At 47.5% G+C, this 72,089-nt stretch overlaps 2 protein-coding genes and 2 pseudogenes across 2 annotated transcripts; all 4 read left to right on the forward strand.

The window, feature by feature from the left end:
- Positions 1–38,510: 38,510 nt before the first annotated feature.
- LOC146201599 (alpha-(1,3)-fucosyltransferase C-like) lies at positions 38,511–40,134 on the forward strand. The gene has a single exon (XM_084587709.1). The coding sequence runs from the start codon at positions 38,706–38,708 to the stop codon at positions 40,062–40,064; it is 1,359 nt and encodes a 452-aa protein (XP_084443835.1). The 5' UTR covers positions 38,511–38,705; the 3' UTR covers positions 40,065–40,134.
- A 7,190-nt stretch (positions 40,135–47,324) lies between these two features.
- LOC146201600 (uncharacterized) lies at positions 47,325–49,056 on the forward strand. The gene is made up of 3 exons (XM_084598575.1): positions 47,325–48,237; positions 48,761–48,972; positions 49,026–49,056. Exons 1-3 carry the CDS (start codon positions 47,362–47,364, stop codon positions 49,054–49,056), a joined length of 1,119 nt encoding a protein of 372 aa, XP_084454701.1. The 5' UTR covers positions 47,325–47,361.
- A 186-nt stretch (positions 49,057–49,242) lies between these two features.
- LOC146201601 (uncharacterized) lies at positions 49,243–50,608 on the forward strand (annotated as a pseudogene).
- A 17,611-nt stretch (positions 50,609–68,219) lies between these two features.
- Positions 68,220–69,765, forward strand: LOC146201602 (uncharacterized; annotated as a pseudogene).
- The last annotated feature ends 2,324 nt before the right edge of the window (positions 69,766–72,089 follow it).

Here is a 72,089-nt window from a genome sequence, read left to right on the forward strand (position 1 = left end):
AAACTCTCCAATAAATGTCAGGCCTGTTCAGGTATTAATCTGTTAATTTGCAAGGCTAGAAGCTAGACTGGCAAAAAATTGCAGTCACACATTTGTGCTTCCCACCTCCCCCCATTGCAAATCATGTGTTCCAAACCACCCAGAATGATTTTCAAAAAATAGCATATCGGCAAGGGTGACAATATTACACAACAAGATTAAATACATTGCAAGCAAGGTGTTTTAAACTTAACTGGGAGCACGCTCTAAACCTGTGGAAGCAGTGAGAGTATCCATTTGGTCACACCAGTCGCAGCTCACTGCACTACTGAGGTGGCGGTGTAATCGAACTGGCGGAGGGAACTCGTTCGTCGCCACCAAGAATTCGTTGCCTCTGCAGATGTAAATAAATGAGAGTAATACTGCAATTACATTTAGTTTGCATAAATTCAGCAAACTCACTCACAATAGAATTTGGTTCGAGTAAAGCAAGTGAGAGTGCCTGCTGCAGAAGGAAAAAGGTAGCAACGAGACTGGCTGTCAATGCTAGCACAAATACAAATATTTAGCACACTTACAAAGCACTGAAATAGCAACAAAGAGAATCTAAGTTAAATCACTTAAATCCCAATATGCTGCGGCTTGCATGGAACTGCAATGGAGAGTGCTTATAGCAGCAACTGCCAAGCTCTTTGACAGGATTACGAGGTACTCGCAATGGTGCCTCACTCTCCCACAAAACATGCCAGCTCAGATTAATTATTGCTCTCTTTTCAAATAAGCTGTCAATGGCCTTGGCAGCAGCTTGAAGCCAAGCACTGCCAACTATTTATGTTGGAGCAGGCAAAAGATATATATATTAGGGAACTCTGCGGTAGCAACATGCATCCAAAGTGTTACATCTATATAAACAAGCTCAGTGAGTTCCACCAATGCAGTTATTTCGGCAGTAAAAGGACAGATATTGTCACAGGCATGAACCTATGCTAGCTGAGGAGTAATGAAGTCACCCTCACTGCTGCATACACCGAAATAAGAGAGTACTTGACAGTGGAAGGTCTGAGAAAATAAGCACATGAATTCGGTCATGTATATAACCATACTTTTGTAGCCATTTCATGCTGTGCAGTAGGCTTGTTGCACTTCGAGGCTCAGTCCGCACAGGGCCCACTTATGTTTAAGCTATCTCTCAGCTGGCCAGCAACCCCCCTTTTAGCAGTGCGCAGATATTACTCATGTATTGCAGCACTACCACGTATGGTCTGTACAGATGAGTGCCACTTACCTTCCAACAGTTTTCCGAAAGAAGCCCGACATTTTCTATGGGCCGAGCCGCTCCATCGGTTGAAACTGCGAGGAAGGCAATAAAACCCCGATTATAAACCAGCGCGTTCACGCTGGCGCACGCAAAAATGCCTTATACTGCCCAAACAAATATAAGCGAACTCAGAAATAGTTTTACGTTATCTTTTAGTCGCCTCATATGTCCCAATACTCAGGAATGGAAGTTGTTCCAAGTGCAATGAAACGAGATCGTGGACGCCATTACGCAGTCTCGTCTCCTTACACCTTCGCCCGGAGACTGTCCCGCGATAGCGCCACGTCAATAATTGAGGATAACGCATGCTTGCGCTGCCGTGCAAAAACTCGTTAAAGAAGCTGCAAGGAAGGCGATGGCAGAAAGACGACAAATACTTTACTTAGAGTTCGCGGGCATGTATCAATCAATCAATCAATCAATCAATCAATCAATCAATCAATCAATCAATCAATCAATCAAAGTGATCTTTATTTGTAGGAAACGAAATACATAAAGAATATTTGGACCGATAGCCGCGGGGCTAGTAGACGGTCCAGTACAGAATAAACTTGGTCAGGCAGCCGCAATGAGCGCATACAAACACACACACACACACACACACACACACACACATGTACGGCTCACCGCAGTCAGTAGGATTGCACCGAGGGCTGCGCCCTTGAATTTAAGGCTATAATCCACGAACTGAATCCGCATTTCACCGAGTTTGCATCTACCGGGATGATGGCCCGCAAACTGCAGCAGACCGACGCATGAAAGACAACCTAGGGTGCCTAGGGCTCGCCAAGCGCAAATGCTCGTTGTCTGAAAAGCGCGCCAGCCTTCCTTTGGGCCATACTTTGGGCGGCTCAGTGAACATCTGGGTTTGAGGCTTACTTCTAGAAAAAAACAAGCACTAAAAGCTATTTGACGTCACATCCGTCCAGAAGCAACATATCCTCCTTTCCACTTTGGTCCTGGGCGCGCATGCGCAGTTCACGGAGCCGGCTCTCTGCAAGTTCAGGTCCCGAACCTCGATATGCGCCTTTTCGGCCATGTTGTGACGTACCCGTGACGTGAAAATTGGGGCGGCGCTAAAACGCGTATAAACAGAAATTGATGACGAAATTTAAAAAACAAGAAAAAATGTTACAAAAAATAACGCCGTCGTCTGCTACTTGGCGCCGATTACAAAAATGCCAACGCTGCGATGCCAAGAAGCTGAAGGGTCGGTGCGAACAATGTTTACGCTGCATACACGCGTCGCGCGGCAGGGCAAGGCTGAGGAGATAGTGAGATGCTTACGTATACATTGCGGCTGTACTGTACTATTATAGTAACGGTAGCTGCGACCACAGTGCATCATAGTACACACGCTGTCGGACGTCCAGCAGCAGCTAGGCTGAGCGAACGGCGGTACTCGACGCAAACCCCACAAACAGCCGGTCGTCAACTGTGAGCGATGCCTCACTTGAGATGCCTGCATGTTGCTAGCTGTGCGTGTTTCAGTCGCGCAGAGAAATCGGCGAGTATCAGGATTAAAGAATTTGTTTACGAATACTGAGAATTGGAAGCGGCCAACAGATTTTCGGGCTGCAGTTGCCTCTAGAGAAGAGACGCACCTGTCCGACGACAACGCTGGCCTTCTCAGGGTATCACTGTCGTTGGGAACTGCCTGCGGCAGCCCACCGTTTCCATCATGTTAGCAAATCTGCTACGGCCGGGTATACGTGTCGGCTTCAGTGGCGTAGCGTGCGGATATCGGCCCGACTGGAGCGGCGTAGTGAAAACACGCATAGTGGAGAGCTCGATTAGGCCATATATCTGGCGATCTTAGCATGCGCTGACATCGGACCACCTTTATCGTGTTAATTCCATCGAAATGCGATCGTCGTAGCTGGGCTACGCACATATTGCGGGTCAGAGAGCCGAGCGTCTATAATCATTACTGAGCCATCGCGGCGGGGACGTTTTCACGCAGCCGCAAAAATTAGCAGATAAGATTTTCTGGCAGCAATGAAAATGCAATAAAAAGTGTATCCAGATGCCCACTGGCAGCAACAGGTTAGCTTTCACGCTGATGGCATTTAATGTGCCCTGAATTAGACATAGCACGCTGTATGCACATTTCACCGCATGCAGAGTGTGTCACTCTGTTGTGGCAGATGTCTCGTTAAAATAAAATAAAAAAAAAAGCTGTCGGTATTATTCTGCTTGGTTTCTGAGCATGTTGCATAAAAAGCATTTTATAAACGAAGTGTCTAAAGGTACGTCCGACGGATCCATTCGATTCTCGTAAAGATACGGCGGACGTCGATATACAGGCTCATGGCTATATGCACGTCGAACGCGGCCACATTCCGCTTGCTACGCGTGAATGAATCTTATCCTCTATGATATCAGCTAGCCGCGACTCTCGATGAGGTGCTACGAAGAGTGCATCCGTTCTAACATAGATCACGGTCTTCACTTAGGGTTGTGTACGGCAAGCCTCGCTGTCACGCACATAGCTGCAGGCGATGCTACGTACTGCCCCAGCTGACATCGAGATACGCACATTCACGAGCAGCTTTCGCTTCGCACTCAACTATCACCTCGATCTGCCCGCAATGCGAGCGAGCTATTCCTAGCATTTACGCTGTCTTAGGTCCTGCGTCGACCTCTGAAGATCTAGCGCCGGCACAACACACACACACCTCGCCGTGCAGAACATTCGGCATTCCAAAGCATGTATGTACTTATGTGAAATGGCATTATGCTCGTTCCTCACATGCAGACCGAGGAAACAGGATGTTTCTAGCTAAATTCTTCGTTTAAATTCTACCTCAGAGCCGTGGCAGAAGACATGCCGAATCTACTAGAGGCTTGCGCTGCTACTGCGGCGAGCTGCACATCGACTCGTCGAGGCGAAGACCTACTGCACCGCACCGCAACAGTGCACAACCGGAAAGCCGGAAGCGCGAATGATCCGAATTCCCTGTGAACAGCAATGTTCTTTGGTATTTATAGGAGAAGACTAGACTAAAGTGCTTAGCCTGCATCTTTTTCTTGTCGTTGAAGTTTGTGTACATGTAGTTTCAACCCCCGCATGCTCGAGGTTAGCGTGACCCGACTGTACGGCCGCGCAGCTTTGAAACGATCGGGATCGATATGCATGCATCGCCGGACTTAGGTACGCGGTAGAAAATGTGCGCTGCACATTTCGTTGCAGAAGCTGACTCTTGGAATTTTTCAGAGTGTGCCATGCAAGTGATCGTTGCTACAACCACGCATCCATGTTCCAACGGCTGGCCTACCCCGAGGCGCATAAATGTTCAACCGTGGACGTATCAATGATCGAAGAGAGGACAGATTTTCACAATATTGGGCGCGAAATCGATAGCTAACAGTGCTCAGTGTTAGAGAAATTCTGCCTTGATCACGCGCAATTCAATGTTTCAGGTGTGGTCAGTAGCTATAAGTTTGAACAGTTCGCCTGTCAAGTCAGCGGCGCCAGCGATGGACCGGCGGAGCGATTTTCCACGCTACACCGCTGTCTTGCTAGAAAGCCTACCTAGGTGGCGTTTGACATTCAGCTGCTTTTTGTGGGCCCCGGAATTGAAAGCAACGCCTTCAGAAACGCGTTAAATGTTCAAAAATGTATTCTCTTCAACAGTTTCACTCCAGGCTGTCAAAGCAGGCGGACGTTGATAAAACATTTGAGCACTCCAGTCTTTAGAAATCTGTAAGAATCGCCTTCAGTTTGTAAAATTATTGGAATAGGTCACTTTCCGATCGCTGGGACATAGACCCTCATGACAGCGCTGTCACGTGAATAAGGACCACACCAGACCGAAAGCTTGTCTCATATAACATAGCTAACCAAGGTATACCTTACAGCATTGTGTTGATTTTTATGGTGCATAAGTGACTAATGCTACCATGCACCAAGAACAAGGTTTAATGTAGTTATTTTGTGTGTAATTACTAAAATGTTCTTTAGGATGTAGCTTGTTTAGGAACATTTTAGGAAACCAAAAATGCAGGAAATTTGCACGTCTCTCCTAGGATCATGCTGGGATGGAAAGGGATCTGTTGCAAAATTGTACAAAATGTTTCCTCTTATTTTCTCGACTCTGGCGCACTTGTAAGATATGGTTTATTGTTAGTTCATCTCCACACTCCTTGCATATTGGTTTATCCTCTTTCATAAGTATGAAGCTGTGTGTGAGGTGTGGGTATGTGTTTTGTGAAGATGACCTAAAATGGCCTCCATGTTGTGTTTTTGATTACTGCATGATTTCCATTTCTTAATGACAGGTTTGACAAGTATAGTTTGTAGTTTATTTCAATGTTTCAAAAATCCTGCCATTTCACTCTCACTTTTCTTTGTACAAGCTTCTTGGTATCTTCATGCAGCATATTCACCCTCTGTAATTTAGCATTGCGTCAAGGTAACCTGGTTATTTCTTTTCATCACCTTTCAAGACAACTGTCCCGATTTCATAAAGTGTAGGGTTTCTGACGACAGGAACTCCTTGGAAGTCATAGAAATAAATGAGACCCACAATCATGAGCTACCTAGGGTATGCATATACATGTCCATCGCTCAGTGGAATGGTGTCAGTACGCTGTTAGAACAGGTCTTGTGGTAACAACAACCATTGTCTGAGGTGGTCCTTTAATGGGCATTGAAATGCTATGTAACTACAGGTACTGATAGAACTCGATCACGTTATGTGATGATGCGATCCTTGCATGCATATAGGTATACATTGGAGTATCTGCAGTGCACCACTTGACCATTTGCCACCAGTTTGTGTGAAAATGTATTTTTCATGCATGTTAACCAGTATTTAACAGATGGCCCTGTGCACAAGCCAAAAGTGCCACGAGCCAAATGTCACGAGGCCACACGACATGGCAGGAGCTGTTAAGTCAAGCTTACAAAGTTATATTTGAAATATGTTCTGGGACGTTTCAGCTCCGATCAAGAAAGGTTACTCCTAGGCCATGGAGGCATGTTTGTAGTTTGGTTAACGTGAGGCTTAGAGAGGTCTATGCCAGGTTGTCTATCACATAACAGGGCAGCCTACGACCATATGCTAATGAGTATATCTGAGGTGACAGAGACATGAATTAAGGAATTAGTAATTAAGTTTGTAGCAAAAGGCATGTAAGTTAACGGGAATCCACAGTGGGATCTGCAGACAAGAACCATAAATGCTGGTGCATTATACCCTTACAGATGGAGATTAGGAGTCTCCCTAATTTTTGATCTGCTCAAAGCTTGTCATTTCCTTTGTTCTTCCAGGTGAGAAAGATGTGAAAATGATAGCATCGAAAATTCCAGAGACCATCGTTAACAAGGATGATGATCCCAACAGCGTAAAAAGGAATTTCAGAAAAGATGGGAGACTAGTAATGCTGGCAACAGTTGAAGCCAAGTGGAAAGGCATGAAATTGAAATGCAACATATGCAGAGGTATGTTGCGAGACGACCAGTCTGTGGTGTACGACGTCTCCGTTAATTTCATCAAGTGATTGGCCAAAGCAGATGGGGCTTGTGGTTTTGTGATAAGTGCAGTGTAGTAGCATAGATGCAACCTTGCCCATTATTAATTGGAGTGGAGTAAGTGCATTGTTTTGTTTTTGTAAGATGTTCATGGTTTCCATGCAAATGTTATGAGAAATTTTTTCCTAGAGAATGTTTGCTGAAATGTGAATATAATGTGCAATAAAACTAGTGTTTTCTTGCTATTTACTTTTCCTTGTATACATTAGTTCTGTGAAGAAAACCACAGGCTAGAAGGAAATGTAATGGCATGCATTTCGATACTTGGCCCCGTTGTGCTGGCTCAGTAGAGTGCTTGGCTGCTGAACCGAAAGATGCAGATTTGGTTCCAGCCACAGCAGGGGCATTTCAATAGAGGCGAAACAATAGGCCGTCATGCACCGTGCGGTGTCAGTGCATGTAAAAGAACCCCAGGTGGTCGAAATTATACCGGAGCCCTCAACTATTGTGTTCCTCATAGCCGTAGTTATTTTGGGATGCTAAACCAGATATATATCACATCGTACTCTGAGTAAGATGCTATTCATGGTCAGTTAATCATACACTAAATGATTCATTTTTTTCTGCATGGTACAGCAGCTGTTGTACAATTTTATTTTAGCCTTCATGAAGAATATCACCCTGGCTCCACATGGCCTTCTGTTGACCCTTGATATGCGTCACAATCACACACCCGAGTATGTATTTGTCTAAGGGCACCTATGCATGCAAGGAGGGGACCGTTACTTTCCATTTGTCAGAACTGAAATGCACGATCCACATCATTTCTGTAATTCAACTGCCTGCTATTTGAACTGTCCAGCATTGATGCAAGTTTCAAAGAACTGCAATTAGCAAATTAATCCAAGCAGGAAACCATGCCAAGAACTGCTTCGGTTTCATCTTTAACAACTGTTTGAGAACTAAAATTAGCCAAATGTTGCAAAACATAGATGAGAGGTTACAAAATCTAAAAAACAATGCAGCCTACCTGTGGCATGTAGGGTTTCACATCCTAAAGTGACATATGTAGCTATGAAAAATACCGTAGTGGAGAGCTCCAGACTAATTTGACTGCCCGGGCTTTGTACTTTGCGTTGACATCTTGCAGGAAACAGAAGCATTTGCATTTCACCTGCACCACAGTGCGACTGCCATCACTGGCATTAAACATCACGACCTTGGGGCAAGTGGCCGAACGTGCCACTAAGATGTCGCAGCGTCTACGTACATGCTATACACGTCAACCTTTCTAGCATTAAAGCTGTCACATGCATGGCAGATATTCATGTTCAGCTTTGGACTGACAAGTTTAAAAGTGTACTATTTGTATTTGTCTAGCATGAAAAACAAAAAAAAAAAAAACTAAGGAAAAACGAAAAAAAAAATGAACATATGTTGAAAAAAGCACTGTCATTAACACACAAAGCATATTCGTTCCTTTATTAATGATAAAGTGGCCTTCAACAATAGTACAAAGCCTGAACATTTAGGAAGGTGCTGTGCCAGGCAGCTATTTTAAAGAAACCTGAACCATTTCACCTTTAGTAATGTGCATCCCGACGGTGTGGGCTGGGCACTTATTTTTCGGTCCACTCCAACATGCGAAAACTGCATCATTTGCATTCCCATTTTCCGAGTTTTGAGCTCTATAGTGCAGGCTAACAAATTGTCGATGACTTCTTTTCGTCTGATTGTTGCACAGCGCGTGTAAATAAATTACCACTGCACCTAATAAACACTGACATGCACGTGCAACATCGCCGATCATAAACGGACACACTGATGTCCGTCTGGACATCGGCGCACTCTTCGTAGTCTCACACAGCACTCTAGTAGGACGTAATCCGTACATCACAGCATCTCACGGTAAGCACAAACCACACCTCCAACAAACACGAATGACGCGATGCTTGGGCTAGAGACACGCCAGCGGCACCCAGCTTTTTCAGCGCCGCTTGTATATGTACTACGTAGAACTTGCGGCACCAAACCTCAATGCGAGCAGAAAGCGATGCGTTACGTGACGCATCTCATCACAGATAGAAGTGACGAAACTTTGAAGAATCAAAACTACATAACTACATAACGACCGTCGTAGACGTTAATCCACATGATAACGAGGACCAAATGAGCGGGCGTGCGGGCCGCGGGCTGGCCGTCAACACCGCGATTACATGCGCTTGCGCTCTGGTCGTGCTTGCCACCCTGCCGCGGTCCAACTCACGTAAACCTGTCATCATGCCATCACGTAGTATATCACCCATTCTAGGCACTATTCTTGCCACTGTACTATTCTTTGTAATTTCACATTTCACGCATGCAGTATGTTCTTGCACCTCGCACGTAGTACACCTCATACCAACTTCGATTTGGCTACATATGGCTACCATGTTGTTGCTACAACCACATCTGAGTCCGGCTTTCCCGACGGATCCCAAGGCCCATATCGGAGAAAAATGCGTTGGGTCCGTCGGAAGAACCCTACCGATCGGGTCCGTCCGCCGTACCTCTGAAAAATATTTCCCGGATCCGTCCGTCGTATCCCGAAGAAAAACGCACCGGGTCCGTCGGACGTACCTTTAAGACCATTGATCGGGTCCGTCCGACGTACCTTTAGCCACAGCCTTTTATAAAAGTAGCAACACTGCTCGTCTGATGCAGGTGCACATCACACCACAATGTCACAAGAGAAACAAAATTTGTCAGGTACAGCCTAGTTCCTTTGCTACTGTTTACCAGTTTTGCACTTGCAATAGCATCCGGCACTTTCTTTCAGTGCAGCAAGATTCCTCAGAGGAGAGAAGGGTGATGAGGTCGGCTAGAGAAATGCCTTCACATATACTATTTGACGATCAGGAAGTGAAGGAACAGACATGAAGAGTGAATATGATATATGATGCCTAATTACAATGAGCTAGATGCAGTACAGAAACCATTTTCTTGAAGCAATTGTCAATTGAATGTAGCATTCATGCACACATTAACCAGTGCACATGCTATATACACAAAGCCCGAACCTGTCTCTGAGTGAAGCAAGGGAGCCAAAGGGGAAAACAAGCGTGACTTTAAAGACACCGTAAGTAAAAAGTAACAGCAACAAAAAAGAAAAACAGAAGCATGCACAGGAACAATATTCGACAAAAAGAGGCATGAATTCCAAGGCTGATGTGGCCTGCAGCACATCAGGGTGGTGTTCTGGATTTTTTGCCAAAGGTTCATTAATGCCAGGTGATGATACTGTATGATTTGTATTGGCTTTGCCATCCCCTGTGTGCTCTTCCAGCAATGCATAATGTCCAACGTGCAACTGTCTAACATCCACTCTCTACACTCTGACTCAAAAACATGCTCAAATGAACCTCACCTGAATACGGGCATAAATATGGGAATAAAGCATGAAATTTACTTTTTCGACATTCTGATTGCATATCATTGGAAAACTAAACGTGATTTAAATGAGCGTATGATTTGCAGCTAGTGCATCTTGTATGCATGGTTTTTCCAACAGGTTGCAGTATAGTTTCTGTCCTTTATTTTGGTAAAACATGCACACTTTAAGAGACCTGCTACTCACGTAACACATTCCCTGTAGCTTTAAACAGCTCGTCGTTGACTAACAATTGGTGTATCATTTGCTTTCGGTACTTTTTGGCATTTTTTTTTACATGCACCTGACATGAAGCCTTGCTTATAAGAAAACTGAAAATTACAATATACAAAACAATACAAAATTTATTTACAGCACTCAACACTCTACAATACACAGCCTAAAATGAAAGGCTGTCACACATTCAAGTAATTACAGTATTGTTGTACAGCTCATCGCCATATCTGAAAGGTGGCACGGCCTTGGAGACCAAAGAAGAGAAATTAGTTATACAAAGCAAGGGAACACAAGATAGGGTCAAAAACCCATTCTCCAAGTGTTTGGCCCAAGATAGCACCAGCAAAGCAAGCACCCACTGTTTTACCAATGAGTACCCAACACCACTGAGGATTGGTCCCCAAATGCTCAAACCACTAGGCTGCAACTACAGTCAAGGGATGCTATGCGTTCCGCAGTATTACCAGTATCAAAGATTATGGAACTCAACGTCATTTAAATGGTAGTCGGCACCTGGGACAGAGCAAGTATTCCCCGATTCTGTTATGGACAGGGCAAAGGTAGTTATAGTGTGTGTAAGAATGATTTTATCTGTGCATAAATGCCTGCCACACCTAGAATGTTCCCTTTATGCAGTCTACCAAAAAGCAGAAATGTTTGTCTCAGCAAGACAAGCCTTAAGCATTATTTCAGCAAGTCACTCAATGTGACGGCTATCAGGCAAACCAGCACAGCACTTGAAAACTTCATGCTCTAAAAACAATTGTGGGGACACGCAGGCTCAGCATTTACTGCTATGACACAACAGCTTTTATGGCTCCTGTCTGCAGACTCTCATTCGTGTGAATCGACTTTGCTACTGCTAACACCTAGTATTTATTCTATGATACATATCAGTAGCATATACCTGTAAGTTATCCAATTATGTGGAAGACCACTTGTCTAGATACCTATAAAGCCCACTCTAACCAAGCTGTACGGATGCGTTTCCATGGCCTAAAGGTTGCCTGTCTTATTACCCAAAGATCCTGCAAGGTTTATCACCTCACACATTCATCTCAAAGGTGAAGCCAGAGACATCACACTGAGTACTCAGCCATGTCACCTGTCTGAAATGTGCCCAAGATTTTCCACTCGCAACGTCGCGTTTTGTGCAGAAAAGAGGCTTTAACGTTGCTGCATCAAAAAAAAAAAAGCAAGAAGCCAATAGCTGAACATCTACGCTACATTAGGCTCTGCTGGCTCGCAAGACATTTGACCACAGTGCCAACAGCCGAGTTAGAGATGCAGCTGTGGCAGAGGCTGTACCACAGAAACAACAGATGAATGTGGTCAAGATAAAATGAAATCGCTTTGTTCACAAATTCTTCAATACATCATGAAAAAGAATGGCTCACTTATGGATAGTATGACGTCTACTGTGTTCAATAGGATTGTACCTTCAGGAAGTTATCTTTTGAATGCAATCTTAAGAATATATTGTGGTGTTCAATCAGACGTGCAAAATATGGAACACATTCTGAGGGTTAAATGCAGAGAGGATTGCTGAAGCTGATATAATAGGAACGCATAGGGATACTAGATAACGTAGAAAACACATGTGACAATAGGATAGGTGTAAGTGAAACTAGTGCAGCTGTCACTTATGAGAGCAAAAAGTTATACAACTCAGTACTAGCACAATGGTACAAAATGTTGAAAAGTGATGATGAAACACAAGTTTCCTTGAAAGTGCTTCTACATAAATGAAATGAAAGTGATTGGCATAAAATTTATGCCCCTTCCTTAAAATTCTCAATTTAAAGCTCACAAAGAACAATGAAGATAAGGCTACAAAAGCAACTAACAGAAAAAAAGTAATGAAGCAGTTATACACAACTGCAATCATTCGATAAACATCTCGAGTGATGAAGCCATGCTCCAGTGGCTTAGAAGCATGAATATGTGAGCTTTACCAACCCTCTTTTAACATATGTGAGTGCCGGAGGGCATGTGGCAGCAGCAAGAATGTGTCAAGAAGCAACTGGCCCAGATAGCAGCCTCATAATAGGGGTATGGAAAATCTATCATGGAGGGAGATATTTTATGGAACAAGATATGTAGCAATGCACAAAAGGAGCAAAGCATTTTGTAGAGCTGCAGTCAAAAATTTATGAAGGACAATCTTATCAAAAAGTTTTTATTTCATTCCTGCGCTTGTGCATCATTATTGTGACTATGGGTTATATAGTGAAACATGAAATGTCAAGCAATTTAGCTCGTACACAAATGAATGCATTCTTTCCCCTGAGAAGCCACCTTCAAGAACTTTTGCCAGTGGGTGCACATGCACATCAATATCACCTAGTTACAAAACAGAGAAGTCAATAGTTGCCTTTGTGAAAAAACTGAAGACTACAAAAATGTTCATTGATAGCCGAGCCACACAAATGATGCAGAGGTTAAACAGGTTATCTGGGATCTTGATTAACATCACTACAAAGCACCAGTAATTGCAGTGCAAAATGAAACTGGCAAATTTTGCAAAAGTGGAATCTAAAATTGCCAAAATGGGTTGACAAGTTGGCGGGGGCCTCATTTTCCGTGCATACAACAATGAAAGACAATGACCACCAAATAGATGCACAAATTATCCTTGGGAAAACTAGTTGATTGCTGTTCATCTACATTCAGCATATGAAGGAAGCAATAGAAAACAAGCATAAAGGCAACCAAATACAAAGAAGCACAGCTCGCTTCACTCTGCAGTTTGTGGAAAAACACAGTGGGCACCTCACGTTTCACCCTAGTAGCACACAAGATAGGTGTAACGAAATGGACTCTGCTATGGTAAACGACTGCAGACGCATCCACCAGGGTGCACGTATGTCAAATATTCCCACTGAAGTAGTACATCGCAGACTGCCTGCTTGCCACAAACACCAAAGTGAATTGTGAACTGTTGGTGCCCGCATGTCCTACTCAGAATGGCACTTCTGGAGGTAGAAGGAGAACGTTTTTGTACCTTCCTGTGTTTCATTGACATGAAGCACTTAATAAAATGCACACTGAGTTTAAGCAGAACACAAAAAAGCAAAGTATACAACAAAGAATGACAGCTCTCAGCAAGGGCCACAGCACTTGTAGAAGAATACACTCAGTATCAGACATGGACATCCTCACGAGGGTGAACCCTCATGAGGGCGTCCTCACCCTCACCTCGTGAGGATCTGACTCGGTGAGGTGAGGGCGAGGGAGGATCGGCGCTGAAAAATTCGTGAGGACGAGGGTGAGGGAGGGTAGAGGCGGTGAGGGGAGGGTGAGGGAGGGAAAGATACAGAGTTTGAGGGGCGAGGGCAAATGTTCCACGAAAGGCGTAGTTTCTGCAGTAAGAAAAAACACGCGGCAACCCGAAAGGCATGAGGGACAACACACTTTCTCCTCCACTGGGCATGTGTTGTATAGAAAACAGATGTAATGGAACGGGGCACAGGCGCTGCAGCTATAGAAGATGCCGGAACGAAAGCCACAAAATTGCCCCGGCGCTCGTGGTGAAGAAAAGTCTAAAAACGACCCTAGGAAGCTCCAGGAAGTCACAGAGAACGATGTCGCCTTTTCCAGCCTCACAGAACACGACAGGACCGGCAAAATAGACAGGACCCCCGTTTCTAACTGCTAACGTTTCTTTGCCATTTAGGAAAAAACACGCCCAGAAAAAAAAAAAAAAGTGCGTCTAAAGTAGAGGGGACGCGCAGAGAAACGTTGAACACAAAAGGCCGAGGTGGGGTGATCTTATCTGCTGGGACCCTGCCACGTTTTTTTTCTCGTCCAGATAGCTTGCATGAGTAGCCAACGCATGCGAAATGTTTCTTGACAGTGTTACTTGACTGTTTGGTTAGCAAGGTTTTACATAAAACTTTCATAAGTTGTGTAAATTACAGTTCGCAACAAAACCAACGGAAATAAACAAACAGCATTGAATTTGGGCTGATAATAGCTGCAATAAAATAAACCGCAGTTCAATATCCGTTGCAATCTTTGTCATGTGTTTGCAGGAACAAGAAATATTTTCTTATTTATTTTATCGATTTTCTCCTTGTTGTGAATTATCAAAATTGCCAAATCGTTCATTAATATGTGTGGCTCGTAATTACAGCGCATTGTTTTTTCCGCAATTTCAATAGCATTAAGTTTTACTTTTTCTATTTTCTGAAGACAGTTTTCTTGAGATGGGTGTTAACATAGCATCGATTTGAAAGTAATAACTACAGCGTGTGAGCATTGAGCACAATTTCGCGAAAGAGTTGTTTCATTTCCAGTATCCAAAGTCTATAGAGTGTTCTCATTTCGTGCTAACCTGTTGAAGTCCTGCACCGGAGAAGGTTCTTTAATATTCTTTGATTTTAGCATCTGTTCTGTATTCAGAATAAGTTTAATGCATCGGAATGCCCGACGATCGTAAGGCTGAATGCTGTCATAGACTCACGCATGACGGGGATATGACAATACTGTACCAGGTTTAATTCTTTGCCGAATGCGCTTTCGGGTTGGGTGCGCAAGGGTGCTTGCAGTTCTTAGATACATGTGTTGCTGTTCGCAAAATCAAACCATGCTTGAGGTATCAGCCTCGCTATAAAAAAAGAAGGTATTTTAAGCCAGCAGTTAGCTCATTCAAAGGTTCCTAAGAAGAGCATTGCTAAAAACTACCTGTGTGCCGCTCTTGACAAATTCTGCCTACGGGGAATGGCACATATAAGCGTGGATGTCTGGCTGCAAACACTGCCCAGTGCAAGATTTGCCTTTGAGGTGGTCACCTTTGTTTTAGAGGACCTTGCCAGGGATGCTAGGGATGTAGAGCAGCACCGCTGCGCTGAAGAAGCGCAAGGTACAAGATCCGTTGTCATTCCATATAACTATCAAATTTCCCACCGCTTAAAAAACATGGCTCAGAAAGGTTACGTATTGGTAGTCATCACTGTACACGAAAAACTGGCTAGCTTGTGCAATATAGTGCAAGGAAAGCACAAGCAGCTAAGGATGCAGTATCAAACACTTAGGCAGGTTCGTGCCGAGGGAGAGTGCCGTCATTTACCATATACCAATCTCCCGTGTCAGAAGCTACACAGAACAAATTGGATGTTGCAGAAACATCGCACTTCAGAGCTCCACGCAGGAGTAGACGTACTGGCGGGGTGGTGGGGAACTGGCCGTCTATGTCATCAGTGTCGTGGTTCTGTTCCAAAAACGTGCACCTCCATTCTGCGAAACGACAATCTTGAAAAAGTTCGCGTTCGAAACAAGCAGAAAAGTATACGAAGCATACTATACATTAAGATGGAATTCACCACTTGTGTTAGCAATTGAAGCCTCCGTCGCCTTATCCATAACTTAAGGAGTCGCACGTACGGCAACGTGCCAGTGTTCTTATTTTGCCATTACTTAATTTGCCAAGATCAGCTTCACTCTAGGCGTGGACCACGTTTATGTCGGCTTTCAGCACCTTCTTATCCAAAGCATGATTTACTGTGCTTGGTACGTCACGATATAAAGCGAAAAAGTGATGTAGGCTCAATGCTGCAGAATAGGGCAACCGCTGAACTGGAATTTTTAACTGACGTAAAGCAGGGTTTTAGATTTCAGGAAAGCTACAAAACATCAATTCACATTTGGTTATAGAGGTCCGCACTGAGTGCTTTTGATCTACGCGATGAGAGGGTGACGTCGAATTCCAGCCCTCCAGGACGCTTAGACCTCGAGTAAGACCCACTGCCTCAAAACCAAAGCTTCGGACTTTATAAGAACGTTTTAATAAGTGTCCCTATATTTTCTTAACAAAAAGATAACCAGCTGAGATGCATGCCGCTAAGGCTTAAGTCGCACCAGAGAGCACCTGTCTCGCATATTGTTAAAACGTCTACCAGGTCGGAAGAAGAGGAAGACTTTAGGGAAGAAGGCTTCGAGGGTTTGCGTTATACCTGCTCTCGAACGCTCAACACTACCTCTCATCTTCAGCGCCCCACATTCACTCTAAGACTGACTCAATATTAATAAACCAGACAGCTGAGATAAAAGTAAGCCCAATTCCGCGTAGTCGTGGTATGTCCTAGGATCTCCATCTGGCAGGTTGAAACTATGGCAGCCCTGATTTTTGTGCACCTGATTGTGCTTAGCCATTTCTGTGGAAGGAAAGAGGCCTCCTCTCTTCCGCGGATTTCCCATGTTGTTGTGCAAGCGGTTGATTGCTTCTCGTGTGAAGCAGTGGACGGGTTCGAGAATGGGTTCGAAGCAGTGTGAAGTGTGAACGAAGCAACGAACGCCACTGCTCGTACTAGGCCGCGGGAAGATGTTCCATTCGGCGGGCTACAGTATTCTACAAGGCTGTAAGCCGGAACGTTGTTAGCCGGGGTGCACCTCAGCCTGCATGCCCGAGAGGTTCGGTTAGCGGCGCTTCGTTTGAAGACTTCTTGGGAGGGCGGCTTTGCACCCTGTGGCAATGCGCCGACGACAGGCGCTTGACTCCCCCCCCCCCCCCTGCCATAGCGAGGGCAGCTGTCATTAGGAAAGCTGTTAAAAAAAGAAAAAAAAAATATCAGAGCGGTGGGCAGACCACGCACGCTGGTCCACGGCTGGGCTCAAAAGGCGGCTGTGGCTGGTCTTATCAGATCTCCCTGAGGCACCGGGTGGAGACATGGATGGACGTGGCAGCATTGCTCTCGGAAGGATACACATGCGTCCACCACCGCGCGGTCCTTTCCCGCTCTCTGTCCAAAGAAAGGGTCTTCTTTCAGCTGTCCCCCCCCCCCCCAAAAAAGAAAAAAAAAAGAAAAAGAAACAGCGAACTGCAGGAATGGCTGGGGAAGCCCTTCAGTTTGTGTTGCTGTGTCCTTTCGATCGGACCGCTCAAGTTGTTGACGCTTGTTGAAACAACACTTTGGTGCGCTGTTGCAAATTCTATATGCTCAAGGACGTCTGTGTACTATGTGCGCCAATAAATTTGAATTATGGCAGTGTCCTCGGATATTATTGGGAAATGCGCGGTCCAAGTGAAAGGTGTGTAGGACGTCATGCAGGTTCCGGGTGAGTTTCATTTTTTTTGCCGCTCTTGCCTTCACAGTGCAGACAATCCGTTTCCCGGCTTTTGCATATGCGGGTTTGTCCGGAATGAAGCAGATCAGCTATGGAGATGTGAACTTAGGCGAATTAATGCAGAGTGCTGATTTCGGCTAGTTGGCGCATATGTGTTGCTCTTCTGTTCCCGTTCTGTAAGCACTGCTTTTTTCATAAGTGATCCTAGATTTAAGCACACTATTCAGGAAGCATAATCAAACCTTATGCATGAAATTCTGGCCTGTTCACTTTGCACATCGTACTGCTCTAGTTAGGCGCTGTCTCGTCCTATTCTCGTATAGCTTTAATAGAAATTGAAAAAAAAAAAAAAAAAAAATTTACGCAATACTGAGGCGGCGTTCGTGAAAACCAGAAGCGCAACAGAGGTACGTGTTTCACTTTGCGTTTTCGGTTTGTTCTTGGACGAAAGCGGGATGCGATACGGCGTCGTGTTCTAAAAACCGCATTTTTATGCGGCGTTTCCCAAATGACACTACATGTACATGTCTGGAATTATCGCGCACGGCCCCGGGCTCGCATGCTATGTCTCCCCATCCCAACCCCCTCTGCGAAGCGATCGAGGGTCATGACCCCCTGACTCCCTCGAAATTTACGCTTCTGTGTGATAGCGTTTTTCTGTTACTTGAATTAGATTGCATTGTTCTGTTGTCTAATATGCCGTATATGCCTCATGCCTTCCGTCTGCGGCTGGTTAGAAGTTAGAACCTCCTCCTTCCTCATGCGCTGTGTAAATGTATTTGATCGCTCTATCTCCTTCAAACACATGGCGTGTGAACCGATGGGCAGGTTTGCCCGGTAAACTATGGCAGTGGTTATTTTCCTTCCTCCTCGAAGTTTCGCCTTTGATTGGCATGCTTAGGGCACTGCAAGAATTGTTCTTTGCACTTTTCACAGCCTCTGGTTTCCATGTGCAGTGCATATCTTAATCTCAGCAACTGTCGGAACAAGTACCAGATGGCTCTTGCCAGTGATACGCTACAGCATGAACGCAGCCCCGTCATTTATTTAAGTGCATTGTTAGCTTCGAAAAATTCGGATTGCTAAATGATCAACGCGGCTTGACACTGCCTAAAACAGACGCAGATAAGAATAGTTTGCGCCTACTTTGACTGGCTGTAACGTTGTCATGGATCGAAAATAATGAAAAATAACTAAAATATTCAAACTGCTGAGCATGAGGTTGAGGGTGAGGGAGGGCAAATGAGATGAGGGTGAGGGTGAGTGAGGACCAGCAATATTTTTTAAGTGAGGATGAGGGCGAGGGAGGGCGAATAATTTTTTTTAAGTGAGGGTGAGGGTGAGGGAGGGCTGCCGATTGTAAATTGAGGGCGAGGGAGGAAAGGCCAAAATGAGGGCATTTGCCCACCTCTGCTCAGTATGTCTACAGATGGTAGACAAAAAATTATAGCACCAAGGAAAGGTTTGGTTTGGTTTGTAGGGTTTAATGTCCCAAAGCGACTCAGGCTATGAGAGACGCCGTAGTGGAGGGCTCCGGAAATTTCGACCACCTGGGGTTCTAACATCGCACTAACGAGCACTAACATCGCACAGCACACGGTCGCCTTGCTTTTCGCCTCCATCGAAAAGCGGCCGCCGAGGCCGGGATTCGATCCCGCGTCTTTGGGAACAATAGTCGAGCGCCGTAACCACTGCGCCACCCCAAAGCTGAACTTGGTTCTTGCACATGCTATCAACAAAATGTACACCAAAGAGATGGTTATATCTCAAAACCACAGAAAAAATTAAGACTTGGACGGCTTTTCAGCAGTATGCTATCGAACATGAAGCAGTATGAATGTGCACATTGATCACTTGTGGCATATATTAAAATCATGACAGCGAGTGAAAATCTCAAGTGCAGGTGATCAAGTTGTTCCTGTCCGAGTTAATATAAATGTTGCATGTCCTCTTCCTTGTTGATGTTCCTGCTGCGATTACCATTTGCAGGTGGCGTCAATGTCATGTGATCTGCACACACTACAAGCTGTAACGATCTTCAAAAAGAGCTTCTGTCCATACTGCATAGCACTTCACATCTGATGTGGCCGTCCAGGGACAAGGCGTGGCCTCCCAGATTATACAAGCCTAGCAGAGAGGTTAATGATGTTGAATATGGCCCCAGGGCTTCTCGCCCACATGATGACTCGGATTGGAAGGGCTGCAACGGCTGCACAAGGTCCACACGATCACCTGCAAATGTTTAGTGCCTAAATTATATGCAAATAAAATATCAAACACGCATGGCACAGGAACATTCAAAATCATCAAAGCTGCAAGCTATGCTGCGGTAAAGTGTAATCTATGAATGCAAGAAATGGTCAGTGCAAGACCTAAACCTAAGTGAACCATTTCCGTAACAGGTAAAGACGGCTTGGTGGCGGAAATTGTATTGTGACGGCTAACTTTTTTTTTTTTTTTTTGCAATTAAAGGAACGACTTATATCAGGCGATTTCACTTGTTTTTCCTTTCTCGGTCGTCGAAACCATTAACCAAGAAATCTTGACAACTACAAGCACACTCAGATTTTTTTTTTTAAGTTCGTGCAGTGTAGAGAAGTTGAAGAAAATTATAATGCGTCGTAGAAATATGCAGCTAAAAGCAACGCAAAATGCTGATTAAAAATATCGGATTCGCCGCATGCGTCCTGTGAGTATTCCTTTAATCTTCAGTCATTTCCCGCCTGCGTACAACTTGAATGCGAATGACGCTGTATGAACAGTCATCTTTACAGGTTTTCCTATTGCACTTACCTCTGTGATGCTCGACGTGCTGCACCATTTCCAGCAGATTGACTGCGTTGCCTTGCTGGTCGACACCCATCGAGAAGCCCGACACATTCCGGGAGCTTGTCGCTCGGCCGAACGAATACATTTCGTGCCATCCAACATCAGAGGCGTTCACCACTGGCGATCACACCCGAAACACCAGTAGCTCAACAGTTCAACATTCCGAGCGCAGGGCAATTCTCGCCTCGGAGCTTGCAAAGCCGCCACACTACACTCCTCGTCAGATGACTGATCTGACTGTACTGACGAGCTATCTTTCAAGACAATTTGACAGCATTGCTGTGCTGCAGCAAATCCTCGATCACTACTTGCAGACGACGAACGGCACGAAGACCACTCATAAGCGTACAAGTTCTTTCTTTCCTCCATGTAAGCTATAGTGAACTAGAATATATATTCTAGTTCACTATAATGTAAGCGTACCTCCCTTCATGCCTCCCTCCATGGCCGCCGCCATTGCTGGGTTATCATAACCGCGCAGACCAATGATTTCTTACCATGGGAAGAAAGGGTTTGAAATAAGAAAGCAGTTAGCGCCATCACGCGGCCGCACGCTTCTGCCCTCATTAGAGATTGTCTCAAGCGTCCTTTATTTCATACGCGCTCATAATTTGCCTTTCTATTGCGTTTAAAAAGCCATGCAAGGTGTATATAAAGTTATCATTTTACTTTTAACAGCAAGCTAAGAAACTACGGTAGGCTAACGGCTGCATAAATCAGCTTGCCTGTCGCCATAGTCTCATTAGCATAATTCGGGCACCTCGCCACTCGGCGAAATTATGGCGGCCAAACGTCAGCATTTTCGGTAATGGCGGCACATCAGTTACGTCATGACGCGTCAATTTGACGTAATTTAAATATGCTTGCGTATCACGTGTTTCACGTGACATAGCTCCAGCCAATCAAATTTGAGCATCCGCTCCTTCCCAGTATGCCATTATTTTCATCACATTGGTTAATCGAGCGTAAGTGTTCACCAAACCACCATCAGTAACTTTGCTTCCACTCCAAAATCATTCGTATTTGTCATCCAGGCAACAAGGATAGCTCCGGTTGAAATCAATTTTCACGGCTACGTCATTTTGACGTAACCGCTAAAAGTGCTTGCCTCAACTGATGATTTCGCGCCACAAGTTTGAAGCACGTGACTCTTTTCAGAGCCAATCAGAAACACAATATGGCGCCGCCGGAAGGCGAATATCGAGGATCGGGCCCCAGGAACGGGAAAGAACATGGATGGATGATGGATGGATGGATGGATGATAGTGGCTCTGCCCTTTGTATCGGACGGCAGCTTGCGCCGCCTAGCCAAAAAATTAAAAGAAATATATTTATCGCTTCCCCATTTTTAGCTTCTAATTCGCCCGTATCTGCCCCTTCCCTTTTTTTCCTCTCTTTATTCTCTTGACTTTTTCCACCAATCCTCTAACCTCTCTTTTGTTATCAAAACGCGTTCCTCATCCATTCGTCCATCTTCCCCAGCAAATCCCAGCGCTCTCTCCAGATCTGCCGCTTTTCCCGCGGGAAGGGCAGGACGAAGTTTTTGGCACCTTAGAACCACATGTTCCGTTGTTTCCTCCTCAGTTCCGCACGCCGCGCATAATATATCTACTTTATCTACTTCCTGAAATTTTTTCCTGTACGTTTTTGTTCCGAGGGCCCCTGTCAACAGCAGCAATGGTGATGATGATGGTGATGGTGATGGTGGCCCACTCTTTATATCGGGTCGCCGGTTTAACTTCAAGAGGCTAAAGGCGTGGCCAAAAAGTAAAGAAAACACACAAAAAATTACTGTAGCTGCGGCCGCGTCACAAGAATGTTGCTCCCTGCTGCTCGCCACCAAAACTCCAATCGTCTATTTGTAGCTTCAATCGCATCCACCGAGGCTGCCTCTCCACTGGCAAGTCTAAAGCCGAGTGCTACAGGTAGTGACATCGTACGCGCGAACGGAGAGATAGCTGGACACTCGAGTACCACGTGCTCCGTTGACTCCTCTGCCACCCCACAGAGGGCGCACACAGTCGTGAGGCCAACCATGAATTTCGCTCTCCACCTGCGTGTACGTAACGCTCCCGAGCGTGCCTCTGCCAGCAAACCACTACCGCGCGAGTTATCACACCACAGTTCCTTTCGGATGGTGTCCTTCTCCGCCCGGTATAGGTCCAATGACACTTTCTCTTCAGAAGTCTTCTTCCATTCCTCCGTCTCGACCAGCTGTACCTGGGTCCGGATCTTCTGCTGTGCTACTTTTGTGGCCAACGATACCGTCGGGAGCCGGTACCTCTGCCGAAGAGATCGTGTTCGGCGCGTCCATCTCGTCGCTCGGCTGGTGAAAATTGTGTGCACGAGTGTTTGACGGGCCACATTCGACTCGGGAAGACGGAACAGGCGGTTCTCGAACGCCGCCTTCGCCACTGCTTCCCGGGCTGTGAATGACAACCAACCCATGTCGCCCTGGATGGTTTCGATAGGGACATGTGTGGGTAGCCCGAGTGCCATTCGGCCGGCCTCCCTCTGGCGCCTCTCCAAAAGTTCTCTCGTACCCGCCGAGAGACAGAGTACGGCATTGGCGTAGGTCAGACCCGGGACCGCCACCATCTTCCAGAGTGCCCTTGTGACCTCGTAGCGGTTGTAGGTCCACAAGGCCCGTTGACCTAACATGCCTCTCGTGCGAGCGGCCTTCGCTCTGAGGAGCCTCTCATGTGCCGTTAGATAATCCGCTCCCGCACTCAGTCGGACGCCAAGGTACTTGGTCACGTTGGTTTGTGACACTGCATTGCCCTGGAGATCCTACACTCGATCAGGTTGATGGTTGTGAGGCCCCCACACCATAGCCACACACTTGGTTGAGCTAAAACGCAGACCAAGCCGCCTCATCTCCACACCGCAGATGTCCAGCAACCGCTGCAGCTCGTCGGGTGATCTTGCCAACAGTGCAAAATCGTCAGCGTATATTAAAGCAGGGATCCGGTAAACTACCAGTGCTGCTTCCTCGCTGTGCTCCAAAGTGTAGCCACATCCCGACTCTGCCAGCTTCTGTGTCACCCCACTCACATACAGCATGAACAGCAGTGGGGAGAGCGGGCATCCTTGCCGCAGGCCTTGGTGCATCTCCACGGGCGCCGTCACCACATTGTTCCACTCCACCACTGCTGATGGAGCTGCATAAAAGGCCTGACAAAAGAACCACAACAAGTGTGGCCAGACTGACAATGACGATTGGCTAAAAATAGTAATCGTGCTTCCACATTTTGCGTTAAACTTCCATAAACACGAGATTCAGAACTTCTTTTATGTTTACAGTTGCTAAAGGTTGCTTATTTATCAAAAAACTTGCAATTAGCGTGAAAATTTGTTGTACCCTCGTTCCCAGGCCTATTTTTCACCACGATGAGTGGAACTTTCATAAGGGTTTCTTTTGGTACGTAAAGACGAGTTTTCGAAACGCACTTCAGCTCTGCCTAAATCTTATACTTACCGTACACTTATGAAAGTGCCACATTTGGCATAAGTATAAGGCCCGTTTGTGACTCCAACTCGCTCCACATAAAACAGAATTGATTAGTATCGGTGGAAAACATAAAACCAACCCCAGTATGCAGATCCATCACATCGGAGGCAACACCATCACCTCCTCAAATGGGCAAATCCGTATTCTTGGCCCGCCCATCTCAAGCTGCAACAGTCCCCAGAAATGAGTTCGACAGCTACATTGCCTTTGGCCAGCACTGATACACACTATTCGTCGCCTGTCCAACCGGCACGGCGATGCGCGGCAACATGCCTGCCGTGCGATGGCCCGAGCGACGGCAGTCGGAAAAATCGTCGATCTATATGGCACAGGGGTAACGGAGAGTAGGCAGAATCTTCAGTGTTTGCACAGGTCGTCCAGGTCGTCATTCAAATCACATTGCTCTGATATCATTCGTGTGTTAGCATCAGTTCCAGATGGGGACGGTAGTTCAGGCGGTAGGGTTCGATCTCGGAGCGTTGTTATGATCGGGCTTCTAGCCGCGGTTTCCGCGGCCCCTGCGGCGAGCGGTTCCTGCATGAAGTAAGACTAACCGGCCAAGAAGACGCACACCGGAAAAATCGACACAGAAAGAAAGAGGCAGTCGAGTGGATGCGGACGAGCGCCGGAAGCCCGCTTAGCTTACAAGCCCGGTGCTGCACTGCAAGGCACCGGTGCACTTAGAAGCCTCGGCGCTTTGCGTGTCTGGGCTTGTCAGAGGGACAGACATTCTGGCGCCTCAACGACCGCCGGTGCCACAGCGGCGAGCCCTCCTCTCACCGTGGCGGGAACCCAGTGCGCTCGTTGTTGGGCCTCTTGGCCTGCGACTAACTACAGCGTCCGGATTGGACAGTTTGAAGACAACGGCTTTCTTAGCCTACCTTACCCCTGGTGGTCGGCGAGACCGTCGTGAGAGTCGTCGCGTGCCGTTCTTTGCGCCTGGAGCGGACGTGTCGGAGTCACCCTGGCCGTCGCAGTACAATTTTCTGATGTAGTTTATCTCTCGTTGTTCATGTTTTCAGCTGTTGTCTGGAGATCGCGACGGCAACTGCGGTCTTTATTTATTACCAAAATTTGATTCAAAATTGCAGAGTGGCGTGAATAAATCGCCCGCGTAGGTTATTCAGCAGCTCTCTCCACCGGACGCCGGCCGTAGAGTGACCAGAAAAAAGAAGGGGGGGGGGGGGACTCTTACAGCCTATGGTTTAAGGCTTGTTCTTTGGGTGCCTTGCCGGGGTGGGGGTATTGTGCAGACATCATCACTAATGCCCTGCTTGAGACCTTTGGCCTGCAGGCATCTCACTTCTGGATAAAAGAGGGAACCGGAGACCAGACCAGCTCTTGCGGCCTCTTCGGAGGACACCGATCAGGTGTAGCCCCTTTCGAGGCCTCTACCTGGCGGCGGACGAGCTATTGTGATCGGGCGAGCTGCGCAGGCCTCCAGGCCGAATCTTAAGAACGGCTACAGGGGTCAAGACTAGAAGCAGGTGCTACTGACCCCTCCCAAGCCAGAGCGGGGAGGGGGTCGTTTGGCTATGAGCGCCCAACCTCGGCGCCGGTAAGACGCCATCGCACCTGGCACCGGCCGGCCGCAGGCTTGTTCGTTACGCAGCGGCAATTATCAGGGATCCCGCCAACATGTCGACGACCAGAACAAAGGAGGGGAAACGACCAAATTCCGGTCCCTTCAACTGTCAAGCCTCGCTACGGAGAGCGGGCGTGCATTCTTTCCTTTCTTCCCGTGGTGCGCCACGGGGACAGCTTTCGGCTAAGTGGCCTCGCTGAATGCAGCCCGGCGACGACGAGACCGATGAATCAGCCCAGGTGCAATCCTGCACGGAGATAAGCGGCTGATGCGATCTACGCCGTTTAGACGGCCACCTCCTCACTCTCAAGCCAGAACCTGTCAGAGGGGCGTGTTAACGAGTGCAAGCAGTGTTGGTGCGTGTGTGTGAGAGTGCGGGAGGTTGAGCTGACAGAGACACTCCTCCATAAACGGGCCTGCCTTTCATCTAGGGAACATAGGGAATCAACCCTATAAAAACTGGCGACAAGTGTGTATCGGGGGTCGTAAAACGGAGACTGTTCGTCTAGTCAGTCTCCCACTAAAACGCTACCATGTAAATATTGTAGATAAAAGTTTCCCATCTCACTTCAAAGTCGGTTCCCAGCCGCCTCGTCCTTGTTCCTGCTCCGACCACCAACCGTGCCTACAACACGCAACCTGGGTCACGACAGTACCCATCCCGGAGCTTTGTCATGTACGTAGTTAAATGGGTCTAGATGTCAAAACATTGCGGATCCAGATTTGGGCACGAGTACTATGAAAGTGTTTGGCAAGTTCCTCCAGGATAACCTCATGACGAACATTGTCAAAGGTCTTGTGTATGTCGACAGCCAGGAGATAGGCAGAGTTTTATGATGAGCTCTATTCAGAACTCTTCGCAAAAGCCAAAGACAGTCATGAGTCCCGAGTTTGAGCGGAAGCCAGCTTGGGCTGGATGAAATTCAAGACTCACGTATTCAATGTAGTGACTGATTCGGGTATGCAGCAGGCGCTCGAGGAGTTTACAGAGATGTGAAGTCAGGGCGATGTCGAGGGGTACTGCCAGGTTTAGGATAGGGAGAATAAGAGAAAGCTTGAGATCACCCGGTACCGTTCCGGTCTCCTATAGTAAGAATTAATGATGCCGAGAAGGGCGTCCTCGGCTGCCGAGTCGAGATTACAAAGTTCCTGTCAACTGACCCGGTCATGCCCAAATGTGGTGCGAGCTCAGCCTCTTCCGAGGGCTGCTTGCAGTTCTCCCTCAGAGAATGGGCGATCGAGGTCTAGATCAGGGTTTCTGACTGGGTAAGTGGAAACTGCAGTGCTGGGTGCTCCAGCGTATTAATTGTCAATCGCGGGCGGGTCTCAAACAAACTCGTGCTGTGTGGAATGCATAATATTGTATTATACTCCTCTGCCTTTTAACCTAAACTGTCCTTTCTCCCTGTCGCTCACCTCTTTTATTTCTCCTACCTGCCTCCTTGCTATCCCTTTATTTCCTTCGCCCGCCCCAATTCAGGTGCTTCAGTTCATTTCGATAGCAGATACCGGGGCAGGCAAAAAAATCTTTTTCTTCCTTTATTATTTTGATTTTATTCTATAATAATAATAAAACCACTTACTACTACTATACTGGTGGAGGCGATAGACTGGCGTATGGGAAAAAGGTGCGTATAATTTCATCCTCAACATCAGCCGGCTTGCGATTAAGGAGGAGCTCGGCGAGAGGTTGGTCCCCGCATGCATTGCCATTTAGGCCACGAAAGATGCGCCAAAGGAGTGATAGGCCAGGTATTTGTCCAGGACGGTCGCATGTAGCGTGCCAAGCCTCACTTTGCAGTTGTTGTTGGTATGCCCGCATAAGCTTGAATTGTCGTTGAAGAAGGATCCTTGTGACGTTTTCCACGAGTCCAAAAACGCTGCATGTGGTGATCTGCGCGACGCCAAAAGTTAGCCAGGTGAGTACCCATGCGAACTGTGGAGTCGTCACAGGGGATATATTCGAGAGCTTGAGTGCGGGCCTCTCGCAGTACAGACAGGAAGAAATCAATATCCGAGAAGGGGGTCGCAGTAATGGCCCGAAACTTGTCCCAGTTGAAAAACGAATGTGCTGTCCGAGTGCTAAGGCGTTTACGATTGAGGGTGAGCAAGATGGGCAAGTGAGAACTGCCCCACGAATGAAGACTTCCCAACGCCGAAGGAGACGCGGTGATGAGAATGTAAGGTCCAGTGCGGTGTCCGCTTTAGAGGGATGGAGACCGATACGAGTCGGAGTGTTAGGTTCGTTGTATAGAGTAAGAAAGTTTGATCGAGAGCGTCGTATAGGTATTTATCACGTTGATTAGGCTGAGATGAGCTCCAGGCTGCATGATTTGCGTTGAAATCCCCGCCGATAAGAATCAGATAGGGGTGCGCTGCGTTTTCAAGGTCGGGGAGCTATAGGTACAGTATTCTGCCGTGACGTTACCTGGCCGGAAATAGGCTGATGCCATGACGAAAGGTTTTTGACCAGGGGGGGGGGGGGGAGAGAGTTTTGCTATAACAATGAACAATCTCCCGACCCAGTCGAAAAAAACTACAGAACTGTGTCAAAAATACGACAAAATATTCTGTAGTTCTGTCGTAAACGTCAGATTTTCCTGTAGTTCTGTAGTACTTTTCTGTTGTAACTACAGAAATTTCTGATGTTACTACAGATTGTTCTGTTGTCACAACAGGTTTTCCGTCAAAAACCGCACAGAAATTCTGTTGTACCATCAGAAAATTTTCTGTAGTTTTTTCCGACTGGGTGGGAGAGCAAAGGGTTTGAAGTGAGAGCTTAGTGGAGGGACAATCGTTTCGGATTAAGACGGTCGCCTGTCCATCTGAAGGCCGTTTTTATGTTGGACAGTAGGTGTCTGGTAAGTTCAGTAACCAGACATGTAACAAGGTTCGCGCGTTTCTTGATGGAGTATGAAAACAGGACAGCGCTGAGACACAAATGGACGAAGGGTAAGACCGTTCTGATTGAAGCTGCTGCAGGTCTATTGAATCCCATGAGACAGAGTACTCATGAAGGTGGCACATATACTTATGGCGCTTACTATCGTCTGTAAGCGTGGTACTTTGGAACTCCTCAAACATTGTCTGCAGAAGGCTCTGCGTGGAAGCGAGGGCAGCAGTAAAAGGGTTTCTTCCAGCTTCTGTCTCCTGGGCGCGTTTCTGTCGGATTAGCCACAGTATGTGGGTGTAGGGGGATCAGATGCTGTGACTGGTTGCTGCCGGCGGGTAGGTGAGCGACTTTTGTAGCCTTTCTGTGAGCGGCTGCGTTGTGGAATTCGGGAGCGAGCTCGGGTGTCCTTTATAGTTTTGTCCTTCATTATCATCTCCCGGAGACGCTAATTTTCGCGGCGTAGTTTAGATATTTCTGCTCTGAGGCTCTCAATGACCTGGGCTAAACATGGAAAAGAGATCTTTTCAGCATATGATACATGTTTGGAAGCAGTTTGTGAGGATGTCACCTGATGCGTATTCAAATCATCCGACTCCTTAGGTGCCGATTTGTCGACAGGCCTTGTATACGCACGAGCCAGGCACTGGGCACTCGGGGCGATATGTGTGGAAGCCCCACAGGCTACTCAATGAGGGAACTATTTGCAGCCGGGGTCCTCAGGATGCGGGTTCTTACCGCAATCCCAATAAACGGCAGGAAACGAGCAATATTTGGCTACATAGCGATGCGGTGACAGTCATAACATGCGACTGGGCGCGGGCGGTATTCACGGGCTCGTGTAATCTTGTAGTCAAATACTAGCCGAGAAGGTAATGTGTCTGATGCAGAGGTCAGAAGTAGCAAATTCGTCTTGCCGAGCTAGCGGATGTCTGTGATTTCAGCTGTCTCGCAGCACAGATTTGCCATTATATAGTGCATTATGAGGCCTTTTCTAATTCTGATTACACCTCGCGTGCTGCCAACCACAGGCTGTCTCAGTGGGGACGTGTCCACGTCGAATGCTTGGACGGAATCCCGCGTTCGCGCTACTAATTAAGTGGGTCAATATGCACGGCTTCTTAAAATGTTCAGTGTCCCTGACGGTGATGCGGATGCAGTTAGCAGCAGAATCAAAGCGGAGAATGGCCATATTCGAGAAGTAGTGAGACGGAGCGCTTTCCTTTTTTGGCGTTGCTAATAGCCTGTTTTGGGATGTTTGTGACATGAAGTTTCTTAAGTGGCCTGATCAGAGCCGTGAAATGAGGACGATTCACCCATTCTATGTGTAGGCGTTGCTGGGACACTTGACGCTTGCGATACGCCGAAGTCATGCTGCATCCTGCAGCTTTTTTAACTTTTTTAACCTGGACAGAAGGGCTTGCAGAGACAGCCAGAGAGGCGGCGTCCATTTATTCGTGCACCATCGGCAATGTCGGGTAATCAAAGCGTACCGTAGCCTGTGGCGTTTATGGCGTCAGAGTCAGCGTTCGGCTGGATGCGAAGTACGGCGCAGCGTCCATGTGCTCGTGCCCCGCCGGTAAGGGCGGATAATCGGAACGCCTTGTAACTTGGCTTGACGTAGTCAGTGTTTGGCCCGAAGTGAAGATCGCCAGACGTAAAACCTTGAAGGTTACATCTTCTGGATTCGCTTTGGCGGCAGCGCCGCCCGGCAGTGGCCCGGGAGCAGCCGTGGTCGTGCTAGGCCTTAAGAGCGTCGATTGAGCTTAGTCCGTCACAAACACCTGATCCTTGAAAAGCTTGGAATCGAACAGCGAGCCAAAAAGAAAATTGTTGCGAACATGTGTCGAACACCTTCACTTACCGTTTCGAGTGGAATCAAGCCATATCAGGTCTAAAATCAGCATACACAGTTCGAAAAACACGAAGCCGAGGTGAACCACGTCAGCTCGCTTCAGCGGCCCAGGTGGCAGTCGTCTATCGCGAATTAAACGGGAGTATTTTCGCCTCCATCCAGTGACGTCGCTAGGGTCACCCGCACCAGTTGCGGAGACGCGGATCCCCCCCCCCCCCCCCCTACCACCCCGTCCTTGCGTTTTCCTTTGCGTTTTCCGCAACTTCCTTTCTACCTCCTCTGTCCTCATTGTTTGTTGCTTTGAAGTCAAGTTCACTCTGCACCCAACCACGCAGTGAGAGTGAAGCGGCATGCTTTTTAGACTCAGCGATCGTGCCCCACGACTGCTAATTCAGCAAACATCACGTATCAAAAGCACATATTTCCGAAAAAGGCACAAACACTAGCACGTGTAAATTTGAGAGGAAATTCACTGAGCAAGCGGCTTAAGACAGATGATTTCGCAGTATGTGACTACGCGTTGTAGTTAGGTTCCAAGCAGAGCCTTCAACATGCCACATTTCACTTTTCTCCTCTCCTCCAAAAGGTGCAAGTTGAGTTCCGTATTCGGACTGCAAACTTACCAACGTGCATTGATGCCATGCAAACATATAATATTAATCGCGAAACGGCTTTTTGGAGCTGGCTGGGACACGGTCGTCTCCAGGCTCATTTTTTTTAACGCTTTCAGTTGCGTTTCTCCTTTTAACAATGACTTTAACTTTTTCACTGCAAAAAAAAAAAAAAAAGCAAGAAAAACCGCATAATGCACTGCGTGAGCAGGGTACATTCACTCTCAATTCCCCTTTTAAACCAACTGGCCTTGCTAAAGGTGCCCTCCTCCTCTTTTTTCTAGTCAGCGCGTAGTGATGAGACTTCCTCTGAGCAACAGAAATTATATGCCTTTCGGCGTTTGGAAGTGTTAGGCGAATGTGTGACTGGGCCGAGGAGCGAGAAAGGCGATAAATGAACAAGACAAAAGACAGCCGGGGAGATACCAGTGGTCCCCGCTTGGGAAATCAGTGAACTGCGCATACGCAAAAAAAAAGGCGATGCGGCGGCGTAGCCGCCGACGGGTGTCGTCGGCCAACCACACGGAGCGAACTTTCTCTGCGAATTTCATGCGGCGCGGCGGAACGCCGACGCACCGTCGCCGTGCCAAACCGCATGCAGCGAAAACCTGGCGGCGTCGGCGACCGAGTGAGAAAACGCACGACCTGGGTCCGCTTGAACAACGCACTTTTCACACTAAATGACATTTCAAGAACAACACTTAAAATAGGCAGCGTCTCAAATTGCGCCCGACAGCGCTTGTATACAACTTACGAATGTACGTCCGACGCCGCAGCACCAGCGTACTGCAGGCGCGCGTCTCTCTGAAGCAGGGTTTGAACCAATGTTGAGCAGAACGTCGAAAAAGGTCCCGCTTCAGCTGTATCATCAGAGTAGGCAAAATCGCAACGCTTACAGCATCTTATAGCGGGACCTTATCAAAGCGGTGCCGCCCGCTGGCGCGGCGGACGACAGTGCTCTGCCGTGCGCTGTTCCCTAGTCGTCGCTAGGTCTATTTTGTTTCGCATCGATGGTACATGAAACGACGCTATGAAATTCCTTCGTGCTGTAGTAAATGGTCTACTCATAGAGCTGCCTAACTCTCAATCCCATTCTCTAACAATAAAAGCAATATGATTAATTTCGGCTCCACTTTCCAGCGGAGGTGGAGTGCAAGCGGACCGGAGCAGCTGTGCCGCAACGGCGGCAGCTGGTTGTGGGCAGAGCCTTGTTTGCATCGCAGCTGTCGCTTCTATATCAGCCACTCGGTACGACTCAGCAATCATTAGGAAGGATTGAGTATTGACATTTGGTTTATTATTCACGGGAACAACAAACTTTAGCACACTTTTCTGAAGTTTTTCGTATCGTCGGCGCGCACGACTCGGAGCTGCAGCCGGCGTGGAGCGGGATCAAGTGCTGCCATCTCACGGTGGTCGCGCCCAGGAGCGGCCGTTCGCCCGGCCGCCGGCGAAAATATCTGGCCGGCGATGGGCCGCCGGCGGCCGCGAACGGCCGCCGGGCGGCAGTTCGCAAGGTTTGCCGCGGGAAAATCGCTCCATGTGGATTGGCCTCGATCCCGCGCAGGTATTTCCGATGGGTATCGTGTTAATGCTGGTGTTGCCAAGCAGAGGTGGGCATTTGACCTCAAAAACCTCGACCTCACCTCAAACTCAAAAAATATTTGGTGACCTCACTCAACCCGATCAACCTCATCAATTGAGGTTGAGGTCACCCAGGCGACCTCACCTCACTTTTCAGGTGACCATTGGCGACCTCACTCAACCTCACGTCAAACTCAAATTGTGAGGTTGAGGTCGGGCGGCCCCGCCGGAGTGGTGCAGTGGTAAGACGTCCGACTACTGTGCCGGAGTTCCCGGGTTCGAACCCGACCACGGCTGCTGCGTTTCGATGGAGGCGAAACGAAGTGGCGTCCGTGTGCTGTGCGATGTCAGCGCACGTTAAAGATCCCCAGGTAGTCGAAATTACTCCGTAGCCCTCCACTACGGCTCCCCTTTCTCTCTTTCCACTTTCACTCCCACCTTCCCCCTTCCTTTACGGTGCGGTTCAGGTGTCCACAGAGCAAGTGTGACAGATACTGCGCCTTTCCCTTCCTGTGAACCAATTATTATTATTATTATTATTATTATTATCATTATGAGGTCGGGCGCTGGACCTAAAAAAAAAGAATCAATAAATTAAACCGTAACTTAAAGCAAATATACATTTCTCAGTAATCCTGGAATATATAGGCAAGCCAGAATTTTGTCGTATGAAGGCTGTATTTTACTCTTAATTTTATACCACAAATAATATCCCGGATAAAAGCAGAAAAACTCCGGAGACTACATGTCCAACTCTGCACTAAAGTGGCAATCCTTTCCCCCTCCTCGCCTACCCTTTTGTGGTCGGTTTCATTCTAAGGCCTACATGGGTACCACGTTACTACGCATAGGCCCATAATGCAATGCAAAGAGTTTATCCCATCCGACCCACGTGAATAAGATTCGTATTAGAAATAAAACAAGCCAGTTCTTACTATATACTGAAAAGACAAATGCTGTTGACCCTAGTGACGATGACAACAATGACGACATGCTCTTTTTCTTAATTCAAAAAAAAAAGATGATTGCCAAGCTTTTTTTTAATACACTGTACATTGTCTTGCGACCGAATACATTAAATTAAGAAAAAATAGGAATACAGTCGTGCCTCGTTACTATGGACGCTTTGGTTCCCGACCAAAACTGTCCATAAAGCGAGTCATCCATAATGACGAGTCATGAATAAAAAAGAAAAATATATATTTGAGAAAAAATTGTAATAATGGCTGCTTTTTAATTAAATTTGTAATTAAAAACAGCCTAGCTGTCGATGCTACCCCCTTCTCCATGAATCCGTCGACCCGAAACGTCATGTTTGTTCTTAAACCTTGTCAGCCGTCCTCTTGAGTAGCTGAAGTCAGTAATGCCTTGACAGAGCGTAGAATAATATTTCTCAGTAAACATCACCCTGTTTTACTGAACAAAAGTTCCGTAAGTGATCACAGGTAAGAGCTATCAAGACGGAGGAGAAGGAACGGTACGCACCCATAATGTTGCCGAGGCAGCGAGCCTTCTTTGGAAGCATTTCGTCGCTCACGACAGCACCATTCGCGCGCACATTCCCGAACCACATTAACAAGGATGACTCCATTTCTTCGAACTGTGCTTGGCGCTGTCGGACTGTGGCTGACGCTGCGATGTCGCGACGTTGAGCCATTTATCGGAGTCCTGTAGTATAGATGCTACCGTGGACCTGGCGAGGCGTGGACCGCGCCTAGTTGAACTTGGTTCCAGTCCCTCACAACTTGGATTGACTGAGATGGCTTTTGCCGCTTGTATTCACAGATTTCCCGCTTCGCGCCCAAGTTCAGCTCCGTTCTTTTGCGTTTAACTCCCGCCATGCCAAACGTCAGACTAAAGCTGAGGGTTACAGGTTCCTGATTCTTTGCACTCTTCTTGCCTATTAGCCTCCCTGCCTTTCCGTTCTTCTGGTTCTCTCTTTTTTGCCTAGTACTGTTTCTGTAAGGAAGCGAGGGAGTCAAGTTGGCACGCTACTATACAGAGGGCTATCGAACAGCCCTTTCCTGTGCCGTTTGTATGTGTTCCTATGATACAAACACTGCAAGCTGAAGTACAGTTTAGAACGACGGCTAGCCGACTATGAAGAGCTCAGACCTTGTCAAAGGCCGCATCGTTGACTCAAGGCGAAGCCGACATGCGGACTTCCCGGGGTGCAAAATGTGGCAGTTCGGCAGCGCAGCAGTGACGAAAACCAGAAGCATGAGAAGGAAGGGCGTCCAGGACGGGACGCCCGGTCCTAGTTGCGTGCTTGTCGATTTCTTTTGTCGCTCTACTTCGTGAGTGTGTCTTAACCCTGACCGAAAAGCGTTAACGGCTTCATGGAACACACTTTGTGTTCCGGGATAGAAAAACTTCAGTTCCCACCCCCACTTTCGGCGCTCGTCTTTCTTCCTATTACTTCTTTCTTACGCTTTTACCGGCCTCTCTGTTCACGTTTAGCAGAATTTATTGCGACCACATGTTGCTGTTTTCACAACTGCGGCCTCTCGTTGCGGCGCTGCCGCTGCACCCAGAAATCTCCCGGTTCCCTCCTTTCGGGGCCTTTCTTAGCTGACCCTCGGTTTGCTGTGTACGTTCCTTTCCACTCAAGCTCCCCCCCCCCCCCCCCCCTCCCTTCCTAAAACGACGACTCGCCCGCTTTGGTTCTTTCCAACTCCACAGGATTCGTTCAGACATCCGGCCGTATCGGCTGTCGCATAGGTTCCCGGCTCCCGCACCCTTCTTTAACTTGCGTTCGGACTCCCCTGCTTTTTTCAAACGATGTCCATATCAACGAGACAAAAATGCATGGGCCGAGTGGGCTGTGTGCATTCTTCCCCTGTCCATTGTTCAGACAGCGAGTTTCCATATTAACGAGGCATAAATACATTGAAAAGGTTTCGTCCCCCCAAAAAACTGTCCATAATTCGGGTCGTCCATATTAACGGGGGTCATATTAACGAGGCACGACTGTATATGCAAAACTCCCACTATTCAAGCGCGCTCTTTGCGGTACAGGTCGAGTTTCATCTTCGTCATATTTGTTTTAGCCGATTAAGTAGGACATGCGGATTAACGGCAGCTATCCTGAATTGTCATAGCTGAGTTCAAGGTATTTGAGAAATCAACCGAGGACTGGCGTTGACGTTTCCAACAACAAAGGCATGGCCGTTGCCATTACTGTAGCCCACAACTGTAAAAAAAAGAAAAAAAAAACACGTTTAGGGCAAATTACGCACGTGATTTCGTATTAAAGCTAGGACGAAACCGCTTTTGGAGCGAAAGCTACGCTAGGCTAGTAGAAACGAGTTTCTACGTGCCTGCCGGAGGGCACAACTGTACATCCGCCGTAACATCGGCGACAAGCTGCGCCGTGCCACTTCCACAGGTGCACCGCTGCGCCAGTATTCGTCGCTGCGTCACTCGTGACGTCACTGGCATCGTTATGCACCCTCAATGCGCATGCGCAAGCCGTTCGTGGGTCACCCAGTGACTCATCAGGTACAGGTGCGGACATAAGTAAACGGAGCACGCTTTTCCGTTCAAATTAAAATCACGCTTTCTACACTGGAGTTAAGAAAGCCGTATTTGTCCAAGTAAAAGGGCACTGGTGTATACTAAAGGTTCACACATACCACGGCTGCCAGTTTCAATTATGCAACGTGTGAAAAATTTTAGAAGCAAATAGCGTGCTCCGTTTACTTTTGTCCGCGGGGGTACGTGGTGCGTACGTGGTACGTTAGACAGAGAGGCGGAGGGTAGCGGCATCCCAGCAGATGCGCCCACCGGTGCGAAGAGAAGGGTTGTTTCCGCACTGCGCATTCGCGCGCCGCCGTGGTCAGCTGACTGAGTGGAGCAGGAAAGCGTCAGCCGGCATCGCATGCGTATGGCATGAAAGTGGGTACTGCACAGAGCGCCGGTCAACTTTCGAACGGAACGCTGGTTGCGTTTGATGCAACGTTCCGCTGCCCGTAGTCAAAGCTTTCACTCCACATTCGGTTCAGCAGCTTTGAACCTCTGTATGTTTTGTGCAGAGTTCAGGGTGGGTGCCATACTATTTCGTTTCTCTTTTAGCATGAATCTGCTAGTGCATTTGCAGGTTGGTTTCGGATAGCGATCCGAACTGATGACGTGTGTACAGGCGCCTGCAAAAGCAAAAGGAAGGCGACTCTGTACAAAAAAAAAAAAAAAATTAATTTCTCCGAATCCCAAGTGCAATAGTTAAGACTTATCGGTTCATCGGTAATTTGCACAATTACAGTTAGGTTGCGTATGTCTGTTCGATGACGCACGGTACGAAGGAGATGAAATCGGTCTTTTACGTCAATATTGACTTCCATTTCCATTTATCAGCACCTGTACCTTCGATGGTATGCCTCTAATTTGCAAATGTAGATGTCCATCGAACAGTGAGGCAGATAGTGCACATTGCTTTCCCCAAAACCTAAATTAAGAAAAAGAAAGCGGAATGAAAAGATGGTGTTAAAAGGCGCTATCGCGCCTATTCTATATGCGAATATTAGGAGTCATAATTTTTGATTACCTCCCTTCTGTGGCGCCTGATACGCAACACAAATTGTGGCTGTATTCTTCTCTTCTCGTATTTCGTAGAAAGGCAACAAAACATTGCAGAGAATAAAAATAATTCATCGTTTTCCCGGGCTTCCAGGACAATTCGCTTCTTCCGTATGCATACCGATTAGAGTCGATGCCGAAGGCTCAATACCAAACTTCTCAAGCGGAAGGTTGGACTTTAATAAACGCCGTATTCTAAGGAGGCGAAATCACGTGGTCATTACCAGGTATTGCACCTGCCTGCTCAGATCGTTTTTAACTCGTCTGGCATACATTTGCCGCAATACTATGTAAGAAAGCACATATGAAATTGTCGATAGATCACTCATTCGTAGCCCGCAAACAACGATACTATGCTTTGTTTCGCAGGAACTCTCAGCATATTGCTGAGCGCTTTAGGATTTTATGATGCTCTGTGTGTTTCATTTAAGCGTATACTAAGTCTACTGAATATTTTAGATACATTTGCAACGCACCTGCTAGTATTTTTGTTTCTACAGTCGTCCACGTTTGCCTTTTTTAAACCGTATAGTTTTCCTGCACAAGGATTGCTCACTTATTCTCGGGTATACATGCATGTTTTCGTGAATGAAAAAAGTTGCCCACGATTACGTTAATTCCTAATGCGAAATTTGAGCGCAGTCATCAGCTGTTTCACATTTTCGATAAATTGAGGCAAATACTTCGAGTAAGACACGTATCTACAATTACAGACAACTTTTTTTTTAATTTTTCACACGTATTCCATCAAGAAACACTCCACTAACAGTTCTTTGCTGTCATGAAAGAAGCTTTGCGGTTGAAGAAATGAAGAGAGCAATTGAGTTATCGGGAGGTTGCGGGAGGCAGCGCATGGGCCCATAGGAACGTTGCGCGACGAACAGATAGCAGCGACTGAGTGATGCCGCTGACGCCGCTAGCGAGTGAGAACGGGATGCACGCACCGTGATCCGGTTAGCGAGCCGGCGTTTCGGCAACCGGAGAGCACCCGCGCCGCCACTCAGGAAAAAGGGGGGGGGGGGGGCTCCTCCTCTTCTGCATGGCAGCGACAGTGTTCTACGCAGCACGTTGTCTTGACTCGCTAGCGGCGTCAGTCAGTCGCTGCTAGCGCTGCCTCCGGCGACCCTCCCTCCTCCCCCCTCCTTTCCTCGTGTTCTCCGGTTGCTGCGCGCGCTCCTGCCCCCATCGTTCACCGATGAGTGTACCCCCCCCCCCTCTTCCTGCGAGGCTCCGGTTGCCGAAGCTCCGGCTCGAACTGGGGGGCTTAAAGGGGGGCGGAACTGGTTACGAGGCCGACGACGCCGACGTCGCCGCGAAACCCAGGAACGGGCGCCAAAGAGCTGCGCTCTAAAAAAAATATTGGCGAGAATGCTGACGCTCGCTTCAGGACGGGTATCACCACTAGACCGCCTTGGAGAAGCGCCGGTTAGTTTTAATTTTATCGCTTCATATCGATAGTGGCCACCTCGAGTACGCATGAGATAAGCCTGAAAATAATATCCACACGATTTCGGGTGAGTAAGCACAGCGTTCTGAAAAGATGCAATGTTTACAAGTCACTAGCCGCGTCACCTGTCCAGCTGCTATCGGCATGGCTTATAAGGCAGGGATTCGTGCGTGGTAGGCTGAGTACATTAACTTGTGCACAGCTAATCGAACTCTCACGTTGAGGCACTGGTATACGGGCTCCACAAGCTGTGGGTGAGTCGTAGACCACGTACGCTACGCACAAAGCGGCATTATTTCCGTCGGGTAGCCTATACCTTCGTGGTTACGACAATATGCCTCGGAGAGCCGCACGCCAAAGAAAAATCAGGCTTGGCATAGGTACCAGGGCTATTTACCGTATCTGTGACTGCTGGGATTACGTAAAGTCGAACCTGTATAGCAAGCCGTGCATATTACTTTTCATCGCGGTGGTTGCGATCATATCGTTCCTACTGGCGCGGGCGTTGTGGACGCCTAGCCACGTGAGAAAAGCCGGCGTCGAGCATGGTCCGCTCACACCAGCATCCACCCCACCGGAGGACGAGTTGCACCGAAGCGGAAGCACCAGCACCGTCCCCACGCAGCTTGAGAGTGCGTTGACCACACCCAGCGGCATTTCAACTTCGAGCCGTCGTTACCCTCGTATCCTGCTGTGGACAGAGCCCGGTCACAGACGTCCAGTTGAAGGTCGTCAACTGCCTGCCAACGGAGAACTCATGCTGCGTTACTGCTCATTCCCTCTGCGAGACGCCATGGCCGAAGTTCCCATTGAAACTATTCCTCCGGACTGTTACGTCGCCAGGGACCATTCTCTGCTGAGCCGAAGTGATGCCATCGTATTCGACGCATCGGCTGTTCCCGGCGTTATTCCTCCCACATTCCGGGCCTCTAATCAAGTTTGGGTTTTCTGGACTCATGTTGGAAGTTCGCCTACTAGGGACCTTGGCAGCATGACCACTGACGCATTCAACTGGACAATGGGACGCCGTATGGATGCAGACGTCGTGATCCCATATGGTCATTGGATTCGAAGTGAGAGGGCGGCTTCTCGAGACTTTGCAAAGAGGGAGCACACAAAGAATGGTACCGCACTTTTCTTCACCAGCGACTGTGACCACGAGGAAGACATGAAGGAGCTCAGAGAAGTCCTTGAAGCCTTGGGAGGTTCGACCGTACGCGGCTGTGGTGCTTCTGATTGTGGCTGGCTCCAGATGTGCCTCAGCGAGTATGCAGACAATTTCCACTTTCTTTTTGTCGGCGACTCGTCGAGCTGCTATGAGCATCCTTTGGAGGCCATTTACGATGCCTTCAGGTATGACCTGTTGCCTGTTTACTTTGGGCATAAAGTGCTGTCCAACCTGCCAGAGCACTCCTTCGTGGATGCCTTTTCTATGCTGCCGGCGACGCCCATCTTTGAGTACTTGAACGCGCTAGTCATGGACTCGGAGTTGTACAGCAACTACTTTAAGTGGAAGGAGGAACATGTGCTCAGTAGACGGGACGACCTCTGCTACCTGTGCGACGCGCTGAAGAATAACCTTGAGCGGCAAACCACCGACGTCCTGTCCTGGTGGAATAAGACCAACGTTTGTCCGCTGAACCACCGTATCAACCAGGCGCACAGTCAACCCCACGATGTTTACCTTCTCTGAGATGTCTGGCTGCAGCACGCTGACGCGACTATTTTAGTGATTGCTTGAATTCATTTAGTAATAAACTGTTGCCCCTTACTCAACGGTGTCGCTTTTGTGGTTGTCTCTTATCCGTTCGGACACGTGCCCACCTCTAAGCACTGCTTTCAATGAGGATGAATATTTGGTCTAATTCATCCTCATCATCAGCCTGATTATGCCCACTGCAGGGCGAAGGCCTCTCCCATATTTCTCCACTTAACCCGGTTCTGTGCTAGCTGCATCCACTTGACCCCTGCGAACTTCTTAATCTCATCTGCCCACCTAACTTTCTGCCGCCCCCTGCCACCCCCTGCTCTAATTAATACATGTTTAAGAATTTTTTTGCTGCTGATTTAATAGCCTTCATAAATATCTTAAAGACCCTCGCACTTTTTTTTTTCTTGTCCCAAAGTCTCATGCTGCGGCACACATTGTACTGCGGGTAAACCTGTTTTTCCAACGTTCGCGTTCTTAAATCGCTTGTTTTTTGCAGCGGCTGATTGTACCGAGATATCGGCATGCTTTTTCCAGTCGTTGTGTGTGCCTCGTCTCTTCCCTGTATTCTGTCTTTCGACAGCTTTTTTTTTTTTTTCAAGACTATGTACCAACTGACCCAGATTTCAACCATACTACAATTTGGCATGCTTGTCTCGAGCGCTGGAACGATATACTGCGGAACAAATGAAGTAAAAGATTAACAGAGCCATTTCCTTTCGGCCATGATCCTCGAGCTTTTACCGCTCGTACGTATAAGCGGCTGCACTTGATTTCCTCCTAAGAGAGTTTGATTCGTTTTCCTCTCGAAGGGCTGCTACAGCGCTCTAGACGAGTGCTCACCGCGGTACGTTCAGACCGCAGTTGAACCGCACAGGAAGCGGCATGCCATCATGCTGCGTGCGCCGTCGTGGTCAGCGGTGTTCAGTGCGACGCTTCGTATCCGAGCCGAAAATGTGCTTAACAGTATCTGCGTAGCGCCTCTGACCCAAAGAATAATATCAAAGCTCAAAATATGTGCACGGCCCCGCCCGGACTACTCCGCTAAAAAAATGCCTAGAATTGTATTCAGCCGCCCAAACCTTTAGCAATATCACGCGAACGTCGACCCGCCGGCTTGTCAGCACGGCGGTCGAGTGACATCACCAGAGAAAAAGGAAAAAAAAAAAAGCTTATGAGCCCAATTTCGCCCGCACAGCGACTGTCGTGGCTGTTCCCGTTTGCAAGTCAAAGCCCCCGCTGTCTTCTTCCCCCTCGCTCTTGGCCGGTGGAAGCTGCGCCATGAAAAAAGAAAGAGCAGGGAACGTGTGGCTGAGCATCTGTTTGACTTAGTTTCACGCATAGCGCTTGCATACACTATGTCGTGAAATGCCATGCAAATGCATCAATGAGAACAACGCCTCTTCATGTTTGATAACACGGTGCCGCGTCCGGCAGCGAAGTTTGCATAGTTGCCTAGGGACTCGATATAATTAACTGCACCCAGGCGCATGGCTGAGTTCGCACACTCGAGATTTCCTACCTAAGCCACCAGACAGTGCCGTTACTTTGATACGCACACTGCACATGTGTACCTAACACACATACATGCATAAAAATGTGTTAACAGTGCATCACTAGAAAAAGGATATCTACATATTTGGTCGTAAATATTGTAGATCCTTCAATATCTAGAATGCAGCGCTATAGATCACGGAGGCTGTATCAAGAAATAAAAATCCAATCACACTCATTTTTCTTTGCATGGGTAATCTATCGTATTTTGCGCGTTTTATTCGTTTGTTTTTCAGCATATGCGCAATCCTGCAAGACATATTGAAAAAAAAAAAAAAAAAAAAGAAAACAAAGCACTGTTGATTTCTTTCGTTAAACTAAAGACGGCGTTGGCGCGCTAGCACGCACTCTCTGCTTACCATTTCTATCTTCGTTAAGCTTGGGGATTGTGCTTCAAAGTTTGAATGGTGGGTTAAATTTAGGGAGATTAATTTTACCTGTCACTTTCACTTGGAGGCTATGTTCAGTGGGCCAAAGATAAGGGCAGGCTCAAAAGATAAGCGTCACAGGGAAGTGATCCAAGCATGCTTATTTCTAAGGGCAGTTAATAATGCATTAGTACTCCGTTAGTGTCTTTATCTAAGAAATACATTGTGAGAGCATCAGATGATAACCTTTACTGACACTGTTGTCGTGCATTTCACTGACTAGACGTTGCCACATGGGTTTATTATTATCACTGTTTGTTTTTACAGATGTTTTTTTTTTTATTCTTGTTATGGTTGTTAGCGATTTTTTTATTTCTGATTCTGCTTTTGCTATACAGCCCTGTGACACTGCCTTTGCTATGACGTAATTTTCCCTGCACTTCGGTGTTTCTTTTCTTTTTTTTTTTTAGGGGGGGGGGGTAGGGCATGCATTTTCTTTTTTTCTCGCCTCCATTGATAAAGGTCTTGGTTACTTTTCTCGTGCTATAGATGGCTTGTCATCGTTGTAGTTGCTAATTGGACACGTGATGGTTTTAGTTTTCTGGATTGTGGCCAGCTTTTCAATACAGATTCGGTTGGTAGTTCAGCGCTTCTCTTGTGCGTTTCTTTCACGCTGTTCCTGTCCACAAAGCAGGAGCACGCTTAACTGCATCGTTTTGTTTTATAGGCATGCATCGCAATATTACGCATGTTTACACCGATAAACTATGAATAAAACGCACAAGAGAGTACAAAAAGTGGATAAAATGAATGCTTTAGCGTATTTTATCAATAAAAACTGACGTTTTATTGGGCCCATATGCACGGAAGGGGCAGGCACATCCTGATTAAACGCACGGAAGATCAATAAATCCCCCCCCCCCCCCCCCCTTTTTTTTGTATGGGCGATTTATTCCGTGTAGTTGCACGTTTGGTTTATTGTTTTTCGGCGTATGCGCAGTCTTGCGGTTTATGGTGAGAAAAGAAAAGGTGATCTAGTTGCACGGCCTCTGCTATCTCAGTCAGGCCAGAAAACCGCGTCCCATGGAGACCATGACAGCAGCTTTGTCATGATTGCCGGCAAAATCCTACCCGTGGTTACGCACGCACTAGCGGATACGTACTAACAAAGACGTATAGCCTGCGCACGTGCAGTGGCCGCATCTTGCCCCACCGCTGCCCCTGCAGGTGCACAAGAGGCGTCCAGAGCGTCTCTGCTGCTCTCGCTGTTGTCGTTGGTTTCATTGCTCCAAGCCGAGATAAGGGGCTGAGTGGCCAGCCAATGTTGTCTAAATGTACTACGTATTGCGTCCTCTTAGACTGATTAAAACACATGTAAAAACTGGACGTACACATCAAGTGCAGGGTTGTATTTGACCAATACCTATTTGCATACAAATTCTCGCTACGGTCGTACTTGCTTTTCATTGCGTGTTTATTAAGTTGCTGTTGATCCGTCAATGAGGGTAGGTTATTTATAACAAGCGGCGGCTGTAGCTGGGAATCACCTTCCACTGAGGCTTCGGTACGAAGCAAGCTGGGCCTTTGGACACGTAACGATCGACACGCGTACCAGCGCCGTAGCCCGGAGTGTGACAGGTGGCTGCAGGGAAGCCTACCGCTAGCGCGCGTGCTTCCCGCTTTTTGAGCAGGCGGCAGATGTATAATAGCATTTTTATTATGTATGATGGGAACGCCTAGAGCAAAATGCGAATACAGCAGGGCTGAGGTATTTCTGAAGCAAGTGATCCGGCGGAGTCTGAACCAAACGACGTGTCTTTTGCACCGTGGTACCGAGCGTTGAAATACGCGTTGCCGTTTGGTACTCCCCTGATGAACGTGCCGCGCAAAGAATGTTGTACCCACGAAAGAAAAAAAAAAAATACTTTTTTTGCAATTTTTTTTCAGTTCCCAGCTGACAAGTTGTGACCACCACACGAGTGCGGCCGTTCGACGGAATACGTGGTACTATGTCTACACAAGCACACCCATTGGCGGCAACTAGAGGATAGCTTCGAATTTATGCACAAAAAAAGAATAATGATTTTCCGCTTCTAGACCACCACCGAGTTATACACCGCGTATTAGATGAATTCGAGGTGTGCATTGTTGAGTTGAGGGGAGTTATATGCTTCAGGAGGGATTAGCCTTGCTTATTCTGCCCGAAATTGCTCCACCGTATAGCGTCACTGCAGTGACCGCTGGATTGTACTCTGCGCGTTAGACTATTTAAGAATGGTTGCAGGAAAATATAATATGCCAAATAAACAACTCGGCTGCTGGGTTAAGAAGGATTTCGCTCATTGTTGCTTAGCAGCAGAGCGCACATTTTTTACAGCGACATTGAGGAACCTCGCAAATATCATTAGCGACGAAAGCAACACGGTACAAGGAAGTAATAAACTGGCAAAGTTTTCACGGTTGATTGCTTTTAACGTCTCAATCAGACTCATGCTATGAGGGATGCCATAGTGGAGGGTTCCGGATAATTTCGACCACCTGGGGTCTCTAACATGCTCTGACATTGGTGACATGTGCTTCCTTGCATTTAACCTCCATCGAAACGTGGCCGCTGCGACGTGTATTGGAAGGACAGTAGTCTTTATCGCGGATTTAACAACTGAGCTTTCAACGATTACTATTGGCGAATATATATATATATATATAAAAAATGCTTGAAAATCAATTACCGAGGGGTCCCGTAGAATAGGTGTGAGCCCGTCGTCGTCAGACGCGCTTGTATAATTCCACATTAGTATATTCCTTTTGTGCGCTTTTTGACATTATATCTTGCGGACACACTTGGACATAAGCGTGAACGACTAGTCCGTCTTTTTTTAGAGCTTTGCAATCGAAGACTCGAGCATTAACTGTTTGCGTGAGGAAGATCAGAAAAAAAAAAAAACACCAACTATTGCGTTACTTCGCAATGCGAAATTTGAGCCAAGCTCTTTACATGATTTGGCTTCGCACTATATTGAGGGAGTCACACACGTATGTAATTACAGATCACACTTTATTTTCCACACATACTCGTTCTTCAAGTTGAAGTCTTTTTTTTTTATATATATATCCCCAGCCCTCGATTGTGATGAAGTAAGCCTCGGGGTTGAAGAAATGGATGGAGATGTGTTCTACTTGCTGCATCATTGATTGGTTCTGAAAGAGGAGTTGCACAAAAGTATTTCGCAACACAGTTGTGACACAAAAGTGTGCCACAACTTTAAGAGGAAAGGACTTTTTTTTTTTTTTTTGGGGGGGGGGGGGGCACAAATGTTGTCTTTATATGGAGTTTGATGTCTTTCATTACTAGCACTGCATAGTGTGGAGCCATGTGCTGCTGGTAATGCGGAGCGCATTAAATTTACCACGTTTTTGGCGAATTCGGTATACGCGAGAAGTAGATAGCCACTATCAGCAAACCGGCATACAACTTTGCAGCATGGATTTCGCCAACATTATCGGAAGTACCAAACTGTTCGCGGAAAAGCTTCGAGCACCGTCCAATTGTTTGAAACAATGACGTTTCGGCCCCGCTACGGGAACTGCTAGAGGGAACGAAAAGTCGTTGTTTTAAGCTATTGGTCTGCGCTCGAAGCTTTTTATCCATCAATATAACCGACCAGACTGGAATCCGACAAGACTCCTGATTTCATACCAAACTGCTCGATGGGTATTGCAGACAGACCCTTACCCGAATAGATGGCCACTCTCGCCGCTCTGTTGTGGTTAACTGTCTTGAAGGCAGCGCGAAGAAACCTGGACAAAAAAAAAAAAAAAAAAAGAAAAAGACCACAACAGCACATGATGAGCGCTAGTCTGTGTTGTGTGTTTCTTGTTCACGTTCTTTTGCGCTGCTTTTCAGTCAGTTGTCAATCATACGTCAATTGTACGTCTCGCTGCCTCTACGTTATTTGTTTGCAAGGTGCTTTTACTTCCCGCTAAATTATTTGTCGTAAAGCTTTCCTTGTGCTGGTCTAATATAGTTTTCATACTGTCCTTTAGTGAAATAAAAGGTCGAAGATCACGGGTTCACTTTTCTTCTTGGAAGTCTACTTGCATACATAGCTGTGTCAGCAGGAACAGTGTACGAATTGCGCAGACATTCTTAAGCGCAGGCTACCCTGTCTGCACAGCTTGAGCAGACAGGTTCGACAACCTAACTTTGCGTGTATCCAAACTCCTACAATGCGTTTAGAGAATTGCCTGCTTTTTCAAGGCAGCTTTAACTACATTCCACATAAATGCGTTAGTCACAGATGTGTTCCTGCGTGCGCGTCCTTTTTATTTCGCGATCATGAGTCACATTTCCCAAAAACTACGATCATTCGGACGAACCGCCACGGTCTGCTATGTTAGGTCAAGCTCATGATACGTATACGCAGCAAAATGTTCAAATTACTGCCTTCATACCCCCACCAAATGTTTCGCTGCGATTAAGAGGGCTCACCAGCTGCAAGGCAACTCAGATTTGAACTTTTTTTGTCGATAGATGGCAGCACTTAAGCACCACAAAAGGGAGGAAAGTTCTATTCCCCGTCCAGGTGTGTAAATTACACCGTGGCACGAAAGTGTTACTTCTTCCGCGTACAAAAAGTAGAGCCGAGAACTTTCAGTTGATATGCGGCCAAACCTGGGGGACCGGAGTGGGGGCCAGAGAATGGTCCTTTTCTCCAGTAGCGCACCATTGTAGCGTTTTCCAGTTTGGGTCGCCTATGCCCCCTCCCATCTTTTGTGCGAAGGAAGAGAAGGAAGATGAGGAGGAAAGGCAGGGAGGTTAACTCGTAAAAGAAACCGGTTTACTACTCTTTACAGTGGTAGGGTGAGGATTCTTTGCAGGCAGTACTAAGCAGGGCTGGTTTCGACTAGGGAGAGAGAAAGGTGTGAATCATCTTTTGACAGAGTTGAAAACGCGTGAAGGGAACCTTCCCCCATATTAGCCTTTGGTTACTGGAAAACAATCGATTGTGTTGGGGACCCTAGTATTCAGCCCCCAGATAAAAGGAAAGAAAGGAACTCCTAGTGCACAAAATCTTGTCTGCTTCCCTTTCCAGCATTGCCTCGGTTACATAGCCACAGAGAGGTGTCTGCGAGTGTATGACCGTTTACTTTGCCTAGTTGCCTGCCAGCGTTCACGTCGCCGAACACATATATCTTCCGCTCCTTCGTACCAACAAGACATGTGTGTTTCGTTCAATCCTTGATCATAATCTTATGACAGTTTTTCGCGCAACGCTGCGCCCGACTTGTTATTTCAGTCTAGTGAACAATGAATTAGTATCAAGTGACTTGAATACCAGAAGGCAACGAGGCAGCAGAAAATGCCAGCAAAGAATTTCAGGTACGGGAAGCGTAAGCGGGCTGGTGCACTGATTGCGAACACCAGAAAGAGGCAAGCTCTGGATAATGACCCACCTACGAGCAAAACGCACTATTCTCGCTGTGGCAGCTACCTTTCCCACCCTGCTGAAGAGCCTTCGTCACCAGAAGCCATCAAGCACAGCCCCAGGCCGGCAGACGTTGAAGCTTTCATCAAAGATGTAGAGGTGTCAGGAATTACCCGGTCATCTTCAGTAATGAGCGCAACAGGGTCGTCCGACGAAGATGTTGCTAATGGAGGTTCCGCACCCACTGCAGAAGAGGACGTCAGTGCGAATGCTGGTATACAAGGGCGACGCATTGTTAACCTTCAGCACCTGTTGACCAGCTTGCAAAAGACCGCCGTTCATGTTCCCTTCAACTGCACTTTGGCGGATATGGACTGTGTGTCTGAAAGAAAGCAAGGTCTTCGAAGTAAGCTGATTCTTGTATGCAGGATGTGCCGAAGAAAGGATGTCATCCACACCGACCCGGCACCTGACGCGCAAGCTTCCAGCGGCTGCGGCGACATAAACACGGCAGCAGTGTGTGGAATAGTGTCAATCGGCTGCGGTTTCTCAAACCTCAACGAACTGCTGGCGTCCATGAACATCCCAGGAATGTCATCGGACACTTACACAAAAATAGAAGACGACGTTGGACAAATTATCAATGAAGCCGCCTGGGAGGAAATGAAAAAAGCGGGCGCGGAAGAGGCAAGGCTGGCAAGAGAATGTGGAGACATTGACAGTGATGGTATACCCACGATAGCAGTCATCGCAGATGGAGCGTGGTCAAAAAGATCCTACAAGAACAAATATGACGCTTCGTCAGGAGTGGTGAGTGCACAAATTTATTGAATTACGATAATAACAAAAAGCGCTCCATTTTATACATGGAAATGTTTTATACTTAGTGCAAAAAGATGCTTGACCTTTTTTCACTGCCCCATTGTCTTGATCGCTGCCCACACCTCCATAACCTAGCACTAAAACTGGTTTCGCTTGCATCGTCTAGCGTCAACGAAGAGGGCAAGCGTGCGATGGTTAGAATTGTGAATACAAAAGTGCTGCCAGCGATGTTATGTGTGCTTGAGTATACGTGTGTATACGTGCAAACACACGGACCTGAATGATTATATTACTTTCCTTTTTTTTACAAATAACCACATTACAATTAAGAAAAAAGAATGTTGAACATCTATGACAACAGGGATAGGTACCACTTGGATCGAAAAAGGTCATTAAAAAGTAACACTTGAGTCGCAACTTGCATGATAAGCTGAAATACCTATCTGTTCTAGATATAAGCACTGCAATCAGCAGGGCAGCTTTGTGACTAATATTGGTGTTACTCTTTCAGGCTGCTATCGTTGGTCACAGAACTGGAAAAGTCCTGTACCTTGGCGTGAAAAACAAGGTGTGCGCAATGTGTGCTCGTACTCCACAAGATGCCACCCCGAAACAGCATCAGTGCCACAAGAACTGGCACGGAAGCTCAACCAGCATGGAGCAAGCTATTGTGGTTGAAGGCTTCAAGAAAAGCGTTGAACTGCATGGCATCAAGTACACCAAGTATACAAAACTTATTGCTGATGGTGATTCGAGCACTTACCGCTCTATCATAGCAGCAGCACCATATGGAAACCAGCGGGTTGAAAAAATTGAGTGCAGGAACCACATACTTCGCAACTATGCCTCAAAGATAAGAGAGATTGCACAGAAGAAACGGCTGGAAAAGCTTCCCCCGAAGGTAAAAAACTCTGTTCTCCAAGCAGCTGTGCGCCTGCGGCATGGTGTTGCAACGGCAATAAAAGTTAGAGGCTCTGAAGATGCATCGTTTTCTGAAAAAGTAGAGCGCCTTGTTAAGGACATAAAGAACGGCCCAAATCATGTTTTTGGAGACCACGCCAACTGCGCTGGTTACTTCTGTTCCGGGGGCAAAGCGGGAGAAGAAAATATATTTCCTGAAATACTTCAAAAAGGCATATTTGAAGAAATTTGTGTGGCCATGAGCAGAGTGGTTGCAAACGCTGCGAGCCTGATAATGGACGTCGACAATAATGCTGCCGAGCATTATAACTCCGTTGTGGCAAAATTTGCAGGCGGAAAGCGGATTAATTATTCCATGAAAGGATCGTACAAGACAAGGTGTCTTGCTGCGTCTTTATCGGTGAACTGCCGAGGAACATACCACGAAAAAATAGCGCGCAGGATTTCCGGAGGGCAGCTTGGAAGATGTACAGCATCATTTGTGAAGGCATCAGTTTCCAAGAGGAATTCAAGGCGAAAGCTACCGAAAAAGAAGCTGTCAACCACGCCACGCTGCCAGCGCAGAGATAAAGAGCTACATCTTGGTGCCGATGCTGACTACGGCCTACCAGACATGGAGCCCGATGCTTTTGCAACTGCTTCGGACAACTTCCTGAAATCGCTTTCGCTCTCGGCAAACAACATTGAAGACCTGCAGTGAGCAACGTCAAAGCAAAGTGGATCCACTCTATGGAAGCAGGAAAGGCGAAAGAGATTGACAGCATCACTGTTTGGCGCTGTGTGTAAAATGAAAGCAACGACGGGATGTGGGCGGACAGTTGGCGATATCCTGTACAAAGAAATCACATCTGAAGCCATAAGGTACGGAAAGGACCACGAGTGCTTAGCACTAAAGCAAATCGAGAAGGAATGCAACGTTGTGGTAAAAGAGTGCGGCCTGTTTGTTGACCAGGAAAACCCCTTTCTTGGCGCTTCCCCTGACGGACTCATTGGGGAGGACATCCTCGTCGAAGTCAAGTGTCCGTACTCAGCGAGGGACATTACTCCACTAGAAGGAGTTCGCGCCAAAAAAATAACCTGCTGTGTCGAAAACAAGGACGGAAGATTGCAGCTGAAGACTAACAGCAATTATTGGTACCAAGTACAAGGCCAGCTCAATATTGCTCGCCGTCAGAAGTGCTTGTTTGTAATCTGGACCAAAAATGGCATGAGTATTGAGGTGATTTCCAGGCATGAATCGTTTTGGGAGGACGAGATGTTGCCACGTCTTAAAAAATTTTATATGCACTGTTTGCTGCCAGAACTCGTGGACCCAAGAAGAAGCCGTGGCCTTCCAATTCGCGAACCTCATTACATTGTCGAAGCACAGATGACACGCTCACTCAAGCGACCTTTGAATGCAAAAACTAGAAAAGAAGAACGCCGAGAAATCGTCTAGGACACCCTTCCTGACTACAGAGCATCTTTCCCCTTTCCTTTTGTCACTGTCACGATCATGTATTGGAACAGGTTTCTTGCTACTGGTTTATTTTGTTCAAATAAAAAAATGCAATCTAAACAGAAGGAAAGAGGGGTGGTGGCCACGCCACCCGCGTATGATCTTTTGTACGCAAAAACGGGGCAGCAACCCTAAAAGGAAATCTTCCAACCAATTCCGACTGGTTTGCAAGCTGAAATTCCTTACCTCATATGATTTCCAAGGACGGCTTAGTAGGCGTCCTACTTCGAGTTGCATTTTTTTTTTTGTCGCTGTGTATTTTGCAGCGTGGTGCAGGAGGTCCTGCTAGCTGCGGCGCATACCGAGCCGGCTCTAAATGGTAGAATAAAGGCAGTGGTCGAATGCTTGACTTAGCGAAACCGGTTCAGAAGTGGAACTAAATGATTTTGCCTGCCAGGCTACTCGCCTTTGAGGTCATGTTATTTACACGACGGACCGGTTCGACCAGTTCTCATGAGGTCGGAGCTACAGTACAGCAGAGGCTAGACAAGAAAAGGAACGAAATGGTTATTTCACCCATTGCCTTGGGGAGATGTCAGCTTGTATAGACCTTTCCAACCTGATTGAAGCCATAGGTACCATCGGGCTCGCTGGATTGATTTTTCAGCTGGCGCTACCAACCGATCCGTGGACAATGCAGCAGAGGCTGGCAGAGGCTAGGCAGGAAAAGGAAGGAGACAGGATTCTGTCCCCTTGCTGTGGGGAGTGGATGTTCGCTTTTCATGCGGAGGTGTGAAGGGGGAGGTTGGAGAAAGGGTGCGAGGTGATTAGAGCTCAAGAGCCCACTTCCCACATCATGGGCACAAAAGCCAACAAAGGCTCGTCTCCTTTGCTTTCCTGTCGCGCCTCTTCTACATGCACAATGGATAGGTGCCAAGGATGTTTGCTCCCGCCTTGACTTGTATCCCACTATAGGTCGCCTGAACCACTGCACACCTTTGTTGGGGTGGGAACAATGCTGTTCTCCCACATAAATGGCCCTGTGAGTCACTTATGCTTTGGTGCGAAAAATGTTATATCCTCGGGCAGCGGGGGAGGGGTTCTTCTTGTCTGCGCCTGGCATCTCACTTCACAGCCCAAGCAAGAAAAAAGGACAGAAAGATGTCAAGTTGGTCAAAATTTTGAGAAAAACATGCGCGCACTAACACTGACAAGCAAGAGGTTGGTGGTAGAGTGTAGTATTGTCTAAACAGTTTGACACCAGATGGAGCCACGACGCAAATAGTTAAATTTGGCGCGAACTTCAATTCTCGCAGAAAATACATTCACAACTTTCAGAACCTGTAAAACGCTAACAATAGGTTCGATATGGGTAAAAATTGCAGGTTAACAATCAGGAAAGAAAAAGGGAGGAAATGTTGTGGAGGAAATTTTGATGTTTAGCCTAGTTTTTTTATGAGATGACAAGGAAGACCGACATATCTAAAAACGCAATTTTTAGGAATATTTGTCTCTGATTTGAAATAAAATGAAGTCTTAAAAATAAAATCTGCCCGCAACATTTCCTCTATTCTCTAAAGACGAAAACGCTGCCACAAACCCCATGAAAATTTAACCGCATTTGGACACGCTAGAGCTTCTGAAAGTTACATGTATTTTCTATGGACGTTGGCACTGGTGAGCCCTCTTAAGCACAAATCACGGCGACAGAGACGGCTTACCAAGCTGTCTGCTAAGCGCGCATAGCACTTCTGTTACACGTGGCGCCCTCCCATCTCTTTCATCGCTGACGATCATGCTATCCGCCCGGAGGCGGCACACTCTCCAGTATTCTATATTATAGCGAATGCCTTACTTGACTATGTTCGCGATTTCGCGTCAGATGGAAATGGACGCAAAACGTGAACGCAAAACCATCTGCATTGTCCTCACCTTTATTAGAACTTTTTTTTTTTTTTTTAGCCTCCACGTTTCAGCCCCATAGGTGAGTACAGGTAAGATGCAACTGTTGTATACTTTCCTCTTGAGCGATCCGCGACACGCCTTACGTCTTTAAATAAAGAGTTAGGAGTAAAGAAAAGTTGTAGGAGGTAGAGGGTGAAAAAATGTCGCCAAATACGAGCTTTGATCAATGCGGAGTGACTAGTTAATTACAGGAAAATAAGTAAACTTAACGTCGAAATAGCAACGGACGTCAATATAATGGGAGGACGTGCAAACCGGTAGTGACGTAAGAATTGTGCTGAAGAAGTCAGCGGAAGTCTTCATAATTATGGCAAATAGCACAAACAAGACGAATGATGGGCTAGAATAGCTAGAGTGATTATTTAACATTATTAACAGTTTATTACAATCTCGCTTCCCCGCCGGGGTGGCGCAGTTGTTACGGTGCTCGGCTACTGTGCCCAAGGATTGCGAGATCGAATCCCGGCCTTCAGCGGTCGCTTTTCGAGGTAGAGCGAAAAGCAAGGCGCCCGTGTGCTGTGCAATGTCAGTGCACGTTAAGAACCCCAGGTGGTCTAAATTTCCGGAGTCCTCCACTACGGCGTCTCTCATAGCCTAAGCTCCTTTGAAACGTTAAACCCCACAAACCAAACCAAAAAGATGTTGAAAACGCGTAAAAAAAGGGCTGCACGCGTGGTGACGTCACGTCAGCGTGGTTCCCACGGTGACCGCCATCGCTGACGCCATGGCGTATCCTAGCCCGCACGTGATGTAGAATGTCACGTGGCTATGAGAACGCCGCGCGATAGGAGCGACGCCGTACCGCCAGTCCCTCACTTGAATGAGAACTGCAACGAAAACTCGTGTCAAGGAACGGCACGCGACAAGAGCGAGGGTGTACCGTCCAATTTTACAGTTGCAGGAGAAATCGTGACAGCTGCTTCTTTCCTTTCTTGTAAACCAGTTATAAAGATATATAACCCTGCAACGAGCACGCGCCAAGGAACGGAAACAATCACTGCGCGGCACAAGCACTTCTCTGGCTAGCAAAAGCTCTTCAAGGAGTGAGCCAAAGAGCCGCCTGAATTTTTATAAAAAATTTTCCCAATTTATTTAAGTTTGCTTCGCAGAAATGCATGACCCTCTGGCTGATCCTTAAAGCGCAATGCAGACCATTGCGACACTCCAGCGCGAGCGCGTGCAGGCGCAAAAAAAAAAAAAAAAAAATGATGCGGCGCACGCGGCGAACGCAGCATTTAGCGCCACAGTTTATAATTTCCTGCCACATATGACACTGTACATCAAGAACTGCAGCCCCGCTCAGCGATGCTTTGGGAGCTTATCACAGGAAAGTGAAAATGTGCTAAGAGACTCGGCCTGAATTAAGCAACTTTTTCGAGCGTTGGAGCTTAGCACCACAGCGCATATTTGCTCAAAAGATGCAAGAGACTATGCCGATTACTATCGCCAACAAAAGGAAAGCAGAGCGGCAACTGATAACCTTAGCAAGTTTTCTGAGGAATTAAACAGGTGGCTCGCGAGAACAGGGAGTCTATTTAGCTATTATCGTCACCTCTCGAGATCGAAAAGATATCGTAGTTCGGCAATCGGATAGCGATGGGTTCCGTAGAATAATCGTGAACCCGCCTCCGCCACATGCGCAAGCTCTTCACGGAACCAGGCTATGCTTTGTTCGAGTGTTTTGCGTGCCTTTTAGCATTATATGTGAACCGAACCGAGTACAAGTCCGTTTAGGCGCGCGGCGTGCTGCTCTTTAGAAGATCTGAGGGTTAATTGCCTGTCGTTCTCAGTATGAATGGAATGAAGAACGGTGGTTCTATGGTATATGCACCGACATCGGCTCACAGATATGACGGTACCCACCGCGTTGCCTTTCACAACGATTGCTGGTGTTACGCAGACGTTGCAGATGATCTGATCACTGAAGGTGCTGGCCATTATTCTTCAGAAGCGTCGGAATATGGCATACGGGCACCACCTCCAGCACCGCCGTCGTCTCCAGCTTCTTCCCTGGAATTCTTTACAGACTCGCCGTCTCCAACACTTGAGTTTGAGTTGCCGCAAGTGCGTTCCGAGGAATCCTTTTCCGATGTTTCATGGACTGCTCCAACGATGCAGCGATCACTAGGCTCTCTCAAGGAGTTCTTTTTTGAAGTGCCGCCCATGCCTCCAGCGCCACCTCCATCGCCAGCATCACCAGAGAAACTTGTATCCCTTACGAACTCGACCAACCGCAGTAATGGTGGGGTGAGCGAAACACGCGAGACGTATTGGCGCCGACCTCGACGTCGGGAAGACGGTGACAGTCAAGAGAACTTTGTCACCAACAGCGTTACGGCGGAGCAAACCCGGCAAAACCTGCAGCTGCGTATGTCACCATCAAGGCGAACCTCCCGCGGTTGGTTTGCAAGGTGTTGTGCGTCCGCATTTTGGCAAATCTACTGTTCAACTGACTATCGCTTTTTCTTTCTGCTGCTTGCCTTGGGAGTCTTAATGTGGCTGGCACTTCACTACAGTGTTGGCGGTGGAATGACGCTGTAGTGAAGAGCACAAAGGTTCCCGGATACCTTGTATTACACTTCGACAAGTAATGTGCCGAACGAAGGCAACTTCGTGTTGTCATATGCGCAATGTCCCGAGCTAGCACTTGTGCGTGGGCCGGTGGATGTAAAGTTGCTGCGTTTTCACGGCCTTCTCTTTACTGTCAGATGGAGACAGGCCGCGCCCTGAATAATGCAGAAATTTAGGAAGAACCCCAACATTTTCCCTTCTGACAATGCCCTACGTGGTTTTGGCTGTTCTTGGACGTCCGTCGTGTACGGAAAATTTCCAACTGGATCATTTGGGCGGTTCCCAAAAGGCGATGGTTTGCCAAGAACGCATCACGGAGGAGACTCGCAACTCTTGGAGCACGAGTAGCGGCTAACTCTTACGGTCAAATTTGTGCTAGAGTATCCAATAAAACTGGACATTTTCAATTCTCTGGTTACTTTATTTATTCGTGTTTAATGGAGGTAGTACAAATTGAACGAGTCAGCAGGCGGCATGAAAGCACCACCGAAACCAATAATTGTAAGCCTCTTGAGACCATCTCTAATATCAAAATTCCCTTTGTTGTTATCTAATAATAAGGTTCGCCATCTCTAATATCAGGGTTAGTTGAAGACAAAATGCGCACTTGATAAAGAGCTTGCGCTGTTTCGTTATATATAGGAGGAAATCTGTAAGGCTTGATAAACTTTGATGTTTCACATCGCTGTTAGCCTGAGTGAATCAAAAGCAGCGCCTGCGCACTATACTTTGTCATAGTTTTCCTGTTTACTCTGCGAGGAACGAATCCACGTGTGCCGGCAGGCTCGTGGCGTGCTGACGTAGATTACATTCCTCAGGTGCAAACCTTGTTGACTGCGAGCGCTAACGGAGGCGCGTCCTCTTTGTTATCTTCGTTGACATGCCAGGAAAGCTGCAACATCACCCTCAGAATGAATGGTGCTGCATGCGATGACCATAAGTAATACTCGCACAGTTACCGCAGCCATGTTGTAACCCAGGCACATGCACGGACTAAAACCAATATATACCCATGTTGTAGTGATGATAAGCCAACCAACTTTATTAGCTTCAGCGAAATAATTTTGCCTTGTAAAAATAGATCATGGATATGAAAGACTTGCTTAAGAAGTGTGAGGATCGTTCACTTTGGCCCGCAGTGATCTGAAATGGAACAACGCCGGCCTTTCCGACTCGTCTTTTAGCGAGGCAGAGTTAGAGGATCCGTGCTCCAGAAAACCAGGCGTCGGTCTTGTCGGCACCAGTGTCGTGAGAAGAAAATCACAAGCATTCCTCTGACAGGTGGCAGTTGGCAGGTAGCATGGCCGGGCACTGATTGCTCGGCGGGTTGTGTGATGTCACGAAACCACATGACACGGCCGAGATGGTAGGGGATGGGAACTCCGGAACCTGCTTCGAGATGTGAGGGTGAGATAGGAATAAACCCTTTGGGACTCTCTGATCCCGTGTCAGACATGCCACCCCTAGGCCAGGCAGGCAGGTTCGTATGGCTCGGTACAAGCGGGCATATAGGTCTACGTCGGGTGGCCTTTTATATAAGGTGTTATGTATTTTACGCGTGCAGGCTGATGAATATGTGTGGGATAATAGAGGCACATATTAAAAGATTGCTGTTTAAGACAGTAGGAAAGTGCGCTTATGCTAGCGAGAATCCGCAGGGGGAGCCACTGACTGGAGCCATCAACGCTGTCACGTCATCGCTGTAAGGGCGGAATGTTTGTATTCGGCATATTTTTTAGACACATAGCCTGAGGATAGGCATTTTTTTTATCTGTGATTACCGGTCAATGATTTAATATGATTCAGCATTACACTAGGCAGGCTCATGCACATTACGGACGCTCAAAGAACTTCTTGCAGCCGCCACCGCAGTGGCAATCCCCCCCCCCCCCCCCTTTTACTGATAACCGATGCGCAGAATATTAACAGCGCATATATACCATCGCATATCAGCATCTGGTTTTCATCGCGTGTGTCTCGTATACAGCTGTGCGCGGCACGTTGCACTAGTTCATTCTGCTGTGTCGGCCGTTGCCACCATAGGTGAACAAGGCTGCCGAGCCCGTTAACCTCAAGCCGCGCTGCGTTGTCGTCCCCTATTCTTCCTATGGCCGAGTTGAACATGTTCGGGGGTGCAGTAGTCACTCAACCATCCTGCTACGGGCGTTCTGCTGTGAGAGACGTCGAGCGAAACGGTGGTGCCATCGAGGGTGGCTGGGCTATTCCCATGGCACAATTCCGCTTTGTAGGCGACGGAGGAGTGCCTCTTCGACCACCGCCCCCGTCGTATCCGGCGAGGATCCTCACCCTGCCCGTCGAGACGACTTTCACGGAAGAGGAGGCCTCGGTGCGAGTGGCTCGCCCACACCAAGCTGCCTTCCTGCCAATATCCGCCGATGACACGGAGTATGATAGAACGGGCTCGACCTCTGGTGCCTGGAGCAGGTTCTGTCGGCGGCGTTGCAACCAGCTGAAGGCGTGCTTTGCTTACCTGCGCCCGCACGCACCCCTTTTTATTGCGTTCTTCATCATGCTTGTGGTTATCATTATTATGGCCCTTTCCATGACTGCAACAGGTGCCCATCCGAAAGCATCTTGAGATGGCTGAAACTGCACATCAAGGCGTGTTTCGTGATCACATCAAGAGCTTCATGAGGACAGCTGCATACCATGCTACGACATGGTAACCGTGCTGGGGCGGAAATAAGGGTTGTGATGCTTCGGTGGCTTCAATTCTGGCGCACTTGGGAGTTGCAAGACCATTGCTTGTTTGGTGCCAACGATTTTCTCTTGCGTTCATTACACGTGCACGCTTTCTGGACCAGGAGAACCGTGATTTATTTCCGCAACAACAGTTATTTCACCACTGGACTGTACACAGCTGTTTGGAGTGTGCGCATGCATTGTTACAATTTGCTTGCCGTTCGCGAAATGCCTTAGTGTATCGCTTGCTTTTATCTCGACGAGCCGCCTTCCGGCTATATGGACGTTGTAATGCACGTATGAATAATAAACACTGCATGAACTGTCGATTCATGTTGCCTTTTTTTTTTCGTGAGCGCGTACTAAAATGGGTAACATGATATTGATGCCACCATTCAGTACGAACAAAAGCTTTGTTGATGCGGACTGACGTCACAGTCGATGTTTACGCATTCGGAAACAGTGAGGGCCGCCCAGTGAGTTTTGTTAACGGGCTTTCAGAATTTGCCGCTTTCATTCACCCCGCGGAAGAACGGTGCTAGGATCATCCTACTGGTCACCGCGAGTTTTTGCCGGTTTGGCTGCTGGCAGCGGTTGCGGCTTTTACAAAGAAGCGAAGTACAAGCTCCAGCGCACTCTGGTATCGATGCGCCTGAAAAGACGTTGTGTAGTCAATTTGGTCCTCAGCGATTTCCGGGCTTTAATTACCGATCCAGCGATTTCCCGGTGGTGCAGTGGTAAGACGCCCGACTACTGTGCCGGAGTTCCCGGGTTCGAACCCGACCACGGCGGCTGCGTTTCGATGGAGGCGAAACAAAGTGGCGTCCGTGTGCTGTGCGATGTCAGCGCACGTTAAAGATCCCCAGGTGGTCGAAATTACACCGTAGCCCTCCACTACGCGTTTCCCCTCTTTCCACTTTCACTCCCACCTTCCTCCCTTCCCTTACGGCGCGGTTCAGGTGTCCACAGAGCAAGTGCGACAGATACTGGGCCTTTCCCTTCCTGTGAACCAATTATTTCTCGGCACCTGAGCCCCGCAATGTTAAGGCGAAAGCCTTTAATGGATCATGCTCGCGGCCACGATCGTGTCAGTCCGTCCATAACGCTTTAGTTTGATGACATAATACCTTGAAATTAATGATGACGTCATCAGTGGCGTAGCATGTCGTGCCTTGAAATTAATGGTGACGTCTCAGTAGTATATCATGTCGTACTTTGAAATAAATGATGACATCAGTGGTGTAGTATGTCGTGCCTTGAAATCAATGATCACATGTGTGTGTCATACCTCGAAATTGATGACGTGATCAGTGGTTTAGTATGAGTACCTTGAAATAAATGATGACGTCGTCAGTGGTGCAGTATGTCGTGCCTTGAAATTAATGATGACGTCATCAGTGGTGCATGTCGTACCTTGAAATTGATGACATCATCGGTAGCGCAGTATGTCTTACCTTGAAATAAATGAGGACGTCGTCAGTGATGCAGTATGTCGCGCCTTAAAATAAATGACGTCATCAGTGGCGCATGTCGTACTTTGAAATTGATTACGTCATCAGTGGCGCAGTATGTCGTGACTTGAATTTAACGTGGCGTTATCAGTGGTGCAGTATGCCGAACCATGAAATTATTGATGACGTAATCAGAGGCGTCCGTGAGACGCCTTTCATTTGGCGCTTCCTCCAACGCCGCACCACACAGCATGTAGAAGCAGACGCGCACTACAGCAGGCGCCAATATATAGTAGCAGATGACAACGCCTTTTTTTATATATAATTTTTTTCGTCAGAATGTGTAACGCAATTGTGTGCTTACGTAGCTTGGCATTGTCCTATTGCACACGTCACGCGTACGTGACAATTTGAAGAAAAAAAATCGAATTGTCGAAAATAGGGGACCGGGCTAGCAGCAGTCATCACTGCGCACGGTGAGGTGCAGCGCTTCTGTTTTCACGGGGTGATCCGTTGTACGTAGCCCATCCTAAGCCGAAGCGTGGATGAAGTTCTCCTAATGTTGCGGGTCGAAGCGGAAAGTAGAAAAATGTTTGGCAGTGCACAGCGATGCTGTATATGATAAACTGTTTTCCTTTTCACACCGGTTAGGGTTCATTGCTTTGCGAGGCAAATAAACGCCGAATTTCCTAAAGGGCGGGACGTAGGCCCAAAGGCTAAGTAAGTATACTTGAGTGTATTCATATGTCCGCCGTTTTATTGCTGTGGTTGGGGAAGGGGTTGTTTTGCGGCATGCATAAATTTCATTTGCGAAATATTTGGGTTGATGGGAATCTTACTACCTTGGCAAGATGTATGCAAGCTGACTGCTATTTGTAGACGAAAAATTCCTCCAAATACATTACTCTGTCATGCAATCTTGCATTTGCACAAGGGGCTGTAATTAATCGGTGGTGCGGCGACTCCCGTATGTTCGTTTCCATGCGGGTTCCTTCACTTGTAGGCCCTTAGGAGTATACCTGCGGGCATATAGCTGTGCGCAATTTTCGTCGTGGTGATGAAATTAATAGCTTTATTTTACAAATGATATTTACCAGCCTTTATGTAACATACAGCATATTGGCTGCGACAGTGTAAGACCACATAACTAGCAGCGGAATGCCAAGGTTTTCTGGTGTACTATTGTAACTTATCTTGTAAATAACTATACACACAAAAAAGTATGTTTGTGACAGTACACGCTTTCTATGTGCATCTTTCATCTTCAAGCTTGACCGTACTGCTGCTGGAACAGTGTACTTTGTGTGATTATTGGAGCTGTATTCTTATATTCTTATATTGAAGCTGTGTTATTATTGGACCCTTCTTCCATAAACTTGCCATAAATTCTGTGCGGGATAGTAAAAGTAGTGACGACTGAGTTTCAGAAGGTGTGTCGTGAACGCGATCGAACCATAGACAAAAAAAAAATTACAAAAAGAAGAAGGCTGAATATGCACTCGAGCGCAGGGAGGAAACAGACACGTAAGACGCCAAAACCGACGCCTGTGAAACAAAATAACCCTGCCAGTCCAGAAATCTCAGCCGCTAATGTGAATAAGCTTTCACCTAATAATACTCCAACTCATCAAGTTTAGCGTACTAATTGGCTAACAAGTAGTCTTCTAATGCATACCCAATTTCGGAGCGCTAGAACGAGATGGGTCAGTATCAAAAAATGCATTATGGGAGCTGTTGAAGCCACTAACAAGTGGTAGTTGACAAGCGGCATGGCCGGGCACTGGCATAGTTATGTTATGCCATGCGAACAGAGGACGTGACCTAGTCGGAAGGACCTACGAACAAGGCTAGATTTGCTAGATGGAAATCGAACCAGACACTTTTGGATCCCGAATCAGACAGGCTATACCCCTAGCCCACGCAGGAACTTTTGGCTTGGATGAATCGTGCTTATCTATGTCATTTAGTCTTTCACATGATGTGCTAGCTTACGACTGTAGGCTGATGAGTATGTGTGAGCTTTGACAGGTAATAATTAAGAGATTGGAGATTAAGCCAATTGAGGTGCAGATGCAAATTATAAGCTAAATAGAGACAAAGATAAGTGAGGGCGGAACTTGCCAGCGCACTTAAGTCGCATTTAGTTTAGCCACGACAGACCGGGGCATTTTTTTTTGTGCACAATTTAGAGACGCCTTCAAGATAGTTTTCTGCGACAACGAAACGTGAACGCTTCAATATGTCGTGCATCGAGCGTCTCTTTTTGCATTTCTGCATACATGCTGCAGGAGCACTACAAGTCAGCGCTTCCGCATTTTAAGTTTTGGTGCGTGCCGGCATTTGTAGTTGCGTCTGCAACGCGACGATTTAATCATAACCATTCGCGACGTTCTATCAGGGGCACTCTACCATCTCGTTAACAATGAAATAACAATGACGCTTAAACTGCGGCCCATATCCGCGCTTTTGAACGAGAAGGCTGTTGTCACGAAACACTTCGCAGCGCCATTTGTAATCCTAGATTCAGCGACCAGCAATAATTAGGCGGGTCCAACAAGGCAGGTGATGCAGATATTGGTGACAAGAAAAACGCGTAGTAGACGATGCGCGCCCGCTCCAATGATGAGCGTAAAGGACGGTACTCGCATTGAAAAGGCACTGCGCATGCGTGTAGTTTCAAGCTACGCGGTTGGACAGCTTTGATACGTAGAAAGCCATGCGCTCTCATGCTCACGGAAAAGAGGTTTACCACAGATACGGTTGCATAAGCAAACCGGTTCGACGCGGAGATATAGGCATGTGCAAGGCATTACCAGTGTACGGCCGGCAAAATGTCTCTTTCTGCCTGGGCGAACCGCACATGTTCACTTCGATAATGGGGTGCGCAGAAACATGAAAAGAGCAACAAATCCTTAAAGGACTATATAGACACCTAGTTTTTGGGTTTGTGTTTTATCATTGTAATGATGCCTGGGACATTACTGTATACGGATCACCACGTCACATTCGCCTACGGCAGCTGAATAATTTATAATCGAATTTCTTTTCTCATTTGTTTCGGTTTCAACAGCCGAGCAATGGGTGTGACGCCACAGTCAAGTGTAGGCCACGCCAGAGATGAAAATACAGCGATGATAATTATTGCTGGGTCATTTGGATCCGATACAATGATGAAGTTAGCCTGCCTCAAGAGCAGGAATCACTACACATACGTTTATATCGCTGTTGTTTTCATGCTGCGCATCAAGACATGATTGTGACGTCACAGCAATCTCTCGGCTGCCGAAAAGAAAATTCTATTATAAATTATTTAGCGGTCGTAGGCGAAAACTGCGTCAGGATCGGTACACAGGAATGACCTACGCATCATCGAGAAGAAAAATGCCACCAAACTTTGGTGTCTACAGTCATTTAAATAAGATGAAACTTTTTCTGTGTCCATTGAGTCTGGAATAATGACTTTATCATTCATTTTTCTCTCCTGAATCGCCACCACACTTTCGCCTTTCTTCTCCGCCACGATGGTGCAGCAGTGATTAGGGCGCTCGACTGCTGCGCCCAAGGATGCGGGATCGAATGCCATGGCCACGGCGGTTGCTTTTCGATGGAGGCGGAAAGCAAGGCGCTAGTTGTCTGCAGGGCGACGTCAGTGCACGTTAAGGAATCTCAGGTGGTCGAAATTTCCGCAGCCCACCATTACGGTGTCTCTCATAACCTGAGTTTCTTTGGGACGTTAAACTCCATAAACCAGACATGGTTTCCTTCTTAAGACCATGCGATTTGACACATAGTTTCGTTCTTTGTACAGTCGACATTTTTGTCTTTGCCCTAATAGCCATATTTCTGCGGGGCCGTTTGTTCTTAGCAAATGGTGGTCGTTTATTTGGGCGGGCTTCGGTTGGCGCTTTTATCATCGGAGAAGGATGGCTATCCACCGCTGATTCTCCCCTCCCCCTCCCCTGTTCAGCCGCAGTAGCTAAGTCGTTAGAGAACTCAGAAAACATACCACAGCGCAGCGTACCGCCCAACGATGCGGGTTTGATCCAGGCTGCCGCGGCTGCGTTTCTATGGAGACGAAATGTCTGTCTTCCTTACAGCTTTGAATGACCTTAATTAAGGTTCAGAAGCCAACGAAACGACTGCATACCACCGACTAGGCGATATAGTAAATTGCAGCGAATTTCGGTAATTCGCGTTAGCAATCGCTCATACTTTTTTCCAGAACAGGCCTATAGTTTAAGTCATTGTCATTTTGTCTGACGAATTCGTAAGCTTTCATCGAAGATAATTCGTATCAAGGTTACGTGACATGTAGGAACTAATCACAAAATGGTGCCAAATTTAAAAATAGGCCAACGACCACCATAAAGTACCTCGCTTCCAGTATATCGCAGTGACCCACACCACCCAAAAAAAGATACGGTTGGCCCAGCCCAAAACTTTCAAAGTTGACTCACCGAACTAGATGCACGGCCCGATAATTTAGGGATCGGGGCGGGTTACTGGGTGGATTGTGTGGGATTAGAAGGTCGATTGGTATAATCTCTGAAGTTGTCAAAACATTTCGGCATCAGGACAGATTAGTGGGTGAATTAAGGAGTCGAATTTGTATAATCCACCTAGTTACCGAAAAACTTGGCAACAAAGAAGAACTAGTGGGTGGCTTAAAGGATCCTATTAGTGTAATTCGTGAGGTTAATCTTATGGAAGGTCCCAGGTTATTCAAGAAAGCGGTGACTCATACATACCTATATGGTATCACATTACTTCCTTGAGCAAGTGCTTATGAAAAACCCTCAAATTTTATTTAACAGTTCCAGCGGCATATCTTTTTTCGGTCGCAAGGAGAGCTAGCCGCTACATCTATTTGGTTGCCTGGCAGTTTATTCCCTAAGTCTTCGCCGTGCGATGCTGCTCAGCTTGGACACCCATCATTCATGTACGCAGTTAGTTATACATTTATCGGAAGCGATACAGGCACTCATGAAAGATGGGAGGACTTAGTCATTCTGCGTTTATGCCTCCAGCCGGTCAGTCACATGTGACGGACGCCACAGCGCCAGATGCGCATGCGTGGCTTGCATCGGACAGTCGTAATTCAGCAGCAGCCAAGTAGCCCACAGAGCCCCAGCAGCCCCGTCAGCTGCAGCCTCGCTAGATCCGTGTTTTGGCAAACGCCTGTCACCGACGTTTTACGAGGCTGTAGTGCCCTCGTGAATTCACCGGTGCTACGTGACGAGCCAAAGCAACCTGAAGGATGATGCCCTTTTCGCTCGCGGTGACGCGCCCCCCGGCGCATGGAGTTCGGGAGCCTGGCCGTGGACTACGCGGCGAACACGAAGGCGACTTCAGGAACGTCGTCCGTCGGTCGTCAGCAGAAGGCGGCGGTGATCTGGAAGACTGCTCGGGGCGGTGGTGTGGGCAATTCGCTGCAGTCAGGCGCTCGGCCCTTTCCAAGTGGCATTCCGCCGTGCGAACGTGCCACGATATTGGAGGTTCTATGTGGTGCCCTTTCGTTTTCGTGTTTGGGTACCTGGCCTTCTTTATGATTCTCTTAAAAACTGGCCTGCTACCCGTCCACAGCAGCAAACAGCAACATGCGTACACAAGTACAACGCCCCCCGGAAGTGAGTGACCTCCGTGTTCTCGGTGGCTACCGGATTTTCCACTCGCAGGAGAGATGTCTATACAGTGGTGTTTTTCAATGCGACAGTTGCGTGAACGGTGCTCACTGTTGCTCAATTTTGGTGTGCTTTACAGCTACGTGATTTGTCTCCGCGCCATGAGTAGTGCTCTGCTGGCATTCCTATTCGACATTACGCAAACTTTATCTGCTTTTAACTGCAATGGCGCCAAGAGGTGTGCTTGGTCGCCTCCCCTCATTGCTTTAGACGACGGTGCACGCAATTGTTGCTCTGACCGCCGACGTGATGCTAGCGGGGGGCACCCGGTCCCGCTGGTATCAGCACCACAAAACGCGAATCTTTGATCACCTGTTCTACATAGAGGGTCTTACTGCTGTCCTACGAGCGCTTTGAGCTTAACGTGTCCCGCAGCAAAAGGATCGTCGGTGGACTCGTCTGGTACGTTTGCTCTGGACACGCTAATAAGAAATACCTGAAGTTCGGTGCCTGCTCTGATTTGCCGTCATTCGATTGTACTGAATCGAACTTTGTATGCACAGATAAGAGAGCAACGACAATAAATTTTTAGAAGCGTGATGTATAGCCGTCCTGAGTTCTAATAATATAGTGCGAGCGCCGACCAAATTGCTGGCAACGGTGATAAGCGTGCAACACGGCAAGAGTTCGCGCAGCAAGAGAGCGTCGTCTGCTACGCTTTTTCGATCACAAAGACACACGCTCTGCCACTGTATCTGCCATGGTACCTGTTCGCAAAAAAAAAAAAAAAAATCAATCATGCTTTGCTGGAATGCGAACCTTCCAGAGAATGCGTTCCATGTGCTGCTGTATATTCTTATTGTAAATCTGCTCAGCCGGAGCGGCCTACTAATAGTAAAAAAAAAAAGAAAATCATGTCTGTCGCATCTTATTCATGCGCATGCGCTCTGCTGCCCGTTGGGTTTCGACGAACAGATATTGTGGTAGGGCGTGTGCCTTCGGATCAGCGTAGCAGACGACGCTCTTTCTTTGTGCGCGTGCGCGAATTCCAGCAGTGTTGCACGTTTATCGTCGTTATAAGGCGCCGACCAGCAGTTTGATCGACGCTCTGACTATATTATAAAAAATCATGATGACTGTACGTCCACGTCGGTTGGATGCGCATGTCTGATTATAGCGGCTTGAAATAGTGCCATATGCGCATATTATTGGGGGAAGTTCATGCAGTGTAATGACTCTATACGGAGAAGACTGCGACGCCTGTTGGTAAGTAGAGTAGATCATCGCAATAGGCCCGAGGGCGGAGGTGATGCATTTGCGTTTTCTCGGCAGTAGTCGCCACGTATCATGCTTTGTAAATATAAGTACATAAAGCTTTATACATACATACGCCGGTACCAAGTAATGAAATTACAAAACATGTCGTGAAAGTAGCGTTAGCGCTGCACTAACATTTCCTGTGATATCTGCTCCTCAAATTCGGTAAAGACAATGACTACATAGCCTACCGTGCAGTTTGAGAGGCGCGCTGTTAGCTCTTCCAGTGCCGTTCGCGTGTCTACGACGCGAGATGCATGCCAAGCGGCCTTAACCTGAAATTGTTGACTGGAATTTTCACATGACCACCAAGCTTTGAAGCGTCTGCGCCAATTCCCGCTTTGTTGGCTATGCCCATTGTGCCAATACGTAGTGCGTAAACGGCATCGTAACTTTTCTCAAGTATGTTTCGGCTCTATTAAGTCCTGAAGTTCTGAGCTGCTGATACCAGAATGCAGCTCGCAGTGATAAGTTGCGAATTGTTGCCCAACAGTGGGGATAATAGAGACTGAGGCTTGCGCAATCGGTTCTGTGGATGCAGCGTGAAAGAAGCACTTTTTACAGCTTTCCAGCAATTGAACATGTGTTTACTGGACAGTAATAGAAGTGCGCAGCAAAGACGAGACAAAGAGGAGAAGTGGACAACGACGGCGCTTCTGTTGTGCCCCGTAGAAGGCCGTAACTATCCACAAAGTGCTTGCACATCTGGAGGGCAGGTACCGTATCGGCAATGCCACGACGCAGTGCGGGCTCGACAGATACACACGGCGATGATGGGAGACAGTATTGCTGGGTTAGACAAATCAATGTTTCGACACAAGATAGACGCCCATGTACAAGAAATGAACTGTAGAAGAACGGCTGATTGGGGCGAGTTGGTGAACCATGACGGACAGTAATATAAGTGCGCAGCAAAGACGAGACAAAGAGGAGAAGTGGAAAATGACGGCGTTGTCCACTTTGTACATTTCATTTCTTGTACATGGGCTTCTATTTTGTGTCGAAACATTGATTTGTCTAACCCAGCAATACTGTCTCCCATCATCGCCGTGTGTATCTGTCGAGCCCGCACTGCGTCGTGGCATTGCCGATACGACAACTGCCTTCCAGATGTGCAAGCACTTTGTGGATGGTTACGGCCTTCTACGGGGCACAACAGAAGCGCCGTCGTTGTCCACTTCTCCTCTTTGTCTCGTCTTTGCTGCGCACTTACATTACTGTCCATCATGGTTAACCAACTCTCCCAATCAGCCGTTCTTCTACAGTTCATGTGTTTACTTACTAGTAATGAGCGGTGTGTTACTGAAGAGCCATTGAGAATGTCACGCCTTCCCTTAGGCCACCTTCTACCCTACCTTCCTTTTAAGTCTATCATGCTGAGTCACACTGAGTTTGTCGAATATGCTTCCCAGCATATTAAGGGCCGAGCACTGTAAATTAATTTATATAAGTGGCACAAGGGCAGTCTTGCCGAAAAGCGCCATTAGTGAATGATTTGGTCCGGTCGAGGTGAGGTAAGGACTCGGTTTTCTCAAGTGTTGTGTCACACTACACAAGTTCAGCCCCTCCATATGCACAAAGTTGTTTGAAGAGCACAGAGGTGGCCCTGGTTTTAGTTTTGTACTATTCTGATATGACAGTTGATTAACCAGCGAGAAACGCGCTACGAGGCCTGTTACCTATAGCCAAAAGGTTCCGCAAGCGAAAAGTTCGGAGCTGGTCGAGGCATCCAGAAAAGTGAGAAGAGCAGTCGAAGAGAGAGGGCGTTGAGAAAGCCGCAAAAAGAGAGTTTGAGGCTAGCAAACAACTTCGCTGCTATAACTGCAATGGTGTCGGGCACTTTGCAGCTAAATGTACGAAGCCGCGAGTGCGTTCTCATGCGTTGATGATAGCGACGAGAACCTAGAGCTCCTTCGACCGTACTTGCACGAACTGCAGGAAAATGGGAAACCTTGCAGAGTGCTTCGGGATAGCGCTTCAACGATGGATGTTGTCCACCCAACATTTTGGTTCATGGCCCCTTTTCCCAAGCATTTCACCCCAGAAGAGCCGAGCACCAGGCCGGGGGAAATCTTGTACCCATTGGAAAGCGGTGGGTACCCGGCGGCACTGGGGATCGAACCCCGTACCTCCCGAATGCGAGACGGATGCTCTACCACAAGGCCATGTCACAGCAGATGACTTCAGTGGTGAAGTGGCCTGGATCAAACAGGCAGTGGAAGAACACAGTGTCTGCCTACCAATGGCTAGAGTGAGGATTTGCGGGCCTTTTGGAGAGCGCATAACTGAGGCCGCTGTTTCAAATGCTCTCCCACTTCAATATCCCTACCTTTTCTCGAATCGGTCGGATCGATTGCTGCGCGCGAGAGGTCAGAAACTCGGAAGCGGATCAGTACTAGGCTCTGACAAGGTCCAAAACCCTCTTACTCGTCCATCAGCTTAGCCAGATCTCCGAACGTGAGGAAGCGAGAGAGGCACAAGTTGAACCAACACTAAAAACAAGCGCAGAGAAAGAAATAACGGGATCTCAGAGTAAGATCGACACAAGAGCTGAGGAAAGTACGGAGACTGCGATCACACCGCAATCACATGAGGAAGAAAGCGCTGAGGGATTGCGGTTATGCCCGGCTTCACAGAACTTTGACCGTCTGTTGCAAGTGAATAGAGAGACTCAAATAACGGAGCAAAGACAGGACCCTACCTTAGCAAAGTTACACGTCACAGCAAAAGAGGGCATCGATAGACACAATGTAACCTTGCATGAGAAAGGAGGATTATTGTACCGATACTACCTGGACAGAAAGGGCAAAAAACTTGATCAGTTGGTAGTACCTGAAAAGTACAGGGCTAACCTTCTGAGTTTGTGTCATGGGAACGGCTGATCAGGGCATCTAGACATTAACAAAACGAAGGAGAGGCTGTTAATAGAGTACTATTGGCCAGGATGTTTCAATGACGTTGAACGTTATGTGAAATCTTGCGATATGTGCCAGCAAGTGACCAAGCCGGGAGAGACTTGGAAAGCCCCTTTGAAAATCGTGCCTTTGATCTCTGAGCCTTTCCGCCGACTTGTAATAGATACTGTGGGTCATTTGCCCAAGACGAATTCAGGCTACAGGTACCTCCTTACTATGCTATGCACAGCCACAGAATTTCCTGAGGCCGTTATCTTGAAAGAATTGAGCTCCTCCGAAATAGTTGATGCTCTGTTGTCAGTGTTTGCGCGGATAGGGTTTCCGGCGGAAATCCAAGCGGATTAGGGTACAGTCTTCACAAGCAATTTAACGACCACGTTTTTAGAGAGATGCGGAGTGAAGCTGATACACAGTTCCGTGTATCATCCTCAGTCAAACAGCGTGGAAAAATGACACTCTTGTGTTGCGCGCTCTTGGCTATGAGCATAAAGAGGATTGGAATCACTCTCTGCCTGCCACACTGTTCGCTTTATGAACAGACCCCCACGAAGCTACCGGGTTCACTCCCGCAGAACTCGTGTACGGCAGAACGCTCCGCCCTCCACTTCGAATGATGATAGAAATGTAGGGGGGAAGGGGGGGGGGGGACAGGCGAGAGCCAGACAGTCGTAGAGTACGTGCCTAAACTGCTGGGCCGCCTTAATAATATCCGAGAACTAGTGGACCGGAATATGAAAGCTGCCCAAGAAGCTGCCAAAGTCTATTACGACAAAGGCGCCCGCGGCCGACATTTCAAAACGGGTGATCTCGTCATGATCCTCAGACCACCGCGGAAAAATAAGTTTGATGTCCACTGGGACGGTACGGTCGAAGTTGTACACAAACTATCAGAAACGAAATACGCTCTGAAGGTTTCAGACAGGGGAAAAGAATGAGGATATATCATTGTAACCTGATGAAGCCGTACTTTGAACGGAGCGGAATCGTTCACTTAACGCTAAATGAACCCGAGGAGCCAGTTTGCGAAGTTCCCGATTGGGAGGGAAATCCTGACGACCGTAGCAGCGTAGACGAAATCATGGCCCTCTCGGTCAACACCGAGCTTCTTAGTTCTTGTCAGGTAGAGACTCTAAAGCAGTTGCTCAGCGAATTTGATGACCTGTTTAGCAGCCGCCCAGGGAAAGCGCATCTCTTGACGCACGACATTGAGCTCACGTCAAAAGAACCAATTCGATCAAAGCCCTACAGGGTATCACCACGACCGAAGGAAATACTAGAGAACGAGATTCAGCGTATGCTAGCACTGGGGGTTATCGAGCCAGCGGAAAGTGACTACACGCCGCCTCTAATTCTAGTGGAAGCACCGGGAAAGGATCCTCGACCATATGTGTCGATTACCGGAAATTAAATGCTATTATTAAGGACCAGCTCTACCCAATACCAAACATCGAAGAAAGGGTTGAAAGGGTGAGCAATGCGAGGTAAATTTCCACGCTCGATCTCGTGCGGGAATATTGGCAAGTTCCCCTTTCCGAAAGCGCGAGCAGGTATGCCACTTTCATCTCCCCAGTAGGCACATTTCGTCCACTCATGCTTAGCTTTTGCATGAAAAATGCGCCATTCAGTTTTTATAAACTCATTGACATCGTCCTGAAGGACATGCAGGGCTTCGCCCTCCCTCACTTAGATGACGTTGCAATTTTTTCGAATACCTGGAAAGGCCATCTAGAGCATCTGAGAAGCGTGTTTTCAAGGTTGCGCGATGCCGAGTTAGCGATGAAGGCGAGAAAAAATGCCGGTTTGGCTGTGCCCATGCGACTTACTTGGGCCACATTGTAGGCTAGGAAGCACGGTGTCCGTCAGAGTTAAGGATAACCCCGATTGTGGAATTTCTACAACCATGAACCAAAACGGACATTCGGTCCTTTCTGGGAATGGTCGGATGTTACCAGCGGTACATCCCAAACTACTCCCAGCTGGCTAGTCCATTAACCAATGCACTGCGAAAAGGAGCCCCAAATAACGTACTTTGGGATGAAGCGAAGGAAAACTCCTTCAAAAGCCTGAAGAAGGTGCTAGTGTCACGACCCGTACTTAGGGCCCCGGATTATACAAAGGAGTTTATAGTTCAGTGCGACGCCAGCGATAGAAGAATGGGTGTTGTTTTAAGCCAGGTCAACGACGGCCATGAGGAGCAGCGCATCGGAAAAGGAATGCGCATACTTGGTATGGGCGGCACAGAAGCTCTCATGTTACCTGTACGGGGCAAAGTTCGTTTTTGAAACTGACCATTGCCCTCTAACATGGTTGCGACAAATGTCCCCCAAAAATGGTCGTACGTCAGGTGGAGCCTCGCACTCCAGCAGTACAATTTTGCAGTACGGTATAAAAAGAGAAAATTGCACGCGAATGCTGATGGTTTGAGCCGGCTGTTATGAGGAGATAGTTATCTGCGGTCACCTCCTGTTTTGTTTGTTTGTTTCGGAGCAGTCCGTCTCTCGTAACTTCAGCGGGACCATGTATTCGTGTCACCATATTCAGACAACAATCAATTACTTTCTTGAGTCAAGTGTTTCTTTTTTTTTTTTTTAAAGAAAGCCTGGTGGGTCGTGCGCGAGTTCTAGACGCTTGCACGTGGATCAGTGCGTTGTTGCACGGAATGTTCTACCTGTGCTTTCCATTGTTTGTGTCTTGTGGCAAACGTTTTTACCCGGAGTTACAAGCCAGGGGTTCTACCCGAGCCCGGGAATCAGCGTGTAGGTCTCCCCATCTTTTCCAGCCCAGCGGTTGTGAACGCTGGCCCATCCAGATTCTCCTAGCCGCGGATAGCTGTTGAGTTCATGGACCCCGCTGCTTGCCGGGCGAATTCCACCCGGAAACCCGAGCGTTCCCGGCAAGCTGTACCGTCGATGCCGCTGCCTCGAGGTGACGGCGTGGC

Source organism: Amblyomma maculatum, chromosome 1, assembly GCF_055883805.1.
Source record: "Amblyomma maculatum isolate TAMU_Amacu chromosome 1, ASM5588380v1, whole genome shotgun sequence".
Lineage (NCBI taxonomy): Eukaryota > Metazoa > Arthropoda > Arachnida > Ixodida > Ixodidae > Amblyomma > Amblyomma maculatum.

Excerpts from the sequence above, each read along its gene's own strand:
- LOC146201599 (XM_084587709.1), top strand. The coding sequence starts at position 38,706 with ATGCCTCGGAGAGCCGCACGCCAAAGAAAAATCAGGCTTGGCATAGGT.
- LOC146201600 (XM_084598575.1), top strand. The coding sequence starts at position 47,362 with ATGCCAGCAAAGAATTTCAGGTACGGGAAGCGTAAGCGGGCTGGTGCA. Across the intron at positions 48,238-48,760 it reads ATGACGCTTCGTCAGGAGTG|GCTGCTATCGTTGGTCACAG; the intron begins GTGAGTGCACAA and ends TTACTCTTTCAG. Across the intron at positions 48,973-49,025 it reads CATGGCATCAAGTACACCAA|CAGCAGCACCATATGGAAAC; the intron begins GTATACAAAACT and ends GCTCTATCATAG.